Source organism: Poromitra crassiceps (assembly GCF_964638095.1).
Source record: "Poromitra crassiceps genome assembly, chromosome: 21".
In the NCBI taxonomy this organism is placed as follows: domain Eukaryota; kingdom Metazoa; phylum Chordata; class Actinopteri; order Beryciformes; family Melamphaidae; genus Poromitra; species Poromitra crassiceps.
In genome coordinates this window covers 28,230,012-28,302,100 of record NC_139638.1, presented here as the reverse complement: position 1 = coordinate 28,302,100, position 72,089 = coordinate 28,230,012, and the positions used below count along the sequence as shown (strand labels likewise).

Sequence of the window (72,089 nt, the reverse complement as noted above, 5' to 3'; positions counted from 1 at the left end):
TGTCCACTTTAACATTCAAAAGGGAGGAAGGGCTCTGCTTTGTTTTGTTGTTGTTATTATTATTATTATTGTTGTTATTATATCATTAGGGAACTCTGGAACATGAAGAATCCAAGATTCTGCGTGTCCAGCTGGAGCTCAACCAGATTAAGGGTGAGGTTGACAGAAAGCTGGCAGAGAAAGATGAGGAGATGGAGCAGATCAAGAGGAACAGCCAGAGGGTGACTGACTCCATGCAGGGCACTCTTGACTCTGAGGTCAGGAGCAGGAATGATGCCTTGAGAATCAAGAAGAAGATGGAGGGAGACCTGAATGAGATGGAGATTCAGCTGAGTCATTCTAACCGCCAGGCTGCTGAGGCCCAGAAGCAGCTGAGGACTGTCCAGGGACAACTGAAGGTAGGACACACAGCAGTTGTGCAGACATAAATAGACATTGTTAGTGGACCCACATTCTGATATGTCTGTAAATCATTGTCTTGACATTCTTATTTCTCTTTTTTTTATTAGGATGCCCAGTTGCACCTTGATGATGCTGTCAGAGCACAGGAAGACCTCAAGGAGCAGGCTGCCATGGTGGATCGTAGGAACGGTCTCATGGTGGCTGAAATTGAGGAGCTCAGGGCTGGTCTAGAACAGACAGAGAGAGGCCGCAAAGTGGCTGAGCAAGAGCTGGTGGATGCTAGTGAGCGTGTTGGCCTTCTGCACTCTCAGGTAAACAAACAAAATAATTGACTCACTAATTCTCCAACATATGCATTGTTGTGTACTTATGAGTGAACTTTCTCCTTCTAGAATACAAGCCTTCTGAACACAAAGAAGAAGCTGGAGACTGACCTGGTCCAGGTCCAGGGTGAAGTAGATGACACTGTTCAGGAAGCAAGGAATGCAGAGGAGAAGGCCAAGAAGGCCATCACTGATGTATGTTTAAATTGCAGTTGTTACTTTCTTTGTATTGCTCTTTTCTTTTCTTTTTGCACTTCTAATATATGTTATTTTTTCTAGGCTGCTATGATGGCTGAGGAGCTGAAGAAGGAGCAGGACACTAGCTCTCACCTGGAGAGGATGAAGAAGAACCTGGAGGTTACTGTCAAGGACCTGCAGCACCGCCTGGATGAGGCTGAGAACTTGGCAATGAAGGGTGGCAAGAAGCAGCTCCAGAAACTGGAGTCTAGAGTAAGAGAAATACATTACGCAAAAATGTACAACTGTTTCAGAAAAGAAATGGATTCTTAATGCCTGACTTTTTTTCTGAAGGTGCATGAGCTGGAGGCAGAGGTTGAGGGAGAGCAGAGACGAGGAGCAGATGCTGTGAAGGGTGTCCGCAAATATGAGAGGAGAGTGAAGGAACTCACCTACCAGGTATAATCTGATTTACAGCTGATGCAGCCATATAATTCAATTATACATAGTTATTACTAGACATTTATAAATGCATATTTACATTGTCATAGACTGAAGAGGACAAGAAAAATGGTGCCAAGTTGCAGGATCTGGTAGATAAACTGCAGCTCAAGGTGAAGGCCTACAAGAGGCAGGCTGAGGAAGCGGTAAGGCCAAATATATGTATATATATTTCCCCCCATGGGTGTACAACTACTAGATACTGTATAATCTACCAACAGAACTAAGGACATTCCAGAGTTTTAAACACCTAACTATCTCTATGACCTTCCAGGAGGAGCAAGCCAACATGCATCTGTCCAAGTGCAGGAAGGTTCAGAATGAGCTGGAGGAGGCTGAGGAGCGTGCTGACATTGCTGAGACCCAGGTCAACAAACTGAGAGCTAAGACCCGTGACTCTGGCAAGGTAACTGAGGCCATTCAACAAATACATAATTTATGAAAACAAAACATTGAATTGATACTGTAACTCATGAACACTGTAGTCTGGACATACCTAATTTAAAATACATAGGACAAATAAAATGGTTAACTGTGAAAATGGTCTAAAATAAACAAAATTATTCCTTATTTTACAGGGAAAAGAGGCAGCTGAGTAAAACACCCTATGGCTGACGGGTTCAATGACACTGTTTTATTCTTCAATAAAAATATATGATTGACCTCAAGCACACTCATTCTGTCTTTTTTCCCAAGACTTTGGTCATTGTTGTTACACAAACAATATTTCTTAGGAAATATGCACAGAAATACACTTTAAAGTAGGACTGGGCGATATGGCCTCTAAACAATATCTCGTCTAGTCTGCATTAAAACATTCTTTATGCATTCTTTATTTATTATTTGTTTATTCTGAAGTAATTTGTGGTTTCTATTGTAATTTAAAATGAGTGTGTAAAATATATAGGTGTGCATAGGTTGTCAGCTTTCATGAATCCTATAGAAGGGTTTCATAAATCATCTGCTATCCGCAGACCTGATGAAGCTCTTCCTGGGGGAAATGTTGTTTTGTATGACTATGGGAAAATAAAGCATGTTTGACGTGGTAGATTTCACCCAAGGAAGAATCGCTAGCATGAGACCAAATGGTGGTCTGCAACAACCTTTCACAATGGTGGAAATTTGACATGTTCATTTTTTGACATTTCCATAAATTAGAAACTCTCCCCTATGTCACTTTTTGAATGATTGAGATAGCTCTCAGATCAAAAGTTACGAGTATTTTAATCTATTTATCTGTTATGTGTCTAAAACATGAGAATGGCTTTAAACATTCCACAACGTATTTTCTACAGTGGCATTCCACCAAAACCATAAAAATACTTCCTTTTGTTTTATTAAAATAATGATTCACCATGATGTAGCCTACTACATACCTGTAGTAACCAAATGACAAAACATCTGCAAAACTCATTTTCAACCGTCTTTGGCTCATCATCAGCAACAATGTGCAGCAGTGACATGTGAAGGGTGTCTGCAGGCCACCGCCACCACGCAAATTCCCAAAGTATGTATGTGTATGCACATATTCAACACCAAGGAAGACAGACGCGTTTCCAAATAAACAATGTAATTTATTGAAATTCATATAAAACTGGAAAGAGCTGAGGAGGGAAAAGCTTATGCATTTCATGCAATAATAAGAAGGCCATAAACCAACTGGTCATGATAGAAAAATGTATTAAATGACAACCGAATATATTTATTTAGCCACTTCCAGTCAGATAAAACTAAGGCACTGATCAACAACAAAATGGTGGAGTACTATTGGGTGAGGGCCGCTGGAGTAGGGGTAGACATGGTTGGGAGGATTACTTTAATAAAGTAATCCGATATACAATGACTAATTACCTGTTAAAAATGTTAATCAGTACCGTAATCCAAGTATCACAGTATAAAAGTAATGTAACCGATTACTTTCCATTGGGGCATGCTCCTCAGGACCTCCTCAGAGTAGAGTGCACTGATATTATCTGGTTTCTAGTCATTTATTCTTTGTGTGCACTGGTTCTTTTTAAGAGCCAAAGTGTGTTTTTTCTCTCCAAGATTTTAGGTTTTATTTATTTGCACCATATAGTGCACAGCCACTTGGATGAATACAGAATGGAATATACAAAACATTATTTTAAATTGTAATCCTGCCAAGTAATCCACATTTTTACTCAAAGTAACTCATCTTTATTACATATTTCTTTCTGTAACAGTTACCTTTTTTGTATCCTGATTACAGTAACTGTATTAGCCTACAGGTAATCAGTTACTCCCAAGCTTGGGGGTAGACTATGACAGCAAAGGCCCAGATGTTAACACAGAAACACAGCAACCGCAATACGAACACGTAATCACAGCAAACAGCAAAGCAGAATAAAGCTTACAGCATGCAGTGAGGTGGCCGGACTAACCCCAAACCAGGCGGCACTCAGCTCCACTGTAGATTCCTACTACACAACTCCCAAAAGATAGGCCCAGAGACAGAATACCAGTTGATGCAGATCACACTGAACCCCATATAATACAAAAAATAATGAACACAGGCAAAACAGCAGCGTGGCAGGGACCTATAAAGAGACATATTAATATTAAGGTTCCATGCCAACCATACACTAAAGTTACTATAACAAATTGATTGAAATTGAAAAATTTAAATTGATTAAAACACAAAACAATCAAAAGGGCCATGCATGTAGCATGAGCTCGCTCCCTATACATACCTCCAGGTGAGGAATGAACTACAAAACCCAGAGCAGTGAGATCTGCTATATTATGACCAACCAGACAGGATGGCCATCAGGAAACCAGAGGCTACAAAGACAACACTAAACAAGGATTAAAAATAAGAAACACGCCAAGGGCCATGTAGCTAGCGCCTTTTACATACTGCAAGGTTAAGAATGAACAACACAACCCCAGCAGGAGGAAACGCAGGCCCCACAGCCAGAGGGAAAGGCATGCCTGCAGCTAAACCTAGCTCCTATTCATACCCCTTGCACTGATTGAAACCGATAGTGGGAGGACCTTGCACTACCATGGAAGCCTACTGTGTGGGTGCAGTGGAGTCAATAAGGGCCAGTCACTACCATATGGGAACTCACCGGCAGTGAGCACACTCAAAATAGATTAAGAACTCACTGGGTGCAGTGCAAAGAGTTCAGTAGTGAGAAAAAGCCAGCACTCCAATTAATGTCCTTTACAGGTTTTAATAGTTCCTCAAAACCGGGCAGCAGCAACAAGGAACGTTTCAGCCAAAGGCCTTCCTCAGCGTCATATGGGAAATATGGATGCAATGAAATTCATTTGGGGCAGTGTTCAGTACTACAATATTATACTGAACGAATGAATGAATGAATTAATTAATTTATTTATGACAGTGACAGACATTTAAAAAAAAATACACAATGAACATAAAACCCATACACCAGTAATAAAATTGTCAAGGAATGTGGGCCTATGTACAGTATGTGGGGTGGGAAGAGATCTCACACATCATGGCTATATTTACCCTGCAGTAATGTGCTTGTATTGAATGAATGGTGTCAATAAAAGAGGAATTAATACAGAATCAATTCCAGGACTTGTTCCCATTGTGGTCCACGTTTGTAAAAAAAAACAATCAATGGTCAGCACAGCACGAGCCATTGAAGACATAAAAGAAACAGCAACATCAACATACGCCATGTACAGAAACTACAAACAACGTAGACGTTACACAATGCTTGGTTGTCAGCAGCTCATCAGCAGTCCCTTCACTGCTCTTTTCAAACGTTTGGCAGTGGCAATTTCTTCAAAACGGGGTGACAGATTCCATCCTTTCGCAGCCGAGTACAGAGAGGTGTGAACTGTTCTTCCCCTCTTTACACTGGTGCATTACAATTTCTGTGTTTCCCTTTAAACTATCATGTTTAAGCAATCGATACCGGTGTTAATGAAGATCACTGGCAATGTCCAAGCATTCAGAGAGTGAGAGTTATTCCAAACAAATTCTAAAACACGTACTCATGCAAGTGTTGCAACGCTTGTAAAATTAAAAATAGATTAGTGGCTATGTGCCAAGTGTCAGTTTCAAATGGCTCACACATAAAATAGCTTTTATGTACTTCAGGCTGCATGTTAGTTTCAAGTTTCTAGGGTTGACTTGATTTATTACCTTACACAACATTTAGACACAACGTATTTCTTGTTTAATATAAAGATGGAAATAAAAACAAAAAAATATATACCTCATGGTCACTTTCACCAGATGCAAATGTGGCCTTAGACTCACAAAATCAACACCACATAATTTACAAATATCATATCGAGACATTTAACCTTACTCACTAGTGACATCACTGTATAATCAGTGTGTGAATGCATGCACACTAGGAAGTCTTCCTTATTGAAAATAATTTAAACAATTTGCATAAAAGAATAATTGCAATATTATACTTTCAATAAAACGGAATTGTTTATTCTTATTTTGCACTTTGCACGCTCAGTTTTCGGGTGAAGACTCTGGACATGATGCACACACTTTTTTGGGTGTGAGCAAACTCATGCCGAAATTTGGCATCGCACTCTGTCGGGTTCCCAGCAGTGCATCCGCCAAGTGTGAAGTGGATCGGATGAACGGTTCTTGGGATAAACAGCTGTTTGTGTTGCCAGTAGGTGGCGCTATGACTATCCATGTGTCCAAAATTGGGCAGCATACTCTGTGAGGTTCCCGGCAGTGCGCTCGCCAAGTTTGAAGTCGATCGGATGAATGGTTGTAGAGATAAAATGGTTTTTGTGTTGCCATTAGGTGGTGCTATGACTATGCGCATGTCCAAATCCATTGGGTTCCCAGCAGCACACTCCCCAAGTTTGAAGTTGATTGGATGAACGGTTCTCGAGATAAACCACTTTTTGTGTTGCCAGTAGGTGGCGCTATGACTGTGCGCGTGTCTGAAATTGGGGAGCACACTCGATCAGGTTCCTGGCAGTGCACTCCCCAAGTTTGAAGTCGATCGGATGAATGCTTCTCGAGGTAAACTGCTTTTTGTGTCGCCAGTAGGTGGCGCTATGACTATGCGCGTGTCCAAAATTGGGCACCGCACTCCATCGGGTTCCCGGCAACAGACTCCCGAAGTTTAAAGTCCATTGGATGAACGGTTCTTGAGATAAACCACTTTCTGTGTTGCCAGTAGTTGGCGCTATGACGATGCGTGTGGCAGTGCACTCCATCAGGTCCCCCTACTGTAAGCACACTCCCCAGGTTTGACAGCAATTGGAGCAATGATGTGCAAGTTATGGCCATTTAAAATCGAAAACATTGATGTAGCGCCCTCTATGGGTACCATATTCCCCCCTCCGTTTTTTTATGTGCCAGTTTCATGCCAGAACCCTGAAAAGTGTTTTGGCAAAGTTTGGAGGCGATCGGAGCAACGGTGTGCTTTGCAACTCTGGACAAAAATGCATGCATGCATACTGGGTGCTAGCCTGGGTAACTGGGTGCATCCAGTATCCAATTATAGTAGTGGGATAAGCAATATCCCACAGAGGGTGTCTTCCTTGAAATCTGAAACACGCCGCAGATTCAGATGTGCAAGGGACAAGTGTTTCAACTGATATATAGCCTTCACCACATTTGGTGTTACCCATTTAAGTTCTGCTTCGCTGGCAAAACAAATCCAATATAAAAGCAGTCCAACAGGAGCCTGTCTGTGTGTGGTAGCAGACCTGTGACCAGCTTGTGGTGAGAGTCTCTACAATTAATATTATTTATTATTATTCATACAATATGATTTATGCCACTTTTGTTAAAAGGGCTTATGTACTGTAGGCCTATAACATGCAGGAATAGGAAAAGATTCTGAAACTATGAATCCATGCAATTTTCCCCACTTTCTAAATATATCATGTTTTCAACAGGATTGTGGAATATACTTTGACTGGGAGAAAGGATCAGGTAGGAACATGTATTTTCTTCTTCTTTATACTATGTAAAATATTGTAATTGCTTGTTATGTTTGCCCTAGTTTATTTTCAACCATTTTGAGGAAGAAAATCAGTATCCACCTTATTTCTAGATGCCATGATGCCTATGGGTGCTTCTTCCGGTGTGATCCTCTGCAGCCTTGTTGCTGACAGCTTGACACCCGTCTGTAATGTTTCAAAGCTGTAGGCGAACGGAGCAAATCACTAATCAGGTCCAGTTTGGCAAAAATCTCGTCGATAAATATCCCTTTAAGAGCGCAATGTGTAATCGCCTATTGTGGCTAATGTTAGCGGCTAGCTAGCTATGTTACATGGCAGTAAAACGCCACTGAATGACCAAGTTTATATAACTTTTAACCATTTCGAGTAACACTGTTTCCATACGGATCACCAGCGTTAGTTTGTTGTTTATAACGTGGCTATATTTATCACGTTCTCTATCTATCTCTGATACACTGAAAATACTGGGAGGCGGGCGATGATTTGATTTGACAGTTCTGGGCACTGGCGTTGGCCAAGCCTGGCGTGTTCCACCCCCAAATCGATTGTGTTCTGGCGCAAAGCGAGTGGCTTCCAGGACGAACAGGCTCGCTGAGGCGCGCGCCAGTAACGTTATTTTAGAGCAGCGCAGTAAATACAATATTCCTGGAACGCGAGTTTAACGAAACAGTTACATGTCCTCTGCATTCTACATCAAATAAAGACATTACTGTTGTTTTATTTGATATGTTACATACTTATGGGCCAAGTTATGTTATTTTACAGCGGGGCATTCAAAAATAAGGTGGACAGGCAATTTTTTTAAGTAACTTACCAGCCCAGCCTAAAACTACAAATACTATAAGGACTACAAATTAACCACTCATTAATGTTGACCAACTGGGGATGATGCATGAACATGATATAGTGGTGGATATATTCACTTGTTTAGATTAACTCTATTAGGTGATAAGGTGACCCAGCGAGCCAGGTACATAATATACTCTATCTCTATCTCGTACACAACTTGTACACAATTATACGTTACCACAGGCTAAACAATCATGCGATAGGTGTACAGTATTTTATATCATGTGTACCAGACTATTATATTATGTAAGAGACTAAAATGATGTTGACTGTGTGTGTATGCGTCTATGTAGTCTATAGGCTGTATGGCTTCAGAGGTTAACTTCATTTAACTCAGGGGGTACACAGAGCCTCGTATACGGTTACAATAACATAGCGTGCCCAGAGCACCTCGCTCCGCACTTGATGCAGTATTGGTTTGGTCTAGTCAGTCACAGCTAGTGACTAAGCACTTGCGCATTACTGCACAAACTCAATTCATTATTGCATAGTATTGCACTATAGTATTAACCATAGTTGTGTCCTGGAAGCTTTTTGCTGGCAGCACATAGCATATAGTTCCATATTTATGATATTTCATGTGACATAAATTGCATTAAAATGTAGTGTTTGTGTAGACCAGATTTCAACTCTCAGTTACACAATGAATTGGACAAATACAGATTCACAGTATCAATATTGCCTCGATTTCAAGCTACAACGAACATTTTAACAATATGATTAAGCAAATTGTGTTTTTTGACACGTTGATGTTGTAACGGCATTTTAGCCAGTTGAAAAGAGGGTGGAATTAGGTATTAGACGTTCAAACCCAATATCACGCAGATTTCAACAAGAAAATCGGTTTGTGCTCGCTGGGGATGGTCGACCACATGAACTTGGCACATGGGTCTGATTATACTTTATTTCGAATTACCACACAGAAGTAAGCCGTCACCATGAGTACGGACGCGGAGATGGCGGTTTATGGCAAGGCCGCCATTTACCTCCGTAAGCCAGAGAGGGAGAGGATTGAGGCTCAAAGCGCACCTTTTGATGCCAAAACTGCTGCCTATGTGGCCGATAAGGTGGAGCTGTACCTTAAATGTACAATCCTGTCGAAAGAGGGTGGCAAAGCCACCGTCAAACTCCTTGAAGGCGATGAGGTACGTTTAAGTTTAATCAAACTCACAGCAGTGTAACTTACTGTTGGAATTTAAACACAAACTGAAAGTGTCTTTCAATATTTCAGGAGAGGACAGTTAAGGAGGAGGATGTCCACCCTATGAACCCTCCCAAGTATGACAAAATTGAGGACATGGCCATGATGACCCATCTCAATGAAGCCTCTGTGCTGTATAACCTCAAAGAGCGTTATGCAGCATGGATGATCTACGTAAGATACTGTGCCTATGGAGTAAATATTGTAGATGGAATGAAAACATACTGTACTGTAAGTGATCACATGACTCTCCTCCCCTTCAGACCTACTCTGGGCTGTTCTGTGCCACTGTGAACCCCTACAAGTGGCTCCCAGTGTACGATGCTGAGGTTGTAAGTGCTTACAGAGGCAAAAAGCGTATGGAGGCCCCACCCCACATCTTCTCTGTCTCTGACAATGCCTTCCAATTCATGCTGATCGGTATGTCTTTGAGAATTATATACATTGTCAATAAACAGGGTTCATGTTACATAGATGATAAATGATAAAATAATAAAATAAATGCTATGTACTTACTTATTTCCCCTTATACAGATAGGGAGAACCAGTCCGTCTTGATCACGTAAGTTTCTGATTATATATATATATACATGTATGTGTATATATACTGTATACCGGTATATATATATATACATACATTGTGTGTGTGTGTGAGTGTGTGTGTGTGTGTGTGTGTGTGTGTATATATATATATATATATATATATAACCATCAATATAATACCATTATTTGACTGAATTTCTTCAAATCTATCTATACCCAGTGGAGAATCTGGTGCTGGAAAGACTGTGAACACAAAGCGTGTCATCCAGTACTTTGCAACAATCTCAGTGGGGGCGGGAGAAAAGGCCTCCCAAGGATCAGGAAAGATACAGGTATACTATTAAGCTAGATTTCTCAGAACATGGAAAGTATTTGTGGGAAGGAAAAACAATTCAGATATCAATGTTAAAATCTAAAACCTGAACTATAGGGCTCACTGGAGGATCAGATTATTGCAGCCAATCCCTTGCTGGAATCCTATGGTAATGCCAAGACTGTGAGGAACGACAACTCCTCTCGCTTTGTAAGTATGGAAGCACTTCTGTCTGCAACCTCCGTCTGTGTGTGTTGGGGGGGTATCATTATATATCACCAGTGTAGAGCTACATTAAATACTATGCTCCTTCAAACAGGGTAAATTCATCAGAATCCATTTTGGCGCAACTGGTAAACTGTCTAGTGCTGATATTGAGACATGTAAGTAAAAAGTCCTTATGGTGATGATGAATGAAAATGGCTGCCATAATCAGTGGACCAGATTTTAAGTTATTAACAACTCTTACAGATCTGCTGGAGAAGTCCAGAGTGACATTCCAGCTTCCTGATGAGAGAGGCTACCACATCTTCTTCCAGATGATGACCAACCACAAGCCTGATGTTCTTGGTAAGATGAGTAACTGATCGTGCTAACCCTAACGCAAACTGTTTACATAATCCATAATCACTCATTCCTTTCTACCTTTGTAAATCTCCAGAAATGTCGCTCCTCACCAACAACCCCTATGACTTCCCCATGTGCAGTCAGGGTCACATCACTGTGGCCAGCATCGATGACAATGTAGAGTTGGATGCCACTGATGTGAGTGATGTTCAGTTCCGACACACTTTCTCATGCTTTGTGCATTAAATCATTACCATCACGGTTTCTTATTAATTTTCTGAAGTGATTTTGACTCACCATTGACACATCATTTGAATACAGGAGGCTATTGAGATTCTGGGCTTCAATGGTGAGGAGAGGGTGGCCATCTACAAGTTTACTGGTGCTGTGCTCCACCATGGTAACATGAAGTTCAAGCAGAAGCAGCGTGAAGAGCAGGCTGAGCCAGACGGCACAGATGGTGAGTTTAAACTTCACCCCAAAGTGGATAAGTCTGAACAGCTTTGAAATTAAATTTTCATCACAGCAGTTAAGTTTGTATTTTCTGTTATATTGGCTTTGACAGTCATTGTCACATATCTATAATGTATTTCATGTGGATCTTTCAGAGGCTGACAAGGTTGGCTACCTGCTGGGTCTGAACTCAGCTGAGATGCTGAAGGGTCTGTGCTACCCCAGAGTGAAGGTCGGAAATGAGTTTGTCACCAAAGGACAGACTGTACCTCAGGTGAGCAAGATGCATCATTGTCTTGTTTCTTTAGTTTACACATCTTCTTTAAACAGAGAAGTTTAAGAGCCTTACAGCTTGAATAATTTAGGAGATAAATTGTGGGGGGGGGATCGCATTGACAATTTAGGATTCCTCATTTGGCAGGTCATTAATACAAAGAAATTCAATTATGTGAAAGCATTCTTATTTTTTACTGATTGCTTGTGAAGACATTATTGTTAGCTGTAAAACGCTGTCTCCAATTAGAAAAAACCTAACTTTGGGTTACACTGCTAAATTATGTAATGTATCTACCCTTTTAGCAGTGGAAACTCAAACATAAATGTGTATATTCTGCCATACAGTGTCACGTGAGGAGGCTTGAAAATAATTCTTAAATGTTCTCAGGTTGGACTAAAATTGATTCATGCTAATGTCTACTTTCTTCAGGTCAGTAACTCAGTGAACGCTCTGGCTAAGTCCATCTATGAGAGGATGTTCTTGTGGATGGTCATCCGCATCAACCAGCAGCTGGACACCAAGCAAGCAAGGCAGTTCTACATTGGTGTGCTGGACATTGCTGGTTTTGAAATCTTTGATGTAAGTATTCATTCATGGTAGGCTAATGGATAGACTGTTTAATTGAATAATCTTTCATAGTTTTATCATGTATTGCTGCGAGAGGTTAAGATAATCCTTTGTCCACTAACAGTACAACAGCATGGAGCAGCTGTGCATCAACTTCACCAATGAGAAACTGCAACAGTTCTTCAACCACACCATGTTTGTCCTGGAGCAAGAGGAGTACAAGAAGGAGGGCATCATCTGGGAGTTCATTGACTTCGGCATGGACTTGGCTGCCTGCATTGAGCTTATTGAAAAGGTACACAATAATGTTGTGACTATGTAATTATTGTTTGAATGCTTCATTACAACAATGGCTCTTCATGATGTATCTCTTTGCACCTTTCATACAGCCGTTGGGCATCTTCTCCATCCTTGAAGAGGAGTGCATGTTCCCCAAGGCTTCAGATACGACCTTCAAGAACAAAATGTATGACCAGCATCTTGGCAAAAACAAAGCATTTGAGAAACCAAAGCCCGCCAAAGGCAAGGCTGAGGCCCACTTCGCCCTGGTGCACTACGCTGGAACTGTGGACTACAATGTTACTGGCTGGCTGGACAAGAACAAGGATCCCCTGAATGAGTCTGTTATCGGGCTTTACCAGAAGTCCTCAGTTAAGCTGCTGCCTGTCCTGTATCCACCTGTTGTTGAAGGTACAATACAGTATAACTTTATAACTCTGATTAAGGTCATGGATTTTTTATTTTGTTTACTCAGTGGGGCTCAATCATTAACCTTACCAGCAGGGAGATGTTTATGGTATGGTGTCTTCTCTTTCATAATGTGAAATACTGGGGCATAATTAGCTTTATCACCTTTATCCTCTTGCCCATACCTCCAGCCCATTTGATCATTTACATATCGTGAAAGTAATTCAGAAAAGCACATGACACCACAAAAATGACCACCATGTCTAGTCAGACAGTATATTGTAGAAATTAATTAAAATTTGTAATCATTAAAAAAGTCAATAGATACAGTTCCAGGTCATTAATTATGATTGGAAACAAGGAAATGTTTAATAAATATGACACACACTGGCTTTGCAATTACCGCTCTGATTGCAGCTATGAAAGCCAGTCTCTAATAGCTAGCCTTACAGTATGATTTAGTTTATCATGGCACAAAAGAGAAGATGACCATGCATGCACACATCCCATAAACTGTTGTCCCCTCTGTATCCACTGTTGTTGATGTGATATACCTTTGAAACAACTGAAAAAATTGTTTTGCAATATAGATTTATTTCACCATGAGTTGATCTAAAGTTTAAGTTTCCTCTCTACCTTAAAATTATCAATTGAAAAACAGAGACTGGTGGCGCCAAGAAGGGAGGCAAGAAGAAGGGTGGTTCCATGCAGACTGTGTCTTCAGCGTTCAGGGTAAGAAGGTTTAAGAACATCATCAAGTCTCAGTTTGGAGTTATACTCAAATGTATTGAACTTCACAAAGAACATTTGGTTTCATCTTGTATCTCTAGGAGAACTTGGGCAAGCTGATGACAAACTTGCACCGCACCCATCCCCACTTTGTGCGTTGTCTCATTCCCAATGAGCATAAGACTCCAGGTACACTGTCAGCTGACATGATCTTTCTAGTGTCTGATCTTAATAGTCATTTAGTGAATCATTCTGATTGGGATTAATTACTTTCTCAAAATTAACAGAACTTTTCTTTCATTTTCGTTTTTACAGGTATGATGGAGAATTTCCTGGTCATCCACCAGCTGAGGTGTAATGGTGTACTGGAGGGTATCAGAATCTGCAGAAAGGGCTTCCCCAGCAGAATCCCCTATGCTGATTTCAAGCAGAGGTATTGTTGAATGTTTGATAAGGGATTTCTGATGCAAGATAAGAGGAGAAAGTGCTCACTATGAACACATTGTCTCTTTCAAAAAGGTACAAAGTACTGAATGCCAGTGCGTGCCCTGAAGGAACATTCGTTGACAACAAGAAAGCCTCAGAGAAGCTGCTTGGATCAATTGATGTGCCTCATGATGAGTATAAATTTGGACACACCAAGGTGAGTATTCAGGAAGACAAAATAAAAAAGTAGTGTAGTGACCTTTATAATTTAGTTCCAAATCAATCAACGATAATGGCATGTTTTTTTTACTGTATTCAGGTCTTCTTCAAAGCTGGTCTGCTGGGTGTCCTTGAGGAGATGAGAGATGAGAAGCTATCTTCTCTGGTCGCCATGACTCAGGCTCTCTGCCGTGCTTACCTCATGAGGAAGGAGTTTGTTAAAATGATGGCAATCAGGCATGTAGAAGATAACCATTCTAAATAAATATTTCTGTCATTTACCATCCAATCCAAAAGTGGCTTTATCCATGACATTAATTTTCTTCTTTTCTATAGGGATTCCGTTTTCACCATCCAGTACAACGTCCGCTCATTCATGAATGTCAAACACTGGCCATGGATGAAGGTCTACTACAAGATCAAACCTCTTCTGCAGAGTGCTGAAACTGAGAAGGAGCTGGCCGCGATGAAGGAGAACTATGAGAAGATGAAAACAGACCTGGCTGCGGCCCTGGCTAAGAAGAAGGAACTAGAGGAGAAGATGGTGTCTCTTCTGCAGGAGAGGAATGATCTGCAATTGGCGATGACATCTGTGAGTAGACTTCACTAGCCAGCCACCATGGTACAAAAATGATTAACTTAATTTTTATTGCATTATCCTACTTAATCTTCAAATGAAATTATTAGCCTTCACTAAACCTTAATAACTTTGTAAGACGAGTCTTTTTGTTGTCTTTTCTGATTTCCCCCCCATTTTCTACCCAATTGTACTTCGCTAAATTCCCCCCTGCTGTCCCGGTCGCTGCTCCACCACCTCTGCCCATCTGGGGAGAGCCGTAGACTAGCACCATGCTTCCTCCGATACATGTGCAGTTGCCAGCTGCTTCTTTTCACCTGACAGTTAGTATGGAGGCGTCTCCACCGCTTCTGGACCTGGGGGTGTAAACCAAGGAGACGGAAACAGTTTACCGGAAACATGTGCGCCAAAAACATCATAATCCTCGATTAATTTTCGGATGCAAAGCTTCTGTATTGGCTTAAAAGATGTGATATTGTAAATCCGCTAAGTTTCTACAAGAAATTCTTCGTAAACTTTGTTTGGTACTGTACGTCCATCTTTTGTTTTGTTGTTTTTTATCCTGTTTCCGATGCCGAGAGGTGTAATTCAAGGATAATGGAAACCAGGCTTTTCTCCTCGGGAAGAGCCTGGTGACGCGAGGTTACCTGACAGTGGGGAGCTTCACTGGCTGGACGTAGCACGTGGGAGGATCACGTTATCCCCACCAGTTCCCTTCCGCCCGGAACAGGCGCCTGCCCGACCAGAGGAGGCGCTAGTACAGTGACCACATACCCTCAATCCGGTTTCCCACTCACAGACACAGCCAATCATGCATTTATGGAGGCCCGAGCAAGCCGGAGGTAACACAGGGGCGTGAACCTGCGACCCTCATGTTGGTAGGCAGGGAATCTACCACTGTAAGAAGAGCCCTAATTTTATTTTAAGAATTACTAATATAAAGAGGGTAGGATTAATCTTATATTTTAAGTTTTGTCCAGAATACTGTATGTTAACATGTTACTTCCTTTTTGTTTCATTATGACCTAGGAAGGAGAGAATCTGAATGATGCTGAGGAGAGATGTGAGGGACTTATCAAGAGTAAGATCCAGCTGGAAGCCAAACTCAAAGAGACAACTGAGAGACTGGAGGATGAGGAGGAAATGAATGCTGAGCTGACTGCCAAAAAGAGGAAACTCGAGGATGAATGCTCTGAGCTCAAGAAGGACATTGATGACCTGGAGCTTACCTTGGCCAAAGTGGAGAAGGAGAAACATGCCACTGAGAACAAGGTTCATGAGTCTCCATGCCAGCTAATAAAACAAATAAAATTAGAATAATCATCCATTTTAAGCTAAATATTTCTTTAAAAAAAATAGGTGAAGAACCTGACAGAGGAGATGGCCTCTCAGGATGAGAGCCTTGCTAAGCTGACCAAGGAGAAGAAAGCCCTCCAAGAGGCACATCAGCAGACTCTTGATGACCTGCAGGCAGAGGAAGACAAAGTCAACACTCTGACCAAGGCCAAGACCAAGCTTGAACAACAAGTGGACGATGTGAGTTTATGAAGTCAGTATGGCAAAAAAGATAGGTTAGCTCTTGAACTTGATAATTACAAACCTGTCTTAATGTGCAGCTTGAAGGTTCCCTGGAGCAAGAGAAGAAGCTCCGCATGGACCTTGAGAGAACCAAGAGGAAGCTTGAGGGTGATCTGAAACTGGCCCAGGAAAGCATCATGGACCTTGAGAATGATAAGCAGCAGTCTGATGAGAAACTTAAGAAGTAAAATTGATTTTACTTTTCATTTCATTTATTCATGACAGACCCAATCACATGTGTTTGATAATCTGATAGTTTGGATGGATGGAATGTTTGTAACTATTCTCTATATCTACAATGCTCACAGGAAAGACTTTGAAACCAGCCAGCTCCTCAGTAAGATTGAGGATGAACAGTCCATGGGTGCTCAGCTTCAGAAGAAAATCAAGGAGCTTCAGGTGACACATTTACTACGTAACATTTATGTATTTTTAAATTTCTCTTGTGGCTTTTAATTAAAGTGAACATTTGCTGCAAATTATAATATTTACATTCAATAGGCCCGAATTGAGGAACTGGAGGAAGAAATTGAAGCTGAGCGTGCTGCTCGTGCCAAGGTTGAGAAGCAGAGAGCTGACCTCTCCAGAGAACTTGAAGAGATCAGTGAGAGACTTGAGGAGGCTGGTGGAGCCACTGCTGCTCAGATTGAGATGAACAAGAAGCGCGAGGCAGAGTTCCAGAAGCTGCGTCGTGACCTTGAGGAGTCCACCCTACAGCATGAAGCCACCGCTGCTGCTCTCCGCAAGAAACAGGCTGACAGTGTTGCTGAGCTGGGAGAACAGATCGACAACCTCCAGCGTGTCAAGCAGAAGCTTGAGAAGGAGAAGAGTGAATACAAGATGGAGATCGATGACCTTTCCAGCAACATGGAAGCTGTTGCTAAAGCAAAGGTACATGATATCATATATTAGCAACGGCTTCATTGATATAATTTGATAAAAATATTTTTATGTCAAAAATATAATCAAAGATCCAGAAAATAATGTAGATACTGAATACATTTAAAAAAAAAATGTAATTGTTCTTAGGGAAACCTGGAGAAGATGTGCCGAACTCTTGAGGATCAACTCAGTGAAATCAAGACCAAGAGTGATGAAGCTCTTCGTCAGAATAATGACTTAAGTGCACAGAAAGCACGTCTCCTGACAGAAAATGGTATGTATAGTTCACCATTCAAACAGGGTATTCTGCTGTGTGAATTTTCAGAGAAACTGCGTATACAAAACTGATCATTCCAATATTCACACAAGGCGAATTCGGACGTCAGATTGAGGAGAAAGAAGCTCTTGTATCTCAACTGACCCGAGGCAAGCAGGCCTTCACACAGCAGATTGAGGAGCTGAAGAGACAGATTGAGGAGGAGGTTAAGGTAAGAAACGATTGAGTGTCCATTGATAAACTCTTGTTTGGAATTTGGACATTTTTCACACTTAATCATCTTTAATTTAACAGGCCAAGAATGCCCTTGCCCATGGTGTGCAATCAGCCCGCCATGACTGTGATCTTCTGAGGGAGCAGTTTGAGGAAGAGCAGGAGGCGAAGGCTGAGCTGCAACGTGGAATGTCCAAGGCCAACAGTGAAGTGGCTCAGTGGAGGAGCAAGTATGAAACTGATGCCATCCAGCGCACTGAGGAGCTTGAGGAGGCCAAGTGAGTAAAATCCAAAACCACACATCAATGCCCAGTTTAGAATTGGAGCATATTGTTATGCTGATATATTTAAAATGTGTCCAAACATTTCAAATGTTACTTATGTTTGTTTAGTTCTGAAATACTGGGGTGAAATGGGGCAATGTTTTGATTTGCAATGGAATTTGAACATTGTACAGTGACTGCATCCATGAATACTGCCCCTCCAACATCTATCAACCTCAAACATCTAGACTTCAGTTACTTATTTTCATTGAGGGACAAATTACAAATATCCAACAGGAAAAAGCTTGCCCAGCGCCTTCAGGAGGCTGAGGAGCAGATTGAGGCTGTGAATTCCAAGTGTGCCTCTCTGGAGAAGACCAAACAGAGGCTCCAGGGTGAGGTGGAGGACCTCATGATTGATGTGGAGAGGGCCAATGGGCTGGCTGCCAACCTTGACAAGAAGCAGAGGAACTTTGACAAGGTAGGATTGTTATTTATTCTTGATGTGTAAACAGTTGTTTCTGTATTGATGAATATGAAACTAAGTCAACTGTATGGGTTGCATCTTATTCAGGTCTTGGCAGATTGGAAACAAAAGTTTGAGGAGGGTCAGGCAGAGCTTGAAGGAGCTCAGAAAGAGGCTCGTTCTCTCAGCACTGAGCTGTTCAAGATGAAGAACTCCTATGAGGAAGCTCTGGATCAGCTGGAGACCCTGAAGCGTGAGAACAAGAACCTGCAACGTGAGTTCCTCCAAGATAATGTTTGAATTTGCTGCTAAATTGGCTTGAGATGAGAACAGGGCAGATCAATACAGTATCTAATGTACATTAATTTGAATTAACAATATAATCTTTCTGCAGAGGAGATCTCAGACCTGACTGAACAGATTGGGGAGACTGGAAAGAGCATCCATGAGCTGGAGAAGTCCAAGAAGCAAGTTGAGACAGAGAAGTCTGAAATCCAGACAGCACTTGAGGAAGCTGAGGTAAAAATGTACTCTAGACTCGAGTTTAACATTTTAATTGGTAATTCGGGTATTTGTTTTCTACAATCATTTTAAATAATGTCAAATGGAAGATTTTCCATTTATTCTATTCAAAATGTAAGGGCTCTCTTTTAATATATTTTTTTAAATCATTAGGGAACACTAGAGCATGAAGAATCCAAGATTCTGCGTGTCCAGCTGGAGCTCAACCAGATTAAGGGTGAGGTTGACAGAAAGCTGGGAGAGAAAGATGAGGAGATGGAGCAGATCAAGAGGAACAGCCAGAGGGTGACTGACTCCATGCAGAGCACTCTTGACTCTGAGGTCAGGAGCAGGAATGATGCCTTGAGAATCAAGAAGAAGATGGAGGGAGACCTGAATGAGATGGAGATTCAGCTGAGTCATTCTAACCGCCAGGCTGCTGAGGCCCAGAAGCAGCTGAGGACTGTCCAGGGACAACTGAAGGTAGGACACACAGCAGTTGTGCAGACATAAATAGACGTTGTTAGTGGAGCCACATTCTGATATTTCTGTAAATCATTTTCTTGACATTCTTATTTCTCTTTTTTTATTAGGATGCACAATTGCACCTTGATGATGCTGTCAGAGCACAGGAAGACCTCAAGGAGCAGGCTGCCATGGTGGATCGTAGGAACGGTCTCATGGTGGCTGAAATTGAGGAGCTCAGGGCTGGTCTAGAACAGACAGAGAGAGGCCGCAAAGTGGCTGAGCAAGAGCTGGTGGATGCTAGTGAGCGTGTTGGCCTTCTGCACTCTCAGGTAAACAAACAAAATAATTTACTCACTAATTCTCCAACATATGCATTTGTGTGTACTTATGAGTGAACTTTCTCCTTCTAGAATACAAGCCTTCTGAACACAAAGAAGAAGCTGGAGACTGACCTGGTCCAGGTCCAGGGTGAAGTAGATGACACTGTTCAGGAAGCAAGGAATGCAGAGGAGAAGGCCAAGAAGGCCATCACTGATGTATGTTTAAATTGCAGTTGTTACTTTCTTTGTATTACTCTTTTTCCTTTTTATACTCCTAATACACATAATTTTTTCTAGGCTGCTATGATGGCTGAGGAGCTGAAGAAGGAGCAGGACACTAGCTCTCACCTGGAGAGGATGAAGAAGAACCTGGAGGTTACTGTCAAGGACCTGCAGCACCGCCTGGATGAGGCTGAGAACTTGGCAATGAAGGGTGGCAAGAAGCAGCTCCAGAAACTGGAGTCTAGAGTAAGAGAAATACATTACGCAAAAATGTACAACTGTTTCAGAAAAGAAATTGATTCTTAATGCCTGATTTTTTTCTGAAGGTGCATGAGCTGGAGGCAGAGGTTGAGGGAGAGCAGAGACGAGGAGCAGATGCTGTGAAGGGTGTCCGCAAATATGAGAGGAGAGTGAAGGAACTCACCTACCAGGTATAATCTGATTTACAGCTGATGCAGCCATATAATTCAATTATACATAGTTATTACTAGACATTTACACGTGCATATTTACTTTGTCATAGACTGAAGAGGACAAGAAAAATGGTGCCAAGCTGCAGGATCTGGTAGATAAACTGCAGCTCAAGGTGAAGGCCTACAAGAGGCAGGCTGAGGAAGCGGTAAGGCCAAATATATGTATATATATTTCCCCCCATGGGTGTACAACTACTAGATACTGTATAATCTACCAACAGAACTAAGGACATTCCAGAGTTTTAAACACCTAACTATCTCTATTACCTTCCAGGAGGAGCAAGCCAACGTGCATCTGTCCAAGTGCAGGAAGGTTCAGAATGAGCTGGAGGAGGCTGAGGAGCGTGCTGACATTGCTGAGACCCAGGTCAACAAACTGAGAGCTAAGACCCGTGACTCTGGCAAGGTAACGGAGGCCATTCAACAAATAAACAATTTATGAAAACAAAACAATGAATTGATACTGTATTTCATGAACACTCTAGTGGAGAGATAACTAAATTAAAGTAAAGCATGGCAAATAAAATGTTTATTTGTGATCAAAAACTGCTTAAAATAAATACATACATTGTGTGTCTTTCTTTTACAGGGAAAAGACGCCGCTGAATAAAAAACTACAGCTGACTGTTTCTCGTCAAATAATTTGATGGGTATATCAGTTATTGTTTCATTTGTTCAATAAAATCACTTTTCACTTTCACTTTCAGTTGTAATCTTTTCTCCTAAGATGTAGTGAGTGAAGAATGTGTTTTGGGTCATTGTTGATCAACAATATTCTGTAGGAGCTAAGTGCTAAAGGCACAGTTAAACAGAATGTACAGTTTTACAGATATTGCTGCCCCCCCCTTAGAAATACAACATAAGCCTGGAAGAATCTTTATTGTTTTTATGCCGATTTAAGTTTTTGTGCTGGTTTATTGTCATTGTTCCCCGGGGGTGCCTGTGGCTCACTGAATAGAATACTTACCATTGAAGGCTCAGTCCTTTTAGTCCGAACAGCAGTTTTAATCCAGACTCGTGTCCTCCCCCTCTCTCCCACACCTTCCTCTCTCTCTCTCTCTCACACACACACACACAAAATCAAGTCTGAAGGATTCAGGAGTTATGAACTACATTTTTTTTTTTTTTTTACCTTTATTTATACAGGGGGAGTCTCACTGAGAGCAATGCTCTCTTTTTCAGGAGTGCCCTGTTCACATTCACACACACATTCATACCTGGAAGCTGACCAGTACAACCATAGTCTGATCTGCTGACCACTGATCAGCTCCACTGGAGCGGTTGGGGATAAGGGCCTTGCTCAAGGGCACCTCAGTGGTGGTAATGAGGGAGGGGCAAGCGCTGCCTTTTTTCACTTTCCCCACCCAGATTGATCCTGCCGGTCCCGGGGATTGAACCGTCGACCTTCCGGTCACAAGCTCGCTTCTCTAACCATTGGGCCACCACTGCCCAGAAAATTGACCCTGTCACCCATTGAAAGTTCATATCTTGGCTAGGAAAGTGTCAGGATGGTGGGACCAGCACCTATGCACTCGGGGCGACCTCTAATATCTGATGCTATACTCTGATGAGTGATGACCATAGCGCCTGATATGCCCTGTCCATTTGCCCTACCCTGAGGTCCATTGGGGAAGTGGAAGTCTTGGGCAGTCTGTGGTATGACAGGCAGTATATGTGGTGGGAATGACTTTTGATGAATTTGTATGCCTCTGTCTGGCCATAGCTTTGGGTGGAGGCATTCTTTTTTCGGGTTGCCCGTCCATACGTCCATCTGATTCTCGTTAATGCGATATCTCAGGAACGCCTGGCTGGAATTGCTTCAAATTTGGCATCCACTTGGACTAAAGGATGAACTGATTCGATTTTGCTGGTCAAAGTTCAAGGTCACTGTGACGTTATGACTGCCATTTTCATGCTCATTAATGCAATATTTCAGGAACACCTTGAGGGAATGTCTTCATGCAAATTTGGCTCAAACGTCCACTTGGACTCAAGGATGAACTGTCTAGTTAAACAAGCACTCGCATCTGGTTGGTCATGAGGCTAGAGCTGGTGCTATGGGGACTGGTGGGGACTGTGGGGCATTAGGATGAAGGGTCGCCAGGAGAGGTCCCCAGGGTCAGAGGTCTCAAGGGTCACGGTCTTCCGACCCCTTTCCTCCTCGGGACCACTTTAGATAGACTCGGGGTGCTAAAAAAAAACAAGAACCAGGCTTCATGACTCTGAAGTGTTTATTTTGGTTGGCAAAATGGGAAACTCCGGGCCACCCTTTCCAAAAAGCCAAAATGTAGGTTTTCCCAAACTACCAGTAGAATGCAAGGTCCCAGGATGTGGGTTCGGTACTTATGCACTCAGGAAGACCAGGCGAGTCCAATGTATGATCGACTCGGGACCACTTTATAATTTCCCATGTTAAACGCCTGGTTTAAAGGGAAAAACAAGAAGTGAACTGACTAACAAACTGAAGCTATCTCAAATTATTGGGATTAAGGGAGAAATAAAAGCAATAGATTTTTCAAATAACCCTCCCAACCATGTTTGCGTGTAAACATGTCTGTTGCAGATCGAATGATTTTCTTTTTAAATATTTATAATATAATAGACATACTTTGTGTGTAAACATGTTGATAGGCTAAAAACTGTAACAGATATCAATGAAATGTCAACACATTGTATGTAAACAATAAAGATATGCAACCATTTGACATAGAGTGACTCACTGACTATTTTTAATGCAAGCTACAGCCTGTTTGGGACTTGACTTTATCATCTTGTCAAGTTAAGATGCAAGTGTATATTCTCATCCTAATGGTATTAGTCTTATTTGTCTGCGGCTTCAAACTGCAGGGTGGTAGAATCCACAACACAACATCGCTTCATTGGCCTGCTCTATTTATGAACCAAAGTTTTACTTCTACTGGGAAATGCTTATTATATGGGGTAACTCATTACAAAAGTAACATATTACATGTAATATATTACTTTTAGCAGTAACTCAGTAATATAACTTATTACTTATAGGATTTCAGTAATGTTATACCAGTTACTTTGTCAAGTAACTCAAGTTACAAATTGAGTTACATTTTATTAAATCAAAGCACATGTTTAAAAAATATACAATCATTTCCTAATCAAACTGTCTGTTTTTATGCAAATAAGCACTATAGATGACAATAACAAAGGAAAATAATAACATTTAGAATTTTGGATTGTTTACACTGACTTCAAGGCAGTTGAAATAATTTTTTGGGATGGTTCCGGGGCGGCAATGTCATTCTGCTGCTGCTGTTGTTTTGGTAAAAGTAATGCAAAAGTAGTGTAATAAGTAACGAGTTACTTTACACAGAAAGTAATATTGTAAAATAACGTATCACTTTCAAATGAAAGTAACTAGTAATATGTAGTATATTACATTTTGAAAGTAACTTGCCCAACACTGCGTAAGAGTCATAAGAAGTTGCTGTAAATCATATAAAGCATGCTATCAACTGTAAAGTCTGCGTATCTGTTTTTTCCCACTGATTTCATAAGTCAGTTTGTTTGTGTACAGCAATGATCCAAAACGAATAAATGACATAGAAATGAAAGAGTGATTGAAAGTCAACCATATACGTTTATTCAACAATAACAAGTCTCCTTGCTATACCCATCATATTATATGATGGTATACTGTAGTATAAAGTAGGATGACATAGTGTGTGTTACTCAGCTGCTTCTTTCCCCTGTAAAAGAAAAAAATATGAATTTAAAACTAAGCATATTTATGCACATTGCAGTAGTCAGTGACACAGAGTATCAATTCAATGTTTTGTTTTCATAAATTGTTTCTTTGTTGAATGGCCTCAGTTACCTTGCCAGAGTCACGGGTCTTAGCTCTCAGTTTGTTGACCTGGGACTCAGCAATGTCAGCACGCTCCTCAGCCTCCTCCAGCTCATTCTGAACCTTCCTGCACTTGGACAGATGCACGTTGGCTTGCTCCTCCTGGAATGTAATAGAGATAGTTAAGTGTTTGAAACTGAAATTGAACAGTTTTGTTTGTTTGAGATTTTTATAGCTCTAGCAGTTGTACACCCATGCAAAAAACAATATTTTGCCCTTACCGCTTCCTCAGCCTGCCTCTTGTAGGCCTTCACCTTGAGCTGCAGTTTATCTACCAGATCCTGCAGTCTGGTAACATTTTTCTTGTCCTCTTCAGTCTATGACAAAGTAAATATGCACGTGTAAATGTCTAGTAATAACTATGTATATTTGACTGATATGGATGCATCAGCATTAAGTGAGATTATACCTGGTAGGTGAGTTCCTTCACTCTCCTCTCATATTTGCGGACACCCTTCACAGCATCTGTTCCTCGTCTCTGCTCTGCCTCAACCTCTGTCTCCAGCTCACGCACCTTCAGAAACAATCAGACATTAATAATCAATTTCTTTACTGAAAAAGTCTTACATTTCCTTTTTTTTGTGACCAAGTTTTTATTGGGTTTCTTTTTGTTCACATATGAGGATACATTACACATCAAATAAGACAAACATTATGGGGTAGTATAGCATACATACATCAATATACAACAGTAGATGTTTATCATAGTGTACTGTAAATACTTCAGAGACAGTCTTACATTTCCTATGCAAAACATATTTCTCTTACTCTAGACTCCAGTTTCTGGAGCTGCTTCTTGCCACCCTTCATTGCCAAGTTCTCAGCCTCATCCAGGCGGTGCTGCAGGTCCTTGACAGTAACCTCCAGGTTCTTCTTCATCCTCTCCAGGTGAGAGCTAGTGTCCTGCTCTTTCTTCAGCTCCTCAGCCATCATAGCAGCCTAGAAAAGATAATGTGTATTAGGAGTATAAAAAAAAAAAGAGTAATACAAAGAAAGTAACAACTGCAATTTAAACATACATCAGTGATGGCCTTCTTGGCCTTCTCCTCTGCATTCCTTGCTTCCTGAACAGTGTCATCTATTTCACCCTGGACCTGGACCAGGTCAGTCTCCAGCTTCTTCTTTGTGTTCAGAAGGCTTGTATTCTAGAAGGAGAAAGTTCACTCATAAGTACACACAAATGCATATGTTGGAGAATTAGTGAGTAAATTATTTTGTTTGTTTACCTGAGAGTGCAGAAGGCCAACACGCTCACTAGCATCCACCAGCTCTTGCTCAGCCACTTTGCGGCCTCTCTCTGTCTGTTCTAGACCAGCCCTGAGCTCCTCAATTTCAGCCACCATGAGACCGTTCCTACGATCCACCATGGCAGCCTGCTCCTTGAGGTCTTCCTGTCCTCTGACAGCATCATCAAGATGCAATTGTGCATCCTAATAAAAAAAAAGAAAAAGAAGAATGTCAAGAAAATGATTTACAGAAATATCAGAATGTGGCTCCACTAACAACGTCTATGTCTGCACAACTGCTGTGTGTCCTACCTTCAATTGTCCCTGGACAGTCCTCAGCTGCTTCTGGGCCTCAGCAGCCTGGCGGTTAGAATGACTCAGCTGAATCTCCATCTCATTCAGGTCTCCCTCCATCTTCTTCTTGATTCTCAAGGCATCATTCCTGCTCCTGACCTCAGAGTCAAGAGTGCTCTGCATGGAGTCAGTCACCCTCTGGCTGTTCCTCTTGATCTGCTCCATCTCCTCATCTTTCTCTGCCAGCTTTCTGTCAACCTCACCCTTAACCTGGTTGAGCTCCAGCTGGACACGTAGAATCTTGGATTCCTCATGTTCCAGTGTTCCCTAATGATTAAAGCAATTGTTAAAAGAGGGACCTTCCTACCCTTTGAATATGTAGACAATATTCCATTGTTTGACAAACTATTTAATTTTCTTGTAGAAAGCAAATACCTAAATTAAGAATATAGATTTTAAACTCCAGTCTATAAGAAATGTTACCTCAGCTTCCTCAAGTGCTGTCTGGATTTCAGACTTCTCTGTCTCAACCTGCTTCTTGGACTTCTCCAGCTCATGGATGCTCTTTCCAGTCTCACCAATCTGTTCAGTCAGGTCTGAGATCTCCTCTGCAGAAAGATTTGTGTATTTAATATTGTTAAATCTTGAAATGTAGATTATATCATTAATTCAAATTAATGTAGGCTATATTAGATAATGATCCACCCTATCCTCATTTAAAGGCAAACTAAGAGCAAATTCAAACTTTTTCGTTGTTGTAGGAACTCACGTTGCAGGTTCTTGTTCTCGCGCTTCAGGGTCTCCAGCTGATCCAGAGCTTCCTCATAAGAGTTCTTCATCTTGAACAGCTCAGTGCTGAGAGAACGAGCCTCTTTCTGAGCTCCTTCAAGCTCTGCCTGACCCTCCTCAAACTTTTGTTTCCACTCTGCCAAGACCTGAATAAGATGCAACCCATACAGTTGTCTTAGTTTAATATTGATCAATACAAAAACAGTTGATTATACTTCAAGAATAAATAACAATCCTACCTTGTCAAAGTTCCTCTGCTTCTTGTCAAGGTTGGCAGCCAGCCCATTGGCCCTCTCCACATCAATCATGAGGTCCTCCACCTCACCCTGGAGCCTCTGTTTGGTCTTCTCCAGAGAGGCACACTTGGAATTCACAGCCTCAATCTGCTCCTCAGCCTCCTGAAGGCGCTGGGCAAGCTTTTTCCTGTTGAATATTTGTAATTTGTCCCTCAGTGAAAATAAGTGAGCCTAGGTTTGAGGGTGATATATACAGTAATGGGGGGGCAGGATTCACGGATGTAGTCACTAGTCACTTTACAATTTTCAAATTCCATTGCAAATCAAAATATTGTCCCATTTCACCCCAATATTTCAGAACTAAACAAACATAAATAACCATTGAAATGTTTGGATGCATTTTAAATATATCAGGATACCACTGTGCTGCTGCTCTGAACTAAGCATTGACGTGTGGTTTTGGATTTTACTCACTTGGCCTCCTCAAGCTCCTCAGTGCGCTGGATGGCATCAGTCTCATACTTGCTCCTCCACTGGGCCACTTCACTGTTGGCCTTGGACATTCCACGTTGCAGCTCAGCCTTTGCCTCCTGCTCTTCCTCAAACTGCTCCCTCAGAAGATCACAGTCATGGCGGGCTGATTGCACACCATGGGCAAGGGCATTCTTGGCCTGTTAAATTAAAGATGATCAAGTGTGAAAAATGTCCAAATTCCAAACAAGAGTTTATCAATGGACACTTAATAGTTTCTTACCTTAACCTCCTCCTCAATCTGTCTCTTCAGCTCCTCAATCTGCTGTGTGAAGGCCTGCTTGCCTCGGGTCAGTTGGGATACAAGAGCTTCTTTCTCTTCAATCTGACGTCCGAACTCACCTTGTGTGAATATTGGAATGATCAGTTTTGTATAACGCAGTTTCTATGGAAATTCACACAGCAGAATACCCTGTTTGAATGGTGAACTATACATACCATTTTCTGTCAGGAGACGTGCTTTCTGTGCACTTAAGTCATTATTCTGACGAAGAGCTTCATCACTCTTGGTCTTGAGTTCACTGAGTTGATCCTCAAGAGTTCGGGACATCTTCTCCAGGTTTCCCTAAAAAACAATTTAAAAAATATATTGTTAATGTATTGATCATCTACATTATTTCCTGAGATTAGATTTTTGACTTTAAAATATTATAATAAAAATATATCAATGAAGCTGTTGCTATTAATTATATGATATGATGTACCTTTGCTTTAGCAACAGCTTCCATGTTGCTGGAAAGGTCATCGATCTCCATCTTGTATTCACTCTTCTCCTTCTCAAGCTTCTGCTTGACACGCTGGAGGTTGTCGATCTGTTCTCCCAGCTCAGCAACACTGTCAGCCTGCTTCTTGCGGAGAGCAGCAGCGGTGGCTTCATGCTGTAGGGTGGACTCCTCAAGGTCACGACGCAGCTTCTGGAACTCTGCCTCGCGCTTCTTGTTCATCTCAATCTGAGCAGCAGTGGCTCCACCAGCCTCCTCAAGTCTCTCACTGATCTCCTCAAGTTCTCTGGAGAGATCAGCTCTCTGCTTCTCAACCTTGGCACGAGCAGCACGCTCAGCTTCAATTTCTTCCTCCAGTTCCTCAATTCGGGCCTGTTGAATGTAAACATGATAATTTGCAGCAAATGTTCACTTTAATTAAAAGCCACAAAAGAAAATACAAAATACATAAATGTGACGTAGTAAATGTGTCACCTGAAGCTCCTTGATTTTCTTCTGAAGCTGAGCACCCATGGACTGTTCATCCTCAATCTTACTGAGGAGCTGGCTGGTTTCAAAATCTTTCCTGTGAGAATTGTAGATATAGAGAATATTTACTAACATTCCATCCAAACAATCGACCAGATCACCAAACACATGTGATGTATCTGTCATGAACAAATTAAATTAAAAATAAAAATAATATTACTTCTTGATTTTCTCCTCAGATTGCTGCTTATCATTCTCAAGGTCCATGACGCTTTCCTGGGCCAGTTTCAGATCACCCTCAAGCTTCCTCTTGGTTCTCTCAAGGTCCATGCGGAGCTTCTTCTCTTGCTCCAGGGAACCTTCAAGCTGCACATTAAGACAGGTTTGTAATTATCAAGTTCAAGAGCCAACCTATCTTTTTTGCCATACTGACTTCATAAACTCACATCGTCCACTTGCTGCTCAAGCTTGGTCTTGGCCTTGGTCAGAGTGTTGACTTTGTCTTCCTCTGCCTGCAGGTCATCAAGAGTCTGCTGATGTGCCTCTTGGAGGGCTTTCTTCTCCTTGGTCAGCTTAGCAAGGCTCTCATCCTGAGAGGCCATCTCCTCTGTCAGGTTCTTCACCTAAATTTGTAAGAAATATTTAGTTTAAAATGGGTGATTTTTCTGACATTATTTGTTTTATTAGCTGGCATGGAGACTCATGAACCTTGTTCTCAGTGGCATGTTTCTCCTTCTCCACTTTGGCCAAGGTAAGCTCCAGGTCATCAATGTCCTTCTTGAGCTCAGAGCATTCATCCTCGAGTTTCCTCTTTTTGGCAGTCAGCTCAGCATTCATTTCCTCCTCATCCTCCAGTCTCTCAGTTGTCTCTTTGAGTTTGGCTTCCAGCTGGATCTTACTCTTGATAAGTCCCTCACATCTCTCCTCAGCATCGTTCAGATTCTCTGATTCCTAGTTCATAATGAAACAAAAAGGAATTAACATGTTAACTCATTCTGGACAATACATGACACATATATACATGATACAGTTTTGCACTGTGTTTCGAAGTGATAATAATAATAATAAGTTCAGTGTTTCTGCCTGTGTTGCTGTCTGTTGTAGTGTAATTGTAAAATGACCTAAAGGGAGAGCAGGTCACCAAGTGAGTGAGAAAAGGAGAAAATACTGAATAATGACATCACTACAGTATAATCCTAATGTTAATTTAAAATTAGATATTCCTCTAAATATGGCTAAAAATCATCCAAACGTTAAAAAACGTCATTTTTTCAAAAGAATCCCCCTAATTGCAAACTCGTTCCGGCGCCACTGGTCCTGACCGGTCCTGACTCTCTGTGATCAATAAGATCCCATCAGCAATATTCGCAAGAGTATGGGTGTAACCCCGGTGCCCTGGCTAAATTCCCATACACGTCTTCCATCCATCATGGCCACCTAACCATCCTTCAATATCTAGCTGATATATAATGCGCTTTGGGTGCCTTGAAAACGGTAAAAATCCAATGAATTATTATTATTATTAGGATTATTACTACTACTAGTGCAGTGCCCATTCCCCTCCTTCGCCATTCAACCCCCGTGGGTAGATCTACGCATTCCCCTTCCCCCTATTCACATATCATGCTCTCCCAGTCTTCACCCCACCGGTGCCCATATTGCAGTTCCCATTCCCCTTTCCGATTATGACGTCACTGATGATGTCATAATGAAAATATATAAAATATCACTGTAGCTTCCCCCCGTTGGTGCATTTATTTCCTTTTTCCCCCCGCGCACTCCGTCAGGTGTTCCTAAGCACACTCCCCAATTTTGAAGTCGATCAGACAAACAGTTCTCTACATACGCGAAGGACAGACACTTATACAGACAGACAGTACTGTTATTATTATTACTACGAGATTTTTACGTGGCTATAATGGTAGGCTATAATGAGTCACGCATTCAGAAATAATATCCTCTAGGGCCACGCCACTTCCGGGAACCCCCATCCTGTGTAAGTAGGGTTCCCAGTGTAAAACCTGGCCATTTCCACCACTGCTTATGGATGAGCATCATCTGCTGCATGCCATCGAGAACCGTTGGTCGGATCAACTTCAAACTTTGAGAGTGTGCCCTATTGTGCAGTGCAGTGCCCTATTTTCGTGCAATTGGGCATAGCGCCACCTACTGGCAACACAAATTAGCACTTTATCTTGATAGCCAATCATCTGATCGACTTCAAACTTGGGCGGTGCACTGCTGGGAACCTGACATAGAACAGTTCCGAATTTTGTGCAATTCGGCACAGCGCCACCTACTGGCAACACAAAAAGTAGTTCATCTCGAGAAACAGTCCGATTGACTTCAAACTTGGGGAGTGCGCTGCTCGGACCACGATGGAGTGCGGTGTTGCATTTCATGCAATTTGGACTTATTCCAGGACTGTCTGTATGTCTGTCCTTCGCGTATCTCGAGAACCGTTTGTCAGATCGACTTCAAACTTGTGCTTAGGTGGACCTGAAAGAGTGCAGTGTGTGCGCGGGGGGGAAGCACCCACGGGGTGGTGCATGGGGGAACGGACACTGCACTAGTATTAATAATAATAATAAGTTATGTCTACTCACAGATGTCACCGTCAGCTGCAAATCATTCTTCTCCTGCACAAGAGACACCATCTTCTCCTCTAATTCCTTCTTCTTAGCCAAGGCTGTGGCCAGGTCTGTTTTCATCTTCTCATAGTTCTCCTTCATCTCGGCCAGCTCCTTCTCCGTTTCAGCAGTCTTCAGAAGAGGTTTGATCTTGTAGTAGACCTTCATCCATGGCCAGTGTTTGACATTCATGAATGAGCGGACGTTGTACTGGATGGTGAAAACGGAATCCCTATAGAAAAAAAGAAAATTTATGTCATGATAAAGCCACTTTTGGATTGGGTGGTATATATGACAGAAATATTTATTTAGAATGGTTATCTTCTACATGCCTGATTGCCATCATCTTAACAAACTCCTTCCTCATGAGGTAACCACGGACAAGAGCCTGAGTCATGGTGACCAGAGAAGCAAGCTTCTCATCTCTCATCTCCTCAAGAACACCCAGCAGACCAGCTTTGAAGAAGACCTGAATACAGTAGATCAAATATACCATTATTGTTGATTGATTTGGAACTTTAAAGGTGTTTGCTATGACAAAGTTAGGTAGGTAAGGTAGCTGCTGTAAGCACCAATACCTTAGTGTGCCCAAATCTGTATGGTTCATTGGTGGAACCGTGTTTAATTTTTTGACTTCCTGAATACTCACCTTGGTGTGTCCAAATTTATACTCGTCATGAGGCACATCAATTGATCCAAGCAGCTTCTCTGAGGCTTTCTTGTTGTCAATGAATGTTCCTTCAGGGCACGCACTGGCATTCAGTACTTTGTACCTTTTTGAAAGAGACAATGTGTTCATAGTGAGCACTTTCTCCTCTTATCTTGCATCAAAAATCCCTTATCAAACATTCAACAATACCTCTGCTTGAAATCAGCATAGGGGATTCTGCTGGGGAAGCCCTTTCTGCAGATTCTGATACCCTCCAGTACACCATTACACCTCAGCTGGTGGATGACCAGGAAATTCTCCATCATACCTGTAAAAATGAAAATGAAAGAAAAGTTCTGTTAATTTTGAAAAAGTAATTAATCCCAATCAGAATGATTCAATAAATGACTATTAAGATCAGACACTAGAAAGATCATGTCAGCTGACAGTGTACCTGGAGTCTTATGCTCATTGGGAATGAGACAACGCACAAAGTGGGGATGGGTGCGGTGCAAGTTTGTCATCAGCTTGCCCAAGTTCTCCTAGAGATAGAAGATGAAACCAAATGTTCTTTGTGAAGTTCAATACATTTGAGTATAACTCCAAACTGAGACTTGATGATGTTCTTAAACCTTCTTACCCTGAACGCTGAAGACACAGTCTGCATGGAACCACCCTTCTTCTTGGCTCCCTTCTTGGCGCCACCAGTCTCTGTTTTTCAATTGATCATTTTAAGGTAGAGAGGACATTTAAACTTTAGATCAACTCATGGTGAAAGAAATCGAATTACAGAAACATTATTTCACTTTTTTCAAAGGTATATCACACCAACAACAGGGAGGTACAGAGGAGACAGCAGTTTATGGGATGTGCGTATGGTCACCTTCTCATTTGCATACTACTGAAACATAAACTGTCAGGGACTGGCTTTTATAACCGTAACCAGAGTGGTAATTAATTGCAAAGCCAGTGTGTGAGCCATATTTATTAAACATTTCTTTGTTTCTAATGATAATTAATGACCTGGAACTTTATCAATCAAACAATCAAAAGGAGTGGAGGTATGGGGAAGACGATATTGATGCTATATTGTACCTTCAACAACAGGGGGATACAGGACAGGCAGCAGCTTAAATGAGGACTTCTGGTAAAGCTGTATAACAGACTCATTCAGGGGATCCTTGTTCTTGTCCAGCCAGCCAGTAACATTGTAGTCCACAGTTCCAGCGTAGTGCACCAGGGAGAAGTGGGCCTCAGCCTTGCCTTTGGCGGGCTTTGGTTTCTCAAAGGCTTTGCTTTTACCAAGATGCTGGTCATACAGTTTTGCCTTGAAGGTCGTATCTGAAGCCTTGGGGAACATGCACTCCTCTTCAAGGATGGAGAAGATGCCCAACGGCTGTATGAAAGGTGCAAAGAGATACATCATGAAGAGCCATTGTTGTAATGAAGCATTCAAACAATAATTACATAGTCACAACATTATTGTGTACCTTTTCAATAAGCTCAATGCAGGCAGCCAAGTCCATGCCGAAGTCAATGAACGCCCAGACAATGCCCTCCTTCTTGTACTCCTCTTGCTCCAGGACAAACATGGTGTGGTTGAAGAACTGTTGCAGTTTCTCATTGGTGAAGTTGATGCACAGCTGCTCCATGCTGTTGTACTGTTAGTGGACAAAGGATTATCTTGAACTCTCGCAGCAATACATGATAAAACTATGAAAGATTATTAAATTAAACAGTCTATCCATTACCATGAATGGATACTTACATCAAAGATTTCAAAACCAGCAATGTCCAGCACACCAATGTAGAACTGCCTTGCTTGCTTGGTGTCCAGCTGCTGGTTGATGCGGATGACCATCCACAAGAACATCCTCTCATAGATGGACTTAGCCAGAGCGCTCACTGAGTTATTGACCTGAAGAAAGTAGACATTAGCATGAATCAATTTTAGTCCAACCTGAGAACATTTAAGAATTATTTTCAAGCCTCCTCATGTGACACTGTATGGCAGAATATACACATTATGATTGAGTTTCCACTGCTAAAAGGGTAGATACATTACATACGGTAATTTAGCAGTGTAACCCAAAGTTAGGTTTTTTCTAATTGTAGACAGCGTTTTACAGCTAACAATAATGTCTTCACAAGCAATCAGTAAAAAATAAGAATGCTTTAACATAATTGAATTTCTTTGTATTAACCTGCCAAATGAGGAATCCTAAATTATCAATATGACCCCCCCCCCCCCCCCCCCCAATTTATCTCCTAAATTATTCAAGCTGTAAGGCTCTTAAACTTCTCTGTTTAAAGAAGATGTGTAAACTAAAGAAACAAGACAATGATGCATCTTGCTCACCTGAGGTACAGTCTGTCCCTTGGTGACAAACTCATTTCCGACCTTCACTCTGGGGTAGCACAGAGCCTTCAGCATGTCAGCTGAGTTCAGACCCAGCAGGTAGCCAACCTTGTCAGCCTCTGAAATATCCACATGAAATACATTATAGATATGTGACAATGACTGTCAAAGCCAATATAACAGAAAATACAAACTTAACTGCTGTGATGAAAACTTAATTTCAAATCTATTCAGACTTATCCACTTTGGGGTGAAGTTTAAACTCACCCTCTGTGCCATCTGGCTCAGCCTGCTCTTCACGCTGCTTCTGCTTGAACTTCATGTTACCATGGTGGAGCACAGCACCAGTAAACTTGTAGATGGCCACCCTCTCATCAGGACTGAAGCCCAGAATCTCAATAGCCTCCTGTATTCAAATGATGTGTCAATGGTGAGTCAAAATCACTTCAGAAAATTAATAAGAAACCGTGATGGTGATGATGATTTAATGCACAAAGCATGAGAAAATGTGTCGGAACTGAACATCACTCACATCAGTGGCATCCAACTCTGCTTTGTCATCGATGCTGGCCACAGTGATGTGACCCTGACTGCACATGGGGAAGTCATAGGGGTTGGTGGTGAGGAGCGACATTTCTGGAGATTTACAAAGGTAGAAAGGAATGAGTGATTATGGATTATGTAAACAGTTTGCGTTAGGGTTAGCACGATCAGTTACTCATCTTACCAAGAACATCAGGCTTGTGGTTGGTCATCATCTGGTAGAAGATGTGGTAGCCTCTCTCATCAGGAAGCTGGAATGTCACTCTGGACTTCTCCAGCAGATCTGTAAGGGTTGTTAATAACTTAAAATCTGGTCCACTGATTATGGCAGCCATTTTCATTCATCATCACCATAAGGACTTTTTACTTACATGTCTCAATATCAGCACTAGACAGTTTACCACTTGCGCCGAAATGGATTCTGATGAATTTACCCTGTTTGAAGGAGCATAGTATTTAATGTAGCTCTACACTGGCAATATATAATCATACCCCCCCCCCAACACACTCAACGTTTTCACACATGCGCTTTATACCGGGAAATGACCAGAAAGTGGTCTATACCTTTCATGTGTGAAAATTGTTTTCCGGTATAAGCGCGACCCCGTCATCGTGGACTTTTCACCACTTTGGAGGATGTCAGAAGAGCGGTATGTCTGCTTCATGTGTGGGCGTGCAGATTTCCCCCCTCCCCTCTCTGCTCTCTCTGGCCAGTCCTTCAGTCAGCAGCCCAACACACAGGACAGACACAGCGAAAATGGCAGCGGCTTCTAGTCTGAAGCCGCCCAACGCTTGTTGAGAAAGCAAATGCATGAAGCGAAATATGGAAGTATTTTGCTTACTTACGTTGCTGACAGCGAAGGCAAGCCCGGACACATATCAAACGAAGCCAGTCTGTAAAAAGTGCTTCAACGCGACGCAGGTGAACGGATAAACATCGAACCAGCCAGGCTATTTCTCTCAGACACGGATCCCAACTTCTTCAAATATTTCAGTTCAAAGACTGGTTAGCGAATGTGAAGGATACAACATACATGCCCTCTTAAGTCAAACGAGTTTGTTTAGTTTAGTTTATTAGGATCCCCATTAGTCGCAGCAGGATGCTGCGGCTATTCTTCCTGGGGTCCGAGTGTGATTTATTGTGTGACAAGCAAACTTATTTCACCATCGGAGATTCCCCATCCAAGTGCACACGTCACTCCCCACCCGCTCTGCAGTGCCCCCCCGACCCCCCTCAAATACAGGTAATTTGACTGCTATATTCACACATGTGAGCCCTCAGGTGTGAAGGGAAATTCCGGGAAATGGCCGATATTGATTTACAGGCAATGTTCCTGTACGCATGTGTGAAAACGGCTACACAGATGTTGCAGACAGAAGTGCTTCCATACTTACAAAGCGAGAGGAGTTGTCGTTCCTCACAGTCTTGGCATTACCATAGGATTCCAGCAAGGGATTGGCTGCAATAATCTGATCCTCCAGTGAGCCCTATAGTTCAGGTTTTAGATTTTAACATTGATATCTGAATTGTTTTTCCTTCCCACAAATACTTTCCATGTTCTGAGAAATCTAGCTTAATAGTATACCTTTATCTTTCCTGATCCTTGGGAGGCCTTTTCTCCCACCCCCACTGAGATTGTTGCAAAGTACTGGATGACACGCTTTGTGTTCACAGTCTTTCCAGCACCAGATTCTCCACTGGGTATAGATAGATTTGAAGAAATTCAGTCAAATAATGGTATTATATTGATGGTCAAAAAATAAAAAATAAAGAGTATCAGATGGGAAACTTACGTGATCAAGACAGACTGGTTCTCCCTATCTGTAAAAGGAAAAAATAAATTATTTTTATTATTATTACATGTGTGTCCTGCAGGTATGTATATATATATATATATATACGGTATATCGTATATATACGGTATATATATATATATATATATATATATATATATATATATATTATATATAATTGTTGTTATTATTATTATTATTTTATTATTGATCACCTATGTAACATGAACCCTGTTTATTGACAATGTATACATTTTTACAAGGACATACCAACAAGCATGAATTGGAAGGCATTGTCAGAGACAGAGAAGATGTGGGGTGGAGCCTCCATACGCTTTTTGCCTCTGTAAGCGTTTACAACCTCAGAATCGTACACTGGGAGCCACTTGTAGGGGTTCACAGTGGCGCAGAACAGCCCAGAGTAGGTCTGAAGGGGAGGAGAGAGATGTGGTTACTTACAGTACAGTATGTTTTCATTCCATCTACAATATTTACTCCGTAGTATCTTACGTAGATCATCCATGCTGCATAACGCTCTTTGAGGTTATACAGCACAGAGGCTTCATTGAGATGGGTCATCATGGCCATGTCCTCAATTTTGTCATACTTGGGAGGGTTCATAGGGTGGACATCCTCCTCCTTAACGGTCCTCTCCTGAAATATTGAAACACACTTTCAGTTTGTGTTTAAATTCCAACAGTAAGGTACACTGCTGTGAGTTTGATTCAACTTAAACGTACCTCATCGCCTTCAAGGAGTTTGACGGTGGCTTTGCCACCCTCTTTCTTCAGGATTGTACATTTAAGGTACAGCTCCACCTTATCGGCCACATAGGCAGCAGTTTTGGCATCAAAGGGTTTGCTTTGAGCCTCAATCCTCTCCCTCTCTGGCTTACGGAGGTACATGGCGGCCTTGCCATAAATCGCCATCTCCGCGTCCGTACTCATGGTGACGGCTTACTTCTGTGTGGTAATTCCAAATAAAGTATAATCAGACCCATGTGCCAAGTTCATGTGGTCGACCATCACCTCATCACCTAATAGATTTAATCTAAACAAGTGAATATCCACCACTATATCATGTTCATGCATCATCCTTGTTGCCTATGGCTAGATTTTGCACAAAGTGGATGAAAATCAAGTAGGGCAAACATAAGAGGGTTACTATAAAAAAAACATAGTAGGCTTATGAAAGAAAGAAAGAAAGAAAGAAAGAAAGAAAGAAAGAAAGAAAGAAAGAAAGAAAGAAAGAAAGAAAGAAAGAAAAGTTCTTACCTGACCCTTTTTCACAGTCAAAAGTGAAGTCGCGGTATATTCCACAATCCTGCTGGGGAAGGGGGGGGGGGGGGGGGGGTTGCATGGAGTCACCGTTTAATAAACTTGTCCTGTTCCTACACATTATACAGTACTCAAAGTTCATTTCACAAAACTGGCACAAATCATATTGTATAAATGATCATAAATAATATTAATTGTAGAGACACAAGCTCTCACCACAAGCTGGAACTTCACAGGTCTGCTGCCACACACCCCATAGGCTCCTGATGGACTCCTTTTATTCGCTTTGTTGCACCAGCTAAAATGGGTAACATGCCAAATGTGGTGAAGATGACAGTCAAGGCCAAGGCAGATATAAGTTGAAGGACTTGTTCCTTGGACATAACTTCTTTATTGTGTTTCAGGTTTCAAGTAATGGTGTGAACTGTGAAGAATGGAGGTGCTAAGGCATCAGGGCATGGGGGAGCTAAATTAGGATGGTATGTCTTTTGTGTGTGTGTCTCTTTGAGGAAGGGGGGGGGGGGGGCAATCAAAGACCGGCCCCCAACCCCAACTGGCACTTAAATAAGCCCTATGATATAGGACTCAATGAACCTTATTCAACTGTGAGAATTAGGCTCAAAATGACAATCAAGTTGCATCTCTAAGCTGTGGCTGGCAGACAGAGGAACTCAAACCGTAATTATTATTTTAAAAAAAATAGCAACACATTCTAGACATCATACTGAGTAAAACTATTGACTTTACATCATCGAGCCAGTTTAGCTGTCACAATTTATTTTTGTCATGTTGAACGTATGACAGTACGTTACAATTCAATATTTCAAGTTCAAGTCTATTATTTGTTCCAACAGGGCCATATTGCAGCAAGCATAAAAACCACATAGCAAAAGCAAACATCTATATTAAGAGGGAGCAAGTGTTTGTTCTCTGTCTGTTCGCTGTTTAAATGTTTGTCCCACTGAAGTTGGTTTAGTGTTTAAGTGTTTAGTTTTGTTATGAGACATCTGGGACAGTATTAGGGCTGGGCAATATAATCGATACGGCAATATATCGCGATATTTTATTTCCCGATACTGTATCGATACTTCGACGCCAAGTATTGCAATATTAATTAATTTATTTATTTTTTATTTTTTGCAGGCCATGCCATGCCAGGCCTCTGCATCTGGTGATTCCCACCCCTAATCGATACTGTATTGATATTTCCCATATCGATGCGTTCAGTAACACTCAACACTCAGTAGTTTTGACTAAATTTATCCACTAACTTATCAGTATAAAGTGATGTACATATTATTACACTACCCGGGTGGTACACAGTGTGTTGTATCTTTAGCTCTATTATTTAATTTGGAGTAAATTCTGTAGAATATCTAGCTAATACTTTGGCGCGTATTTTCAACATGTGTACAGATGGAGTGAAGGTGTCTCTGTTTAGAGCATACTGCTGCACACCGCTCTATACTGCTCACCTGTGGTCAGATTACAGGAGGGCAAGCATGCACACACTTCAAGTAGCATATCATGATGCCATGAGAATATTGCTCAGGAGACCTAGATGGAGCTCTGCAAGTCAGATGTTTGTCACGGCAGGTGTTAATAACACCTTCCAGGCACTGTTGAGGAATCTGTTGTATATATTTATCTGTCGACTGAATGTCATTATCAAGCTGTTGGTAAATCCCTGCTGTAGTGATGTCACATATCAGTCACCTCTGTGGAGACACTATGTCGCTCTTCAGTGGCGGACTGCATAATCGGGCACGTCGGGCAAATGCCCGGTGGCCTGGCCTGGCCTGGCCTGCCAAAAAAAAAAAAAAAAAAATTTTTTTTTTTTTTTTTGCAAGCCAGGCCAGGCCACTCACTGAACAGCAGGCCAGGCGCCGCCTACTGGTTTACTAGTGGTTTTATTACTTTATTCAGGTTTAAAGTGGGTGCATCTCATTGTAAAATTGGACTTGGCCCAAATTGGGCTTCAAACGGCCCAAATTGGGCTTCAAACGGCCCAAATCGGGCTTCAAACAGCCCAAATCTGGCTTTAAACGACCCAAATCTGGCTTCAAACGGCCCAAATTGGGCTTCAAACGGCCCAAATTGAGCTTCAAACGCCCCAAATTTTCCGCCGGCGCCCTTTGGACGCCGGCACGCGCGTCGGCCCGTATCGGCCTGGCCTGCTTGGTATCTAATGCCCGGCCTGAATTATGATCCCAGTCCGCCCCTGTCGCTCTTATGAACACTGCACTATTTATTTGGATATTGCTTTTTTTTTTTACTGTCTGTAGGGATTATTTTTAGTGTTGTATGTCTTTTTATATGGACCTATATATATATATATATATATATATATATATATATATATATATATATGTGTGTGTGTGTGTGTGTGTGTTGTGGCGTGGCGGGGGGGGGTGTCAAAGCTAGTTATAAGCTAGATCTGAACTACTTGAATCCCTGCTCTATTCTTGCCCTTGTGTGTGTCTGTGGGCAGCAGTGTTGGGGGTAAGTCATTACAAAAGTAACATATTACATGTAATATATTACTTTCAGCAGTAACTCAGTAATGTAACTTATTACTTATAGGATTTCAGTAATATTATACCAGTTACTTTGTCAAGTAACTCAAGTTACAAATTCATTTTTTTTATTTTTATCAAAGCACATATTTAAAAAAGATACAATCATTTCCTAATCAAACTGTGTGTTTTTATGCAAATGACCACTATAGATGACAATAACAAAGGAAAAGAATAACATTTAGAATTCTGGATTGTTTACACTGACTTCAAGGCGGTTGACATTATTTTTCTGGATGGTTCCGGGGCGGTGATGTCATTCTGCTGCTGCTGTTGTTTTGGTCAAAGTAATGCAAAAGTAGTGTAATAAGTAATGAGTTACTCTACACATACAGTAATATTGTAAAGTAACTTATTACTTTCAAATGAAAGTAACTAGTAATATTTAGTATATTACATTTTGAAAGTAACTTGCGGGACCACATGAGAAGCAGTATTGCACTTTCCTCCTAAGTCATGCACTGAGTTTCCCCTGGCTTGTGCTGTAGGACTGTCATGTGTGTACTTGTACGTGGTGGTGGACTGTAGGAACTGAATTGCCCTGAGGGGACAAATCAAGTTTTCTGTATCTGTATTAATGAAGGACATGATTTCTGCCCTTTTGATGACTCTGTGTTAGGATGATGTCATCATTCCTACTGTGATGTCATAGATCACTGATGATGTCGCAGACGGTGATGATGTCATGATTCATAAGTGTCTAAATCATGCCTCTCGGATGGTCTCACTGATGATAACACAAGGTGATGTCATATTCGGGACCTATAAAGGTTTGCTCTGCAGGTCCTCTGCAGTTGTTCATAGACTAATCTCACGACAACCTTCTGCAACAGTTCCCATCTTTCGAACCTTGCAGACTCAGCTATCAAGTTCCACAGCGTTCCTAGTTATCGAGACTTCAGTTACCAAGTGTGTCTTGGCCATCAAGTGTCCGCACCTAAATCCACATGTCTCACAGCAACCCTAACACTCTGTCTATCGATATACAATGAAAGCTCAACAGTTGGCCTGCTCTATTTAGGAATCAATGTTTTACTTCTACTGGGACATGCTGGTGAATTTGTTTGTGGATTTTATTTACGTAAGAGTCATAAGAAGTGATAAGAACTGTGAATCATATTGATACATCATGCTATAAAGCAGTGTTTCTCAAAGTGTGGGGCGGCGGGGGAAATGCAGCACGGAACCAATGTTTTGACGTCAGGCTTTTTTCCCGCTGAGCAATAAATGAATCCCGCTTCTGTAGTGACTTCACATTCATTCCATGGATGCTTCATTCATATTGCCAAATATTTGAACTTGTTTTGTTTAGTTTTGCACAGGTTGCACTTTATTGATATTATTTTGAAACTATGTGCAGTGCAAAACAGGTTCATTGCAGCCACTAATACAGTGATAATAAGACTTAATGCAATTTTTTCTTGCCAATTATTTGTTATCTTTTGCACAGATAACTTTATTGATATCATTATAACAAAGTGATTGCACATTTCATTTGATTTTTATCTGATGGAGCAATCTGGTTAACTTTGTTCTAGCAAAGTGATTGCAATTGCAATTTCTGTTTGATTATTTTAATTTATTATAAAAAAAAATGTAGCAGTCACAACATTTTGTATGAAGTTGAAATGGAAGTTGTTTTTTTATTTGGACAACATTACTGAAAGAAAATAGAAAGGAATGGTCATGATCTTGATGTTATTTCAATGAAAGTTAAACTTGGACCATTTTGTTACAATTTTGTTGGGGCGGTGGGGCATGAACATTTTTCCTCCTCCAAAGTGGGGCATGACAGAAAAAGTTTGAGAACCACTGCTATAAAGGCTACTTATCTGTGCTTTTACCACTGATTTCCTAAGATTGTTTGTGTCTCAACAACGATCCAAAAGTCATAAAGAAGACAGTGATAGAAAGTGAACCATATATACTTTTATTGAACAAGAAGAAGGAGCCTACCCATCATATTATATGATGAGAAATAGACTTAGGGTGTTTTACTCAGCTGCTTCTTTTCCCTGTAAAGGAAAGACAAGATATTCATTGCAGTACACATTGCAGTAGTCAGTGACACAGAGTATCAATTCAATGTTTTATTTTCATAAATTGTTTATGTGTTGAATGGCCTCAGTTACCTTGCCAGAGTCACGGGTCTTAGCTCTCAGTTTGTTGACCTGGGTCTCAGCAATGTCAGCACGCTCCTCAGCCTCCTCCAGCTCATTCTGAACCTTCCTGCACTTGGACAGATGAACGTTGGCTTGCTCCTCCTGGAATGCCATAGAGATAGTTGTGTGTTTAAAACTGAAACGGAATACCAGTGTGTGACAGGTGTCAGGTGTCAGAGGGCACTCTGTCACATGCCTTCTGGGTTCTGCCCTTCACTGGCCGGATTCTGGGCCAAGGTATTTGACTGGTACTCAAAGGCCTACAAAATAACCCTCCAGTCGGAGGCAGAACTCGCCATCTTCGGCTGCTCAGAGTCCTCTCTCGACTTCCCTACAGCTGTGCAACAATCTCTGACACAGGGGACAATTGTCGCCAAGAAACTCATTCTGCAGGAATGGAAGTCTCCCTCTGCACCCTCTTTTCAACTGTGGTTGGCGGACATGATCTCTGTTATACGGATGGAGAGACTCAGGTTCCTGAGGACCAACTCACTAGATTTCTAACTATTTGGGACCCGTTTCTGGCCTACCATGACGAGGTTAGGGGCGACGGGTAACTCGCCAGGCTGGTCTTTAAGGGTCCCCCTTGTGTGAGATCCCATACATACAGTAGCGTCTCTTGCGGGGACGTAAGCACCTTGTGTGGCTGGTGGCACCACATCGTGATATTGGAGTGTTGATATATGTGCCGTTTTGTTTTTTTGTTTTTGTATAATGTATGTTTTTTTCTCCCTTTCTTTTCTTTTGCCGTGTCTGAGTTTGTTCTTGTTTGTTGGTGTTCTGAAAACTCTAAAACTACCAAAAAAAGAAAGAAAAGAAATTGAATAGTTTTGTTTGTTTGTTTGAGATGTACGGTATGAATCTGGTAGAAAGAATATAGCCACAAGCGGCCACTACAGGGGTTCAGGCCTATTCTCAACTGCAATGTCGTCACAAAAAAGTGCAGTGGTTCTGGAACATGGTCCAAAAATATGTCCCTCGGTAATATCTGCCAAGTTGGGCGATCACTGAACCAAAGGGCGTGGAGTTACAGCCGTTATTGTGTTAGGCCACGCCCACTTTGGCGTCTGCGGTGCCCACTTTTGCTCAAATCGCACAAATAGCATGTCAGCCATTCCAGATGAGGCCTGAGCAGTTTGGGACCGATTATGTGAATGGAAATGATTTACCGCTATTACATGGTTACACCATAGATCCCGCCCACTTTCACCAATGATGACAATACTACTGATTTTTGACTAGTACATTCTCCTTGATATGTCTGCAAAGTTTCGCGATCATTGGACAAACAGGCGTGAAGTCACGGCCTTTTTTGTGATTTGGCACACATGGTCAGTGATGATATCTCCCCCAAGTTTCGTGACGATTCATTAATGGACGTGAAGTTATGACAATTTAGCTGAGAGGCCACGCCCTCTCACAAATTTGAGGGTTAATATCTTTGAAACGAAAGCAGATTTCAAAAGGCCAACTTGTGGAGCTTGGTCCATAAATCCAACCGAGGGATTTTGGTGGAAATGGGTCAAAGGGTCTAGGAGCAGATCTCAAAAATGTATTTTCCAAACTTAAAAAAAAAAAGAAAATCCAGACGGACCTTGAGGGTCCTTGAGGCAAATTTGTAGAGCAGGTTCACCTAAATATGTGGAAAAAACTTGCTTGAAAATTGGACAAACGGTGTGGAAGTTATGGCCTTTAAAGTTTTAAATTTTAAGAAAAACTTATAGCGCCCCCATCAGGCCGATTCGAAAAATATTTTGAGTACCAATTTCATTTTTCTGGCATGTACCAACTCACAGAAATTTGTGTCGAGGCAGAAAAGGAATAAACCAGTACAAAAACAATCGGGTTTAAGCCCCTAGAGCCCATAACAAGAAGAAACAAACAACAACAAAAACAATATGTTGCCCTTACCGCTTCCTCAGCCTGCCTCTTGTAGGCCTTCACCTTGAGCTGCAGCTTATCTACCAGATCCTGCAGCCTGGCAACATTTTTCTTGTCCTCTTCAGTCTATGACAAAGTAAATATGCACGTGTAAATGTCTAGTAATAACTATGTATATTTGAATTATATGGCTGCATCAGCTGTAAATCAGATTATACCTGGTAGGTGAGTTCCTTCACTCTCCTTTCATATTTGCGGACACCCTTCACAGCATCTGCTCCTCGTCTCTGCTCTGCATCAACCTCTCCCTCCAGCTCATGCACCTTCAGAAAAGAGTCAGGCATTACGAATTAATTTCTTCTCTGAAACAGTCGTACATTTACTATGAACATTTTAACATCTGTCTCTTACTCTAGACTCCAGTTTCTGGAGCTGCTTCTTGCCACCCTTCATTGCCAAGTTCTCAGCCTCATCCAGGCGGTGCTGCAGGTCCTTGACAGTAACCTCCAGGTTCTTCTTCATCCTCTCCAGGTGAGAGCTAGTGTCCTGCTCCTTCTTCAGCTCCTCAGCCATCATAGCAGCCTAGAAAAGATAACGTGTATTAGGAGAATAACAAGAAAAAAAGAGCAATACAAAGAAAGTAAGAAAGTAACAACTGCAATTTAAACGTACATCAGTGATGGCCTTCTTGGCCTTCTCCTCTGCATTCCTTGCTTCCTGAACAGTGTCATCTACTTCACTCTGGACCTGGACCAGGTCAGTCTCCAGCTTCTTCTTTGTGTTCAGAAGGCTTGAATTCTAAATGAGAAAATAAAAAGTTTAGTTATGAATATGATATAAACACATTATTTTCAAAATGTATAGATTTGTGAATTCATGAATACATTACTTTGTTTGTTTACCTGAGAGTGCAGAAGGCCAACACGCTCACTAGCATCCACCAGCTCTTGCTCAGCCACTTTGCGGCCTCTCTCTGTCTGTTCTAGACCAGCTCTGAGCTCCTCAATTTCAGCCACCATGAGACCATTCCTACGATCCACCATGGCAGCCTGCTCCTTGAGGTCTTCCTGTGCTCTGAGAGCATCATCAAGGTGCAACTGGGCATCCTAATAAAAATAAATAAAAATAAGAATGTCACGAAAATTATTTACAGAAATATCAGAATGTGGCTCCACTAACAATGTCTATTTATGTCTGTACAACTGCTGTGTGTCCTACCTTCAGTTGTCCCTGGACAGTCCTCAGCTGCTTTTGGGCCTCAGAAGCCTGGCGGTTAGAATGACTCAGCTGAATCTCCATCTCATTCAGGTCTCCCTCCATCTTCTTCTTGATTCTCAAGGCATCATTCCTGCTCCTGACCTCAGAGTCAAGAGTGCCCTGCATGGAGTCAGTCACCCTCTGGCTGTTCCTCTTGATCTGCTCCATCTCCTCATCTTTCTCTGCCAGCTTTCTGTCAACCTCACCCTTAACCTGGTTGAGCTCCAGCTGGACACGCAGAATCTTGGATTCTTCATGCTCCAGTGTTCCCTAATGATTTAAAAATTATTAAAAGAGAGCCTTTCCTACCTTTTGAATATGTAGACAATCTTCCATTTTTTGACAAACGATTTAATTTTCTTGTAGAAAACAAATACCCAAATTAAGAATTAAAATGTTAAACTCCAGTCTATAAGAAATTTTACCTCAGCTTCCTCAAGTGCTGTCTGGATTTCAGACTTCTCTGTCTCAACCTGCTTCTTGGATTTCTCCAGCTCATGGATGTTCTTTCCAGTCTCACCAATCTGTTCAGTCAGGTCTGAGATCTCCTCTGTAGAAAAATGTACGTGTTTAATATTGTTAAATCTTGAAATGTAGATTATATTGTTAATTCAAATGAATGTACTAGATTATTAGATATTGATCCAGCGTGATCTCATTTCAAGCCAACCAAACAGCAAATTCTAACATTATCTGGGAGAACTCACGTTGCAGGTTCTTGTTCTCGCGCTTCAGGGTCTCCAGCTGATCCAGAGCTTCCTCATAAGAGTTCTTCATCTTGAACAGCTCAGTGCTGAGAGAACGAGCCTCTTTCTGAGCTCCTTCAAGCTCTGCCTGACCCTCCTCAAACTTTTGTTTCCACTCTGCCAAGACCTGAATAAGATGCAACCCATACAGTTGACTTAGTTTCATATTCATCATTACAAAAACAGCTGATTATACTTCAAGAATAAATAACAATCCTACCTTGTCAAAGTTCCTCTGCTTCTTGTCAAGGTTGGCAGCCAGCCCATTGGCCCTCTCCACATCAATCATGAGGTCCTCCACCTCACCCTGGAGCCTCTGTTTGGTCTTCTCCAGAGAGGCACACTTGGAATTCACAGCCTCAATCTGCTCCTCAGCCTCCTGAAGGCGCTGGGCAAGCTTTTTCCTGTTGAATATTTGTAATTTGTCTCTCAATGAAAACAAGTAACTGAAGCCTAGATGTTTGACGTGATAGAAGTTGGAGGGGTAGATTTCATGGATGTACTGTAGATACTTTACAATTTTAAAATTCCATTGCAAATCAAAATATTGCCCAATTTCACCCAATATTTCAGAACTAAACAAACATAATAACATTTAACTGTTTTGACATAATTGGCATGGCTACTACCAATAACACTACGCTCCAATTCTGAACTGGGCATTGATGTGTGGATTTTGATTTTACTCACTTGGCCTCCTCAAGCTCCTCAGTGCGCTGGATGGCATCAGTCTCATACTTGCTCCTCCACTGGGCCACTTCACTGTTGGCCTTGGACATTCCACGTTGCAGCTCAGCCTTCGCCTCCTGCTCTTCCTCAAACTGCTCCCTCAGAAGATCACAGTCATGGCGGGCTGATTGCACACCATGGGCAAGGGCATTCTTGGCCTGTTAAATTAAAGATGATCAAGTGTGAAAAATGTCCAAATTCCAAACAAGAGTTTATCAATGGACACTCAATCGTTTCTTACCTTAACCTCCTCCTCAATCTGTCTCTTCAGCTCCTCAATCTGCTGTGTGAAGGCCTGCTTGCCTCTGGTCAGTTGGGCGACAAGAGCTTCTTTCTCTTCAATCTGACGTCCGAACTCACCTTGTGTGAATATTGGAATGATCAGTTTTGTATGCGCAGTTTCTCTAAAAATTCACACAGCAGAATACCCTGTTTGAATGGTGAACTAAAGGCCTACATACCATTTTCTGTCAGGAGACGTGCTTTCTGTGCACTTGAGTCATTACTCTGACGGACAGTTTCATCGTTCTTGGTCTTGAGTTCACTGAATTGATCCTCAAGAGTTCGGCACATCTTCTCCAGGTTTCCCTAAGAACAATTACAAAAAATATTTGTTTTCAGTATGTACCGTACATTATTTTCTGGATCTGAGATTAGATTTTTGATGTTAAAATATTTTAATACAAATATATCAATGAACCTGTTGCTATTATATATCATGTACCTTTGCTTTAGCAACAGCTTCCATGTTGCTGGAAAGGTCATCGATCTCCATCTTGTATTCACTCTTCTCCTTCTCAAGCTTCTGCTTGACACGCTGGAGGTTGTCGATCTGTTCTCCCAGCTCAGCAACACTGTCAGCCTGCTTCTTGCGGAGAGCAGCAGCGGTGGCTTCATGCTGTAGGGTGGACTCCTCAAGGTCACGACGCAGCTTCTGGAACTCTGCCTCGCGCTTCTTGTTCATCTCAATCTGAGCAGCAGTGGCTCCACCAGCCTCCTCAAGTCTCTCACTGATCTCTTCAAGTTCTCTGGAGAGGTCAGCTCTCTGCTTCTCAACCTTGGCACGAGCAGCACGCTCAGCTTCAATTTCTTCCTCCAGTTCCTCAATTCGGGCCTATTGAATGTAAATATTATAATTTGGAGCAAATGTTCACTTTAATTAAAAGCCACAAGAGAAATTTAAAAAATACATAAATGTTACGTAGTAAATGTGTCACCTGAAGCTCCTTGATTTTCTTCTGAAGCTGAGCACCCATGGACTGTTCATCCTCAATCTTACTGAGGAGCTGGCTGGTTTCAAAATCTTTCCTGTGAGAATTGTAGATACAGAGAATATTTACTAACATTCCATCCAAACCATCAGATCATCAAACACATGTGATTGGGTCTGTCATGAACAAATGAAATGAAAAATAAAAATAATTTTACTTCTTAATTTTCTCATCAGACTGCTGCTTATCATTCTCAAGGTCCATGATGCTTTCCTGGGCCAGTTTCAGATCACCCTCAAGCTTCCTCTTGGTTCTCTCAAGGTCCATGCGGAGCTTCTTCTCTTGCTCCAGGGAACCTTCAAGCTGCACATTAAGACAGGTTTGTAATTATCAAGTTCAAGAGCCAACCTATCTTTTTTGCCATACTGACATCATAAACTCACATCGTCCACTTGTTGCTCAAGCTTGGTCTTGGCCTTGGTCAGAGTGTTGACTTTGTCTTCCTCTGCCTGCAGGTCATCAAGAGTCTGCTGATGTGCCTCTTGGAGGGCTTTCTTCTCCTTGGTCAGCTTAGCAAGGCTCTCATCCTGAGAGGCCATCTCCTCTGTCAGGTTCTTCACCTAAATTTGTAAGAAATATTTAGTTTAAAATGGGTGATTCTTCTGACATTATTTGTTTTATTAGCTGGCATGGAGACTCATTAACCTTGTTCTCAGTGGCATGTTTCTCCTTCTCCACTTTGGCCAAGGTAAGCTCCAGGTCATCAATGTCCTTCTTGAGCTCAGAGCATTCATCCTCCAGTTTCCTTTTTTTGGCAGTCAGCTCAGCATTCATTTCCTCCTCATCCTCCAGTCTCTCAGTTGTCTCTTTGAGTTTGGCTTCCAGCTGGATCTTACTCTTGATAAGTCCCTCACATCTCTCCTCAGCATCATTCAGATTCTCTCCTTCCTAGTTCACAATGAAAAAAATAATAATTCTAATGCGATGACCTAAATTGGCAGTTTGGAGTGATTTTCAATATAATAAATACTGAAGAATAGGTGCACAGTATGTTTTCTATAATTTAATCTAGTGATAAAATTAGGTTATGACATGGCCAAAAACAAAACAAATAAGTCCCCGGCAACAATCTGGGTTTGTCATGCAGCCCCCCAGCAAAAATAATTGCCCACTCCTGCTCTAAGTTTGCCAAGTTCCCCAAGTTTGAAGTCGATCCGACCAACGGTTCTACATATACTCGAAGGAAAGACAGACAGACAGGCGGTCCTGGAATGTAATAGTAATAGTAATAATAATAACAATAATAATAATAAATTAAATCTACTCACAGATGTCATTTGAAACTGCAAATCATTCTTCTCCTGCAGAAGAGACACCATCTTCTCCTCTAGATCCTTCTTCTTAGCCAGGGCCGCGGCCAGGTCTGTTTTCATCTTCTCATAGTTTTCCTTCATCTCGGCCAGCTCCTTCTCAGTTTCAGCACTCTGCAGAAGAGGTTTGATCTTGTAGTAGACCTTCATCCATGGCCAGTGTTTGACATTCATGAATGAGCGGACGTTGTACTGGATGGTGAAAATAGCATCCCTATAGAAAAGAAGAAAATTAATGTCATGGATAAAGCCACTATTGGATTGGATGGTATATGACAGAAATATTTATTTAGAATGGTTATCTTCTACATGCCTGTTTGCCATCATCTTAACAAACTCCTTCCTCATGAGGTAACCACGGACAAGAGCCTGAGTCATGGTGACCAGAGAAGCAAGCTTCTCATCTCTCATCTCCTCAAGAACACCCAGCAGACCAGCTTTGAAGAAGACCTGAATACAATAGATCAAATATACCATTATTGTTGATTGATTTGGAACTTTAAAGGTGTTTGCTACAACAAAGTTAGGTACAGTAGGTAAGGTAGGTGCTGTAAGCAATGTGTTTACCTTAGTGCCCAAATCTGTATTGTTCATTGGTGGAAACGTGTTTAGTTTTTTCTCTTCCTGAATACTCACCTTGGTGTGTCCAAATTTATACTCGTCATGAGGCACATCAATTGATCCAAGCAGCTTCTCTGAGGCTTTCTTGTTGTCAATGAATGTTCCTTCAGGGCACGCACTGGCATTCAGTACTTTGTACCTTTTTGAAAGAGACAATGTGTTCATAGTGAGCACTTTCTCCTCTTATCTTGCATCAGAAATCCCTTATCAAACATTCAACAATACCTCTGCTTGAAATCAGCATAGGGGATTCTGCTGGGGAAGCCCTTTCTGCAGATTCTGATACCCTCCAGTACACCATTACACCTCAGCTGGTGGATGACCAGGAAATTCTCCATCAGACCTGTACAAAAAGTTGTGTTCATTTGGACAAAGTAATGACTCCCAATGATTCACTAAATATCTATTAAGATCAGACACTAGAAAGATCATGTCAGCTGACAGTGTACCTGGAGTCTTTGACTCATTGGGAATGAGACAACGCACAAAGTGGGGATGGGTGCGGTGCAAGTTTGTCATCAGCTTGCCCAAGTTCTCCTAGAGATAGAAGATGAAACCAAATGTTCTTTGTGAAGTTCTATACATTTGAGTATAACTCCAAACTGACTTGATGATGTTCTTAAACCTTCTTACCCTGAACGCTGAAGACACAGTCTGCATGGAACCACCCTTCTTCTTGCCTCCCTTCTTGGCGCCACCAGCCTCTGTTTTTCAATTGATCATTTTAAGGTAGAGAGGAAATTTAAACTTTAGATCAAGTCATGGTGAAAAAAATCTAATTACAGAAAAATTATTTCAGTTTTTTCAAAGGTATATCACACCAACAACAGGGAGGTACAGAGGAGACAGCAGTTTATGGGATGTGCGTATGGTCACCTTCTCATTTGTATACTACTGAAACATAAACTGTCAGGGACTGGCTTTTATAACCGTAACCAGAGTGATAATTAATTGCAAAGCCAGTGTGTGAGCCATATTTATTAAACATTTCTTTGTTTCTAATGATAATTAATGACCTGGAACTTCATCAATCAAACGATCAAAAGGAGTGGAGGTATGGGGAAGACGATATATTGATGCTATATTGTACCTTCAACAACAGGTGGATACAGGACAGGCAGCAGCTTAACTGAGGACTTCTGGTAAAGCTGTACAACAGAATCATTCAGGGGATCCTTGTTCTTGTCCAGCCAGCCAGTAATATTGTAGTCCACAGTTCCAGCGTAGTGCACCAGGGAGAAGTGGGCCTCAGCCTTGCCTTTGGCGGGCTTTGGTTTCTCAAATGCTTTGCTTTTACCAAGATGCTGGTCATACAGTTTGTTCTTGAAGGTCGTATCTGAAGCCTTGGGGAACATGCACTCCTCTTCAAGGATGGAGAAGATGCCCAACGGCTGTATAAAAGGTGCAAAGAGATACATCATGAAGAGCCATTGTTGTAATGAAGTATTCAAACAATACTTACATAGTCACAACATTATTCTGTACCTTTTCAATAAGCTCAATGCAGGCAGCCAAGTCCATGCCGAAGTCAATGAACTCCCAGATGATGCCCTCCTTCTTGTACTCCTCTTGCTCCAGGACAAACATGGTGTGGTTGAAGAACTGTTGCAGTTTCTCATTGGTGAAGTTGATGCACAGCTGCTCCATGCTGTTGTACTGTTAGTGGACAAAGGATTATCTTAACCTCTCGCAGCAATGCATGATAAAACTATGAAAGATGATTAAATTAAACAGTCTATCCATCACCATGAATGAATACTTACATCAAAGATTTCAAAACCAGCAATGTCCAGCACACCAATGTAGAACTGCCTTGCTTGCTTGGTGTCCAGCTGCTGGTTGATGCGGATGACCATCCACAAGAACATCCTCTCATAGATGGACTTAGCCAGAGCGCTCACTGAGTTATTGACCTGAAGAAAGTAGACATTAGCGTGAATCAATTTTAGTCCAACCTGAGCACATAGATTACTTAATCTTTCACTCGATCAGAGATCACATATAGCTCAGATTTACTCCTCCATTATGTCATTTAATAACAAATGTGTTGTGAAAGCTAAATCAGCCTGGGAGGAGGAAATGGGTATTGAGTTCTCTGATGATTGGTGGCCTGGAGCAGTTGATAGGGTTAGTTCTACAACATCATGTGCTCGGCTGGGTCTCATACAATTCAAGGTGCTGCACACAGGCTCCGTTATTCTAAAGCCAGACTGTCAGAAATCTATCCCAATGTAGATAACAGATGTGACAGATGTAGCCACGCCCCTGCCCACCTTAGTCATATGTTCTATTTCTGTCCCAATATTAGATGGGAACCCTTTCTTTCATATGTAAATAGCCTTCAGAGGCTTCCAGCCGTGCAGCAGGTGAAACTCGCATTCCTTTTTTTTTTTTTTTATGGTTTTGTTTCTTTTCCCTTTCCTTATCCCCCCCCCCCCCATTTAATTCCTGTATGTACAGTACGTGGGTATGTGTGCGTGTGCGTGTGTGTGTGTGTGTGTGTGTGTGTGCGCGTGTGTGTGTATGCATGGGAGGGGTGGGGGGTTACATGTTAGTCTGTGTGTGGGGCAACTGGGCAGGAGGATTATAAAGTGCTCCATTAAATGTTAAATGGCAGTGTACCCCTTGCTCTTAAGTGTTGCAAGTGTATATGCGTGTGTATGTATAAAAAATTATGTTTAAAAGTAAGAATTATTTTCAAGCCTCGTACGTGAGTCTATGGCAGAATATACAAATTTATGTTTGATTTTCCACTGCTAAAAGGGTAGATACATTACATAATTTAGCAGTGTAATCCAAAGTTAGGTTTTTCTTAATAGTAGACAGTGTTTTACAGCTAACGATAATGTCTTCACAAGCAATCAGTAAAAAATAAGAATGCTTTCACATAATTGAATTTCTTTGTATTAATGACCTGCCAAATGAGGAATCCTAAAATGTCAATGTGACCCCCCCCCCCCTAAACTAAAGAAACAAGACAATGATGCATCTTGCTCACCTGAGGTACAGTCTGTCCCTTGGTGACATACTCATTTCCGACCTTCACTCTGGGGTAGCACAGAGCCTTCAGCATGTCAGCTGAGTTCAGACCCAGCAGGTAGCTAATCTTGTCAGCCTCTGAAAGATCCACATGAAATACATTATAGATATGTGACAATGACTGTCAAAGCCAATATAACAGAAAATACAAACTTAACTGCTGTGATTAAAATTTAATTTCAAAGCTATTCAGACGTATCCACTTTGGGATGAAGTTTAAACTCACCCTCTGTGCCGTCTGGCTCAGCCTGCTCTTCACGCTGCTTCTGCTTGAACTTCATGTTACCATGGTGGAGCACAGAACCAGTAAACTTGTAGATGGCCACCCTCTCCTCACCATTGAAGCCCAGAATCTCAATAGCCTCCTGTATTCGAATGATGTGTCAATGGTGAGTCAAAATCACTTCAGAAAATTAATAAGAAACCGTGATGGTGATGATTTAATGCACAAAGCATGAGAAAATGTGTCGGAACTGAACATCACTCACATCAGTGGCATCCAACTCTGCTTTGTCATCGATGCTGGCCACAGTGATGTGACCCTGACTGCACATGGGGAAGTCATAGGGGTTGGTGGTGAGGAGCGACATTTCTGGAGATTTACAAAGGTAGAAAGGAATGAGTGATTATGGATTATGTAAACAGTTTGCGTTAGGGTTAGCACGATCAGTTACTCATCTTACCAAGAACATCAGTCTTGTGGTTGGTCATCATCTGGTAGAAGATGTGGTAGCCTCTCTCATCAGGAAGCTGGAATGTCACTCTGGACTTCTCCAGCAGATCTGTAAGAGTTGTTAATAACTTAAAATCTGGTCCACTGATTATGGCAGCCATTTTCATTCATCATCACCATAAGGACTTTTTACTTACATGTCTCAATATCAGCACTAGACAGTTTACCAGTTGCGCCGAAATGGATTCTGATGAATTTACCCTGTTTGAAGGAGCATAGTATTTAATGTAGCTCTACACTGGTGATATATAATGATACCCCCCCCCCCCAACACACACAGACAGAGGTTGCAGACAGAACTGCTTCCATACTTACAAAGCGAGAGGAGTTGTCGTTCCTCACAGTCTTGGCATTACCATAGGATTCCAGCAAGGGATTGGCTGCAATAATCTGATCCTCCAGTGAGCCCTATAGTTCAGGTTTTAGATTTTAACATTGATATCTGAAATTTTTTTCCTTCCCGCAAATACTTTCCATGTTCTGAGAAATCTAGCTTAATAGTATACCTTAATCTTTCCTGATCCTTGGGAGGCCTTTTCTCCCGCCCCCACTGAGATTGTTGCAAAGTACTGGATGACACGCTTTGTGTTCACAGTCTTTCCAGCACCAGATTCTCCACTGGGTATAGATAGATTTGAAGAAATTCAGTCAAATAATGGTATTATATTGATGTTGAAGATTATCAGATGGGAAACTTACGTGATCAAGACAGACTGGTTCTCCCTATCTGTAAAAGGAAAAAAGAAAATTATAAATATATATATATAAATATATATATACCGTATATATATATATATATATATATATTTACCGGTATATATATATGGTATATATATATATATGTATATATACCGTATATATATATATGGTATATATATATATATAATTGTTATTATTATTGTTATTATTATTATTTTATTGATCACCTATGTCCGTAATAAGTGAAAAAAAGTCCCGCACACTGTGAAGTTGCAATCAAATTTGTTTTACTGTGACGTTTCGGTCACCGACCTTTTTCAAACAAGACATGACCTTTGTTTGAAAAAGGTCGGTGACCGAAACGTCACAGTAAAACAAATTTGATTGCAACTTCACAGTGTGCGGGACTTTTTTTCACTTATTACGGACGTTTTTGTCTTTGCCCGACGCACCTGGCCTGAAAGATGTGCGGAGTTTCTCTTCAATTGATCACCTATGTAACATGTTTATTGACAATGTATACATTTTTACAAGGACATACCAACAAGCATGAATTGGAAGGCATTGTCAGAGACAGAGAAGATGTGGGGTGGGGCCTCCATACGCTTTTTGCCTCTGTAAGCACTTACAACCTCAGCATCGTACACTGGGAGCCACTTGTAGGGGTTCACAGTGGCACAGAACAGCCCAGAGTAGGTCTGAAGGGGAGGAGAGAGATGTGGTTACTTACAGTACAGTATGTTTTCATTCCATATACAATATTTACTCCATAGGCACAGTATCTTACGTAGATCATCCATGCTGCATAACGCTCTTTGAGGTTATACAGCACAGAGGCTTCATTGAGATGGGTCATCATGGCCATGTCCTCAATTTTGTCATACTTGGGAGGGTTCATAGGGTGGACATCCTCCTCCTTAACTGTCCTCTCCTGAAATATTGAAACACACTTTCAGTTTGTGTTTAAATTCCAACAGTAAGTTACACTGCTGTAAGTTTGATTAAACTTAAACGTACCTCATCGTTGTCAAGGAGTTTGACTGTGGCTTTGCCACCCTCTTTCGACAGGATTGTACATTTAAGGTACAGCTCCACCTTATCAGCCACATAGGCAGCAGTTTTGGCATCAAAAGGTGTGCTTTGAGCCTCAATCCTCTCCCTCTCTGGCTTACGGAGGTAAATGGCGGCCTTGCCATAAACCGCCATCTCCGCGTCCGTACTCATGGTGACGGCTTACTTCTGTGTGGTAATTCCAAATAAAGTATAATCAGACCCATGTGCCAAGTTCATGTGGTCGACCATCACCTCATCACCTAATAGAGTTCATCTGAACAAGTGAATATATCCACCACTATATATCATGTTCATGCATCATCCTTGTTGGTCTTCAAATAGCTGATTAGCTCATTTGTACAGGTTGTCCCTTTATAGGCTGGGCTGGTAAGTGACTTTAAAAAGTAGCCTATGGATAAATTTTGTCTAAATATAACAGGGTTACCATAAAGAAAATATGTTCCATAGTAGGCCTAAGAAAGAAAGAAAAGTTCTTACCTGACCCTTTCTCACAGTCAAAAGTGAAGTAGCGGTATATTCCAGAATCCTGTTTGGGGGGAATAGCATGGAGTCACCGTTGAATAAACTTGTCCTGTTCCTACACGTTACACAGTACTCCAAGTTCATTTCAAAAAAGTGGCACACATCAAAAATTGGATAAAGCATAATTTTAGAGGCTCTCACCACAAGCTGGAACTTCACAGGTCTGCTACCACACACAGACAGGCTCCTGTTGGACTCCTTTTATATTGGATTTGTTTTGCCAGCGAAGCACAAGTTAAATGGGTAACATGCCAAATGTGGTGAAGATGACAGCCAGGGAATACTATATATCATTTGAAACACTCGTTCCTGAATCCTTGCACATATAAACTTGTTTTATCATGGTTCAGGTTTCATGGAATGGTTTGAAGCATGACGCACTGACTAGGGTATCAGACATGCGGCAGCTAAAATAGGACGGATGGGCAGTTGGGGTGTGTAATGAGAAAAAGTAGAGACACGCAACATCCAAAACCTGAATAGGGCAGGTGCAGAGCTCGAGGTAGAGACTGATGAGAGAAAAGGGAAAGCTCGCACACTGCAAAGCCTCCAAGTTGAGTGTATTTATTTTACACCGGTAAAAAGGGTAACTTTTCCTCAGAGGAAGGGCAGGGTGCTGCCCGGAACGTTACCCTTTTTTACACACTCTGGCGAGATTTGGCAACAGGAACTTATGTCGGCCAGGGAGCGATTAGCTAAAGCTACATGTGAAGTTCGTTGATGCAGTAGCTAAATCTGTGGCTAGAAAAAAGGTGTTTTTAATGGAATATCTTAGTTTCAACTGTATTGAGCTAACAAGGGGCAGCTTTGTGTTTATGTGTGGTTGGTGCAGAGTTGGGAACTCACAATCTCTATTTCAAGTTGGCTTGCTAGGTCAGAGACAGACTTTCGACTTGCATCGAATATCTGTCGGCAGGCTCTGTCAAAAGGGGTGTAACAGCGCTCGCACGCATGCTGCGCTTTACCCGATCAAAATGAAAGTGAACGTGACCGGTGTGTAGTCAAAACTTACCATTTTCAGCGTGTAGCAAGTTGCTACTTGCTACTAGCAACGAGCTAGAGTTGTTATTGTTGTTTCATAGCGACGGACGGGTTTGAGAGCGACACGCAGGGAGCGGAAAAGAGATCCATTAATGGGCGGAGCCGGTCGGTTGGAGCCAATGGCAGAGCTTGCAGGGAGCGGGAAGGGATTTTCTTCCGCTGCCGACCGCGCCTCTTGAGTTCCTGTTGCACCACATTGAAACGGGGCTGCTGCCCCCAGAGGTTAGGGTTTCAAACTTCCATGATTGGAATTTGGAAACCCTCATTAGTCTTTTGCATGCACCTGTGTCTACCCTGCCTTTTCAACACAAAATGGCCTCCATGAAAAGGGTCTATTGGCAGAGCCTGCGGTGACCCATCTATATCTATGAGCAGGTAAAACCGGCGTTTTGAACAGGAAGTCATGACACAATGGGTCAAGTTGGCGTGGCTAAATAAGGTGAAGAGGCAATGTTACGCTGGTCATGAGTTGCTGTGGGATGGAATTCCATTCCTCAGCCAGGATTTGTCACAGGTCAGCCAACATGGTTGTGTTGGTCACTCTAGCACGTAGCTACAGCATGCCCGAGCTGATCCCACGAGGGTTCAACTGGGCACCTGATTGGCAGCACCTGGAGCATCCTACTGGGCACTGCTCTCTACTAAAGTGCTCATTTGGTGTCTGCTCAATACATGCCACGGTTATCCTAGGGCTGGGTATTGGCAAGGACCTCACGATACGATACGTATCACGATACATGGGTCACGATATGATTGTATCACGATACATTACGATACAATACATATTGCGATATATTGCAATACTGTACATAATTTACTGAAAATGTTAAAATAGAGCTAAAAAATACAACACGCTGTGTACCACCCAGGTAGTGTAATAATATGTACATCACTTTATATTGAAAACTTAGTGGACAAATTTAGTCAAAACTACTGAGTGTTGTATTCTTATTGTGTCACTGAACACACGGATGTGCAAAAAAATCAATATGGCGATATATCACAATATTTTTCTGAAATATGATACAGTACTGCAGAAAAAAGTATTGCGATATATTGCCGTATAGATTGTATTGCACAGCCCTAGGTTGGAAAAGAACCGTGGCAGGTTAAGTTGGTGCAGAAGCAAAGTTGAAACATTATTTGGAGTAAGCTGTAAGTTGCCCACAGCAACATGTGATCAGGCTGCTGACCAGCATGAGGAGGAGGTGCCAGGCTGTTGTGGATGCGTATGGTTCTTCCACCCACTACTGAGGCTCCTGACTGTGTTCAATGAATAAAGTGTCAAATTGTCAATATAAAGTTAAATTAAGTTAAGTTAAGTTATAAGTTATCCTTTATTTATCCCCATGGGAAAATTCATCGTCTGCATTTGACCCATCCTCTACTAGAACTAGGAGCAGTGCGCAGCCGCAGTGCGCAGTCGCAGTGCGCAGCCGCAGTGCAGCGCCCGGGGACCAACTCCAGTTCTTTTGCCATTGCCTTGGACAGGGGCACTGACAGGAGTATTAACCCTAACATACTGTACATGTCTTTAGGTGGTGGGAGGAAACCGGAGCACCCGGAGAAAATATGGAGAGATATATGTGTCTTTATTCTGTGACTGAAAGTTTACATCCTGTAACCAAAGACTGTATCTGTGAGAAAATAAATCCACTTTGTAATCAAAAAATAGATCCGTAAGCAAAAACATAGATTTGAAAACAAAACTATCAACAATCCAATCAAAGAAAAATTTAAAAATAAAATAAAATAAATGTTTTTAGATTTTTCATTAATGTGAATTAAAAAAAGTTGCATGCAAACACAAACATTTTGTTCTCAACTCCAAAACATTTGTTTGCGAAACCATTACCTTTGCTTACAAAGCTCAACTTTTCTTTTGCGAAATGAAAAGTTTTGTTTGCAAAACCTGAGTTTTGCAAAACTTTTTCTGTTACAATAAGGGCGGGACCTACAGCAGAAAGAAGTAACGCACGTCCCTATTGGCCAGTGTCGATCGGAGTGATAGCTTGGCAACATCCAATCCAGTACGAGACAAGGCGGAGGGCGGGCACTTGAACGGAAGTATTTCCTGAAGGAATCTCCATGCCATTTCAGCGCCAGTTATAACCACAGATTGAAGAGAGAAGCCGTGAGTATGTTCACACCAATGTTTTTATGTTGTTTTTATGTTTGGACCGGTGCATGTAACCTGACCAAACATAAAAACATTGGTGTGAACATACTCACGGCTTCTCTCTTCAATCTTCGACTCTTCTCGTCCCTGGCACCCCAATGGTGGAACGAGCTTCCACCTTTGGTCAGGACTGCTGAAGGAGGGCAAACTCCACACAGAAAGGACCTGGACTTTTTTTTTTAAGTCTTGTTTGTTTGTTCCTTGTTACTGATGGAGAGTTCAATCATTCAATCCCCCAACAACTTAAAACAATAGTCAGTCAGTACCAACAGGAGGGGACACTGTCATTGCCAAGGCAATTTGTCACTTTTGACCTTTAGGAGGCGCTACTCGCATAAAGCTGTGCTGCTCATCTCACAAGATGCAGGATCCTTACAAGTGAGACAGTGTAGTGAAGGGAAATGAACAGGCTTTCATAATAAGATCAGATACAATATGGAGGAATACAGTAACAGCAGAGATAGGATCATCCAAACACACATTTCCAAACTTTGTTTTTAGTTGCTTGATAGTTGATGGGTTCACCTATTATTGTTCAACAGAGGGTATTAATGTAAGTGAGAACCTCCCCCCACCTCTAGTTGTTAAAAGTGGGTGGATACAATTTCAGAGTTAGAAAAAACATTGCATCGCAGAACCAATCGTGAGTCTTGAGGGGCGGGCCTACATTCTGGGGGCGGTGGCGACATGCAGTAGCGGTGTCCCTGTGCCGACAACAAGTCGCAGACAGACAGTAGGCCAAGCTTGATAGACAAAGCTTTTAGCGTAACCAGCTGGTAAACAAGCCACCACGTCTTTCTTGTCCTGTGTTAAAAGCTTTAAACAAAGCCACTGTAAATCCTTAATTGCACCAATCTTGTGGATTGAGCACACGTCCGATAAAACTGACTCAAATAACGTTACATTTCTCGGGACATCCATTTTCGCTGTGAAGCTCTCTCAGTGTTACAACTCTCCCGTTCGTGTTTCACTACGGAGGACAATGGTGGGCGCACCAATTCCGGGTAGGAGAAAAATGGTAAAATAAACAACAGGTATACATTAAACTGTCTTTGCAGCACATCAGTGTCATGCTCTCTTGCTCTGTATTGGAACTATGAAACATTGCATTGCCGCTACCAAATAAAATTCTAATAATAAATGTAGGCGGGTCTGCTGCCGGCCGTTCTCGCCGGCCTGGAAGAGACAGATTTTGACAGTGATGTTCCCAGACGTTTGGCGTAGGTGGCGCTGTTGGCGCCGCTCACCAAACGTCTGGGAGCCGAGACTATAATGTAAGTGACCTTGTTTTGTACATTAGCAAAGTGACTTTGCTCATGCAGATATGTCCTTTCTTGTTTAGCGATTCATCTACATTCCCATTTAGACTGCAGCTGTCACAGAAGGTGTGACATGAGTGCCGAGTTCAGGGACTCCAATGAACAACTGCATACAATACAAACGATGGAAAATCAACGCTCCGCGGTAACTAGATCATGTTGAAGTGCAAAATATGTTAAACGTTATCCTGCTGGTAACATGTGTTTGACATTTCTGTCTAGTGAAGATTATGGGAAATACTATGTGTCATGAATGCAGCTTACCACCTCTTTTGGTGGTGCATGTGTTAGCCACGGACAATTACAATGACACAAAGGTCATCTCACTGCTGCGTGCTGTACTTGGCTGCTCAATGTTACTCCGAAGAATGCCACTAATAGCGTTCCCTATGTATATGTTGTGCTGTTTTATTTGCTGTAATATTAATAATATGATTTACAGAAGGCAGACTTGTAGTTAAGTTATCCTTTATTTATCCCCATGGGGAAATTCATCCTCTGCATTTGACCCATCCTCTACTAGGAACCTTCCTAGAACTAGGAGCAGTGGGCAGCCGCAGTGCAGCGCCCGGGGACCAACTCCAGTTCTTTTGCCAGTGCCTTGGTCAGGGGCACTGACAGGAGTATTAAGCCTAACATCAGTGTTGGGCAAGTTACTTTCTAAATGTAATATACTACATATTACTAGTTACTTTAATTTGAAAGTAATAAGTTACTTTACAATATTACTTTCTGTGTAGAGTAACTCATTACTTATTACACTACTTTTGCATTACTTTGACCAAAACAGCAGCAGCAGAATGACATCGCCGCCCCGGAACCATCCCGAAAAATTATTTCAACCGCCTTGAAGTCAGTGTAAACAATCCAAAATTCTACATGTTATTCTTTTCCTTTGTTATTGTCATCTATAGTGGTTATTTGCATGAAAACACAGTTTGATGAGGAAATGATTGTATCTTTTTTAAATATGTGCTTTGATTTAATAAAATGTAACTCAATTTGTAACTTGAGTTACTTGACAAAGTAACGTATAATATTACTGAAATCCTATAAGAAATAAGTTATATTACTGAGTTACTGCTAAAAGTAATATATTACATGTAATATGTTACTTTTGTAATGAGTCACTGCCTAACATACATGTCTTTTGGTGGTGGGACTAAACCGGAGCACCCGGAGAAAACCCACACTGACACGGGGAGAACATGCATACTCCACACAAAAAGGACCTGGGACGGACCGCGCATTGGTCCCAATGGATTCTGTAGGTCTTACAGTTTCATAGCCTATAAGTATCTTCACTCTAGATTTAAGAATGAGCCCACTAGAGCTAGAGTAATATCGGTCGCAGACACCAGTAGAAAATTGGGGACATTTTCGGGGACAGCTCCAGCCGGGGACAGGTCACCAAAAACGGGGACTGTCCCCGAAAATCGGGGACGTCTGGTCACCTTACTGCACATGTCCTGCTGCTTCAGGGATTTAATCAATCGAAAGGGAATGCCCCCATACAGCCAATAAAACATTCTAGATATATTGGTTAGATCAGCTCTTAATATAGCCCACTACGGTCTGTACCTTACTCACATTATTGCCTTAATCATTAAAATAGTATTTGTCTAGTACATGTCTACTGGCTGAAAGAATGTATATCAAAGTGAAACAGGCAAGCATAACATACATAAAGTTGTGTGAGTTTGGAGCATCTATGATCCCATTTACGTGCGACCGGTATCTGAATAAGTGATTAAGAAAAAACTCATGTTAATGCCATGTGTAAACACATCTGGAGGTAGTCTGGCTCACATTGTGGTCAGATCTTAATCACCCCGTTTACACCTGTTTTTTTTGTTATGTGGCCTGTATCCAGATAACTTATCCGGTTACAGCTGCACACATTTAAAAACCACGTGTAAATGCGGTGTTTATGTGGGGTGGGGTTGCCAATTAAAGCACCAAAAATAGCGCAGAATGCCTGCATCTGTGCTAAGAGATGGCCTGAGAAGGTGGAAGCGTGTTTTTGGACAGCAAAACTGCACTCCACACTTCTCCACACATGTATATTGTATATATTGGACTGCACTTGCAATGTTGTGATTGTCTTTTTGTTGTTTTTCCTATTTCTATATCTGTATATTGTGTATTATATCTATATATTCTGATTCTGAATCTAACATGAACAATAGAGCTAGTTCAGTTCAGCTTGGGAGATTAACATTAACACTAGTTGCTTATTTCTTTTACGATTAAACCGGATGGACAAACCCCCGTCTTTATTTGTCACAAACACTATTGTGGCATGCACACACGTGCACGGCGGCCAGTACACACATTTTAATACCTTTATTTGTGTTCACATTTAGACAACAAATCCTTGAACACAAACAATAATAGATGCACAAACAATGGGAAATCCCATAATGACAAATGTATCTAGTCTGAATCTATGGATAAAGGAAACAGCGCCTCCTCCAAATGTGGCGACTGCCAAGTATTGCAGAAATGGAGCAGAATATCTTGTTTCTGGTTCAAGAAGAGAAAAATGTTTGGATTACCGTAATGTACTCAGTTAGTTTTGAGATTTTGCAGTCTCGATCAATCTCGAATTGCTCGCTAAAGTTCATGATAATTGCCGTGATATTGTGATGTGCAACTTAGGCAACATTAAATCCCAAATGCATTTCCTTTCATGGGACTCTTGTTTCTATCTTTTGTGCAAATTGTAGCCTGTTAATGTTACTAAATAGGACTTGCCACTGACACTGACTTAGAGAGCATCTCTAACTGACTAACTGATGTTCACAGCAGTGGGCAGTCGCAGTGCAGCGCCCGGGGGCCAACTCCAGTTCTTTCGCCATTGCCTTGGTCAGGGGCACTGACAGGAGTCTTAACCCTAACATACATGTCTGTTTATGGTGGGAGGAAAGCGGAGCACCCGGAGAAAACCCACACAAACACGGGGAGAAGAACAGGCAAACTCCACACAGAAAGGACCTGGGACGGACCGGGGTTCGAACCTGGGACGTTCTTGCAGTGAGGCAACAGCGCTAACCACTGAGCCACCGTGCCGTCCCGTATCCTACGCTACTGTAGGTAACTTGGCATCACACACCCAGTTTCTATGCTCATCAGCTGATCCTCGTTGACCACTTGCTTTTGTGTTTATGGAACAAACACAGTATAAACAGTATAAATATAAAATACAGTATAAATCTGGAATATTGTTTTGCATTCGATGTAACCCGGTTTGCACCATGAAGTGAGCACTCACTGAGCCAGGTTTGTAGGAATCAGTCGTGAGAATTGTACCAAAAAAAACAAATCACTTTTCTATTTTGAGTCGAGTTACTGCTGTATGAAGTTCAACTTAAAGGCCCAAGGTTAACCACGGCATGACTTAACACTTCCATATAAGGCCACATACATAGAGACAGATGTCTCCGGTGGCACTGGACCAAGATTCCAGATTACCTACAGGGAAGGCATTAAAATGTGACCCTTCTCACCCATAACCTTTTGCTGCGATGGCAATATTTATTTCTGACACTGTTCCCAAGTTGATAGCGAGCTGCCCACTGTTCACTCGAACACGGTCCGTTGAGTTGAAAAAGTTTGAAAACCGATTGCCTCACTTTTAGCCAGCGAATTTCAAAGCTAAATTAAAGTCAGCATGATAAACAACTGAATGTGAGCAGATTGTTTTTGAGTAAGTTTAATCTTAGATTTTAATTACTGAATGATTGAAAGTAAATTTACTCCGGACCCTCATTTATCTTACTAAAGACTTCTAAGTGTGTTTACATGTATTATCTTATAGGGCACTGACTAAAAAATCGTATCTAGATCAATAATTAAGCAAATCATTGAATATATTACTACTACTACTACTGCTACTACTACTACTACTACTATTACTATTACTAATAATAAAATATATATACTTTTGTTTAGATTAAACAAAATTGTACACGTTAAACACGTGTTTATTATTATTATTATTATTAGTACTATTATTATACAACCATTAAAACAAACCAATAAAATACTGGGTTATAGAAGAACAAATTTGTAAATACTACAATAAAATGAGTAAATACAAATTATTTAAGAGCTTGTCTGTGAAAATGTGCCTAAGAAGTGAGTAAAAAAAGAACACTATTTATATTATATATTTCAATCATGAGAGGCCAGTGGGTAAGATTTAACAAGTGGCTTAATTTAGCAAATGCCATGCATGGCAACTACTTTGACATATGACTCCATTGTCAGGTGGTGCTCCTGTTGAGGTGAGAGGAGGGCATCTGTATAGGTTAGAATAGAGAACCCCCCCCCCCCCCCCCCTCTTCCCCGTGGGGAATTCTTCTGGAGTCAAGACTCGTTGGTGTTGGACTGGAGGTGGGTGGGGCGCAACGACAGCTTCAGAGGAGATGGACAGCTGTGATGCCAGCCGCTGCTATGATCCGCCAGAGAGAGAGGTGATGTAGAACCCTTGCTATATGTACTAGGATGAACTGATGTCAACTGATGTCATAACTGACGTCATACTTGAACTTGACTGACGTCAATGGGCTGATCAGGTTATGGGAATATGGCGGCCTGGCCTTCTGATTGAAATTTGGTCTGGGAAACCACACAATTATTCGAATTTATAGGCTATGCGTGTCCGAATTGGACACGGCACTCCATTGGGTTCCCGGCAGCGCTTTTTGTGTTGCTAGTAGTTGGTGCACTCCCCAAGTTTGGAGGCGATCGGAGCAATGGTGTGCAAGTTATGGCCTATTATAGTTTTTTTTATTTTTTATTATAGTTATTATTTATTAATTACATAGATTTAAAATAGATTCAATTAATTTTGACACATAGCCCACTGTTAAAATGTGTTCCTTTCACAACTAATACAAGGTTCTGCTTCTCTTTTAAATAATTAATCTTAAACGCAGCTGCATTGTGGCAACTGTTTTGGAAGTTGAGAAGGTTGAAACTAATGTCAAGAAGTGGGTCACTACTAGGTGCGAAGAGTATTGAGGCCAGAGGCGAAACTCTGTTGCTTTTTTGACAAGAGCGCGGCCTGGGAAAAACAAAAACAAACCAAACAAAAAACACCGGTTGCTCCAATGGGACAACAGCACAGAAGCATGACAGCCAATCAGAGGAGTCCGCCTTCAGGCCAAAATGGCAGATTTGCCGTGCGCTGATATTGCAATGGAACAACCTATTAGCCTTTGGTTCTCATCAATGTAAGTTCTTCCTATAGGAGGGACTGGGGTAATGAAGAGCAAGGCTATGTCACACAAGCATATTCCAAAGTAAACGGTGCCATCCAGTGTTTGATTGGGATATTACATAGTAACACATGTACTGCAGCAGTCACTCATAATTTGTAAGGCAGTGTATCTCATCACATGGATTAATGTTGGAAATGAGTCTTGAGAATACAGAAGTTAGTTGTAGACACTGATGGAAATGGCCAGGTAGTCTGGGAACTCTACTTACGCAGGATGGGGGTCCCTGGACGCAGCGCGGGGACATAGGATATTATTTCTGAATGCTTGAGGTTTTTGTATTGGTTTTCCTCATTATACCATTCCAGCTACATAAAGATATCTTGCAAAAGTGACTTAATGACTAAAGACTTTACTGTTGATTAGCACCTTATAACATTGATTTTCCAACAGAAAATACATTGCATGCAGCCAGTTTTGTGCGTACACAGCACCATGTGACATCATGTCTCTTGATGTGTATCATGGCATTATTGCATTTCACATGGCTGGTTATTGTGAGCTAGCTTGCTGTGTGTGTTAATGCAAAATATGAAACTTTTAATTTACATTTAGGATACGGTGAAAATAGATGTGAATGCTCTATATTATATTTGTATCATGTTTATCATTTGTGAGAATGTTATTGAGCTCACAATTTTGTGACCTGGCTTGTTCCATGAAGCCCATGCATCTCGATTGCTTGCTTACTTACTGTATAGCCTGCGGTATTGATGTTACAGACATTATTTTATGCTATGATTTTTTTTTTTTTTTACAAATATTAATTACATGTTTGTGTATTATTGAACTCATTTGCACTAAATACGCAGTACATGGTATCTTGTCCAACCCCCCGCACCCCCCCCCCCCCATTTAAGCACATGTCCTTACATGATTCTGTAAGACCACCACGCAGCTTGTCACTGTATTGCAGTGTTTGTCCAGTAGAGGGGAGTATAACCCAAGAACTGGCTTAGTGTTCCAGAATGCACTGTAGTCATTATTGTATTACAGTACGTAAATCCCACAACTCATGTTACTTGAACAGATGTTGTTTATCTGTTCTTATCTTGTATTTACAATTATTCTACATATATTCACCTTATGTTCAGACCTTACAGTGGGCCAAATTCTTCCGGGTCCTGTTAACACTTCCGCCGGTCACGGCGCAAAATAAGAGAGTTGTTTTTGTCGCGGACAGTGCAGGGGGTAAAACAAAGAACGTAGCCTACTACTTTGTGCTCGGTACACAGCAAGCAAGCAAGTATCCACTGTTAGCCAGGTCAGATAACGTTATCGTCGACAATGACGAGCACTTTCTTGTAAAACATACCTGGACTCCAACAAAGAAAGCTTCAGATAGTTTTCTCTCCTCCGAGCGCTCGAGCCACTTACGTCAATAAGACCCGCAGACGTTAACGTAATTCCCTGGAATGCGAGACTTAAGGAGCCAGTTACATGGCGTTGCATTCTTAGACATTGCCGTTTGCTTTTATTTGGTATGTTACATACAATTGGCCAAATTATTAGTTAATTAATTCAGAGTTAGATGATATTGAAGCAGCCAGCCATTTTATTTTATTTTTAGCAGAAGTTTTGACACGACCACACAACCGGGTCAAATGGGCGTGGCTACATAAGGTGAATAGCATTCTATTGTTTACTAATTTGAGGTTTTTATTTCCCCTATTTCCTGCAGACCACCAAGGATGCTTAATAAGAAGGATAAGACATCACGTCAGAGCGTTCAAATTAGTTTGCATTGGGGCCAGACTTTGGGGACAGTTCTATTGAATTAAATATGGCGGGCAGGGTAAGTCCCTCTACAAACCATCATATCTGTGCCATTTCACTTTTGATTGAAAAATTATTCCATCCGATTAAAGAAAAGACATTACAGCACAATGTTGACTGATGCATGGGTCAGTCATGTATCATAGTTAGCTAATCTACTGTAGCTCTATCGTGGACCAAACAGGGGCTTGAGCCCAGCTATTTGCAACTGCTGGACAGAGCCATGATCTATTTGGGGACTGATAGGGTTTTTTGTCCCAAGAAACCCAGGCGTGTTCGTTGAATGGGAGGAAAACACAGCGAGACTGGAGACTAGGACACAGCTGACAACACAAGCAGGTGGATAAGTTTAAGTGCACAGTGTCACACATTTATTTAAGACTAGCAGACATGAATGGTTATATCAAAGTTTATATTAAAATTGGTACAAGTCAGAAACAATTGAATAAACTCTTAGATACTGATACCCAAAGTTGTTCAAGTCCAGAAGATCTATTTCAGGCTTCAACGATCGTCTCCGCAGTGACCTGTCATGCCAGAACAACAAGTGTCGAGGCATCAAAGGATGCAGAGTTTGCCCCAGTTAGTGTGTGTGTGTGTGTGTGTGTGTGTGTGTGTGTGTGTGTGTGTGTGTGTGTGTGGGGGGGGGGGTGTGTGTGTGTGTGTGTGAATTGTTTGTATTTGTTATTTATTAGTTTTTATTAACTGAAATAACAGTAATATTGTCGCTAAATTGTTCAGATCTTGGACTCACTTTGTTTCAGCAAATATGGGGTTAAATATTTGGACCAGCCTCCACCGGCAAATGGTATTGATTGACAGCAACTCTTCGCGAAGACCGACTCTAGTCATGACATGAGGATGACAATTTTGATGACAGGTGTCTTAACCAATCAGAATATCATTTAGGCGTGGCGTTATTCAATCACAATTAGTTGAGTTGTGGGTGGGATATGTCGAGGGATTCGCGAATCCAAGCCAACCAGGAGACGAGACAGGTTACCGCATAGAAGGCACAGTTCGCCACTGGCTCATGGGCACATGGCAATATGTAAATATGTATACTAAGCATATGGGCAAACATCTATAATCACTCTATTGATTAGAATATGGGCTGTCCTATAATCACTCTATTGATTAGAAATATGGGCTGTCCTGTAAATATCAATAGGACCAATAACAACACGCATTTAGATAAGATCAGTCATAATCACGTAATGTGTTTTCGTTAATCTGGTGGAAGCATTTTTCAATCAAAGGTGAAATGACACAGATGGTTTATAGTGGGATTTACCATGCCTGCCTCCCCATTTACTTCAGTAGAATTTACCCCAAAGTCTGACCACAATGCAAAATTCTAACGCTGACATGAGTGATGTCTCTTCCGTCTTTATAGTGTCACACACACACACACACACACACACACACACACACACACACACACACACACACACACACACACACACACACACACACACACACACACACACACACACACCTATCCATGCCTGGTTGCTACTGTAATCTTGATACCCAATGATAATTAAAACCTTTTGTGTTCAATTCAAGAGATCCTCTGTATGTTTAATGGTCCTTCAAGCTAGATAAGTTACTTTGAGGATAACACCTCTGTACTGGTGCCGCGTCTATGTGCCGACAGGCCGCAGTGCCGACAGGTCGCAATGCCGATAGCCCACAAGCAGAACCAGCTGAGCGAGGCGGCGTGCAGCGTGTCGGTGGAGCTAACCTCTCCCAGCCCCCACGCCAAACCTAACCTCCCCCCATACCTAAACCTAACCTCCCCCAGACGCTAACCCAAAACCTAACCTCTCCCACCCCCCACGCCTAAACCTAAGGTCGGCATAGCGGGTGGACACCTCTGTACTCCGCAGGAGAGACATCCACCATCCTACCTTCATGTAAGTTGGGCATCATTCCCAGACCTGTGTCAGGCCACAGCCAGTTCAACAGAAACTGTAGACTGGAGCTGGCAGATGCTCCAGGTGCTGCCTCCCAGTGGTCAGGTTGCTGCCTCCCAGCCTAGCAGACCCAAGGCACAGGTGAGTGATCATTCTTTATCAGGTCACTCCGCCACTGTAGGATTTACAAGCAGCCATGTTGGAGCAATTAAAGCGTATTGTGACAGATTAGACAACTTTTCCTCTTTGCAAATCGGGTGTAGTTCCAGAGTCCCATGAGACATTCACGTGCTCCTCACCATGCTCAAGACATCAAAGAGCGGGGCTGTCACCAACATAGCCCAAGAGACAGTATATCCCCCCTGCATGCTAGCCTGTTGCATACCCCATATTCTTCTGGGCTTGTCCAGTTTACTCAATGATTTAACCTTAACTTCAGAACAAGAGCAGATATGTCCACCATACTACAGGTGAAGTATTTTGTCTGAAATTGACACTTGTCTCAAGTCAACGTAATTTTGCCAAAACCAAAAAGTGTTTCAATCGCACCACTTCTCCCCTACTACATGCATGTAAACGTTCACCTTCCTAGCCTATTAGCTTTTGGCTAACTAGCAACTTTTTAGCTAAGCTAATAAATATTTTATCATAAAAACATCAGAATCTATAATCTGGACTGAGGATATATAGTCTGGCCTGGCCCAGCCCAAAATATACCCTGGGGTGTACCCATGTGGGCAGTGAATGGGGAGAAACTTATTTTAAATGTTGATAATGCACAATCCGAGTTAAATTGATTAAATGGTTGGGTGGGCGGTGTCTGTCTATCAGTCACAATTTGTGACTCGAGCAATTGTGATGTCATAGGGCAAAAGTTGGCATGGCACACATTTGCCCCAACTGTGATGTCAATCAGACAGTTGTGAGGGGTAAGTGGGTGGGCCTCAGTAATATCATCAGTGATGTCACTCGAGCAAGTGACAGCAGAATCTGGTAGATTGGTGTAATTTCTTGTTTCCGAGTAGTGGGTGACATTTCCAACCTATGTGCAAAGTTTGGCTGCTCTGGGCCTTATGGTTTCTGAGGTGCATAGTACTGTTTTAGGGGAGAATAATTATATAATAATAATATATCATTATATATTAAATAATAATATATAATAATTATTATAGGGGAGATTAATTATTGTTTTAGGGGAGAATAATTATCTCTACGACCGAATCACAGCCGTGACAATATTAGCTAACAGCACTCCCTCTCATGTGATATTGCTTAAACAGCATTTCCCATATTTACGTTAGCTCGCAATGCTAATCTTGAGCTAGCTTGTCATGTTACTTTGCCTGGCGCACTCCATAACTCCGCTCTTCTGACATCATGTTGTGGTTTAGTACTCTTCTAGTAAATATGACTCAGAGTGCACATGGTCACTTAACTCTAAACAATTAGTCACGGAGGCAAGGCTAGAAGTCAAGCCGCAGGCGGTCTGGAGATAATATCCACAAACTACTGGCTTTGTCTTTGGGCTAAAAAAAAAAGAAGTTACCTGCTCGTTCTGTTTGCGGGCAGTAGCTTGTAGAGTGTAAGTGTAGCAACAGCTAGCTGTAGCAACGAGCAACAGGTGAGCAAGAAGGCTAGCAGACACAAGATGGCGTCAGTGCGTTCAACGCACTTTCTTCTTCTGTTGTTTGTAGGCGGGTCGCTGACACTGACAGCTTCAAGCTGCTTACCGCCACCTGCTGTACAAGTAGGTCAATTGCATCGTTTCAACGTTACATGTCCACAGTCTGTAGCATTCAAAGCCGGATTCTGATTACGAAGACGGGCTCGGGCGCCGGAGACCGGAGTCTTTGTGTTTAACACTCAAAACAATAGAAGTAGTGTGGACAATAGATGCAAACGAAGTGCAATACGGCCTAATGTAGACATGGCCGAGGCCAAATGGCACCAGGGGGTTTCCTCCCCTGGGAATATTCTAGACAGTCCCTATGGAAGATGCCTCCCGTTTTAAGACGTTGTAGGCTATTTATAGACATGTAATTCAATTATCTTAAACGTTATTAAATGTTATACTGTATTAAGCAAACTTCATGTGTAGGCTACAATGACAGAACATGGGCATTGGG

General features: G+C 41.7%; 1 protein-coding gene and 3 pseudogenes across 4 annotated transcripts in view; 2 read left to right on the top strand and 2 right to left on the bottom strand.

The window, feature by feature from the left end:
• LOC310795832 (myosin-4-like) overlaps positions 1-282 on the top strand; it is a 10,029-nt pseudogene extending 9,747 nt beyond the window's left edge. Inside the window, exon 32 of the transcript in view lies at positions 90-282. The product of the transcript in view is annotated as a myosin-4-like (transcript). The remainder of the gene's footprint in view (positions 1-89) is intronic.
• Positions 283-9,142: 8,860 nt separating this feature from the next.
• Positions 9,143-19,310, top strand: LOC310795703 (myosin-4-like; annotated as a pseudogene). Its single transcript has 32 exons — positions 9,143-9,349; positions 9,436-9,579; positions 9,669-9,825; positions 9,940-9,967; positions 10,169-10,280; positions 10,379-10,471; positions 10,581-10,644; positions 10,733-10,831; positions 10,923-11,026; positions 11,150-11,288; positions 11,437-11,555; positions 11,988-12,137; positions 12,250-12,420; positions 12,515-12,815; positions 13,474-13,544; positions 13,643-13,730; positions 13,857-13,974; positions 14,061-14,184; positions 14,287-14,423; positions 14,523-14,778; positions 15,793-16,035; positions 16,123-16,299; positions 16,380-16,525; positions 16,650-16,740; positions 16,843-17,232; positions 17,371-17,497; positions 17,593-17,711; positions 17,795-17,991; positions 18,274-18,457; positions 18,551-18,716; positions 18,837-18,961; positions 19,118-19,310. The product of its transcript is annotated as a myosin-4-like (transcript).
• Positions 19,311-24,110: 4,800 nt separating this feature from the next.
• On the bottom strand, positions 24,111-37,494 carry LOC310795629 (myosin heavy chain, fast skeletal muscle-like; the record flags this gene model as incomplete). Its single annotated transcript, XM_083657709.1, has 39 exons — positions 24,111-24,148; positions 24,277-24,408; positions 24,528-24,623; positions 24,716-24,820; positions 25,075-25,245; positions 25,326-25,451; positions 25,533-25,736; positions 25,845-26,153; positions 26,310-26,434; positions 26,596-26,761; positions 26,855-27,038; positions 27,326-27,522; positions 27,606-27,724; positions 27,821-27,947; positions 28,087-28,476; positions 28,579-28,669; positions 28,793-28,938; positions 29,019-29,195; positions 29,281-29,523; positions 31,179-31,434; positions 31,535-31,671; positions 31,852-31,975; positions 32,062-32,179; positions 32,306-32,393; positions 32,492-32,562; positions 32,947-33,247; positions 33,342-33,512; positions 33,620-33,769; positions 34,211-34,329; positions 34,478-34,616; positions 34,743-34,846; positions 34,938-35,036; positions 35,125-35,188; positions 36,149-36,241; positions 36,340-36,451; positions 36,548-36,575; positions 36,818-36,974; positions 37,058-37,201; positions 37,288-37,494. 39 exons carry the CDS (start codon positions 37,492-37,494, stop codon positions 24,128-24,130), a joined length of 5,811 nt encoding a protein of 1,936 aa, XP_083513835.1. The 3' UTR covers positions 24,111-24,127.
• Positions 37,495-45,777: 8,283 nt separating this feature from the next.
• Positions 45,778-56,072, bottom strand: LOC310795630 (myosin heavy chain, fast skeletal muscle-like; annotated as a pseudogene). The gene is made up of 32 exons: positions 55,866-56,072; positions 55,636-55,779; positions 55,390-55,546; positions 54,849-54,876; positions 54,656-54,767; positions 54,465-54,557; positions 54,287-54,350; positions 54,100-54,198; positions 53,905-54,008; positions 53,643-53,781; positions 53,376-53,494; positions 52,141-52,290; positions 51,863-52,033; positions 51,468-51,768; positions 51,011-51,081; positions 50,827-50,914; positions 50,603-50,720; positions 50,393-50,516; positions 50,070-50,206; positions 49,715-49,970; positions 49,092-49,334; positions 48,830-49,006; positions 48,604-48,749; positions 48,393-48,483; positions 47,900-48,289; positions 47,637-47,763; positions 47,417-47,535; positions 47,137-47,333; positions 46,667-46,850; positions 46,408-46,573; positions 46,126-46,250; positions 45,778-45,970 (listed from the first exon to the last, which is right to left on the bottom strand). The product of its transcript is annotated as a myosin heavy chain, fast skeletal muscle-like (transcript).
• Between the last annotated feature and the right edge of the window lie 16,017 nt (positions 56,073-72,089).